Source organism: Ursus arctos, unplaced genomic scaffold, assembly GCF_023065955.2.
Source record: "Ursus arctos isolate Adak ecotype North America unplaced genomic scaffold, UrsArc2.0 scaffold_26, whole genome shotgun sequence".
Taxonomy (NCBI): domain Eukaryota; kingdom Metazoa; phylum Chordata; class Mammalia; order Carnivora; family Ursidae; genus Ursus; species Ursus arctos.
The window spans coordinates 38,890,207-38,962,295 of NW_026622941.1; the positions used below are offsets into that span (position 1 = coordinate 38,890,207).

The following is a 72,089-nucleotide window of genomic DNA, read 5'->3' on the forward strand; positions in this document are numbered from 1 at the left end:
CAAGAAGTACTTGGCATAGAGACTTGAAGAACCTCAATGATCTGGAAAAGAACAGAGTTTCACTGTTTTTGGAAGACACATGAGGTTAAGTTGATCAGAATGAGCAATTCAGGGCTCTGTACTAGCATGAAATCCCTGAGTTTCTGGGAATGTATTGGTTCAGGAAAAAGGGGCAAGAATCAAAAACAAAGGTTTTAGAGACAAGTTCACCTGGTTTAGAATTTTGTCCAGCAAGTGCCTGAATCTTGCATCCTTTACATTTTCTGTAACCCACGGTCCTGACAGGTGGACAGAATTGGAGAGTACTGTAAGAGCAGAAAAATTAATGATCTGGAAATCATAGGAATGGGGTGTTTGTTGAGATGACCTATTGAGACACAGGGAACTCAAAATATCTTCTTGATGTCCTTTTGATGTAGGAAAAGATGTAAGTGTTTGAAGCCAATGGCCAAGAAAGAATTCTTGAGATGTCTTTGGTGCAAAAAGGTGGTTTTATTAAAGCACAGGGACAGCACCCGTGGGCAAAAATAGCTGCACTGGGGTCATGAGGAGTGGACCATTATATACTTTCAAGTTGGGAGGGGGTTAGGGATAACCTAAATTGCCAAGGAATTTTGGAAGCAAGGTTTCCAGGACCTTGAGGGAGCTAGCTATTGTGGGGAAAAGTCACTTATTACTGTCTAATAAAACCTAAGTCATGAGACCCTTCAGATGTATATGGGTGGGTCATATGCTTGGGGGATGATTGCCAATATGTATCTTGGGGGGCAGAGATAAAAGAAGTTTCCAAAGGAATTTTTATGTTACAGTAGACTTACAGGATCCTGGAGGCTGGACTAAGATTGCTTTTTGCCCTTAGCAAAGTATTAACATCAAGGCAGCTGAGTCCCCAGAGAAATGTCACACTGCCTGTTGCAAGGACTTGTCAATGGTCTGTTGGCAGTAGGGAAATTTAATAATTTTTCTTCTACCTTTGTTTCCCACATCATTTAATTCTATCCTTTCCAGACTAGGGCAATGCTACAATGTTACTATCTGTTTCCTTGAAGTTTCACGCCCAAAGAAATGCAAACTCCACTCTAGAGCCTAAAGAAGGTAACAGGATATATGAAAATTAAGATAGTCTTGTAGACATATCTGGGACCGAGTCATTGAGTCCTAGGTCTGTTTCTCACTAGATGTATGATCTTTGGAAGTTTTTAAGCCTTCCTTATCTCAATTTCCTGATCCACAAAATGGCATCTAATAATACCTCTCTGGCATCGTTTTAAGAAGTTATTTAAGTAATTTATGTGCTGTGCTAAGCACACATTGGTTGTGATTAAACTTCTGTGTTATTCATTGCCTAATTTTAATCCCTTAATGTTCCCAAGGAAGAGAAAAGTCCACTCTGAGGGCAGATTAGAACATATTAGAGAAGTAAAAACCAGATCAAGGAAGGAGAGATAGAGATGGATAGGGGGAGAATGATCTCACTTTGAGAATAGAGTTTCAGGAGCGCTCAAACACAAGGAAAGTACAGAGCAAAGGTAACATAGAGAGGAAGAGATGAAGGGAAGTAATAAGTGGCCCAGGAGCTAATCAGAATCAAGGGCGCCCTAGCTCTCTCTCCTCTTCCCTGATGGTGAAACCCTGTAGGTGCTCTGGCTTGTTCACTGGATGCCTCAATAAACCTTAAAGCAAGAAGGAAAGAGCAACAACTATCTCTCTTTCTGGGAAGAGGCTTTTGTCTATCTAGATGCCAGTATTAGGAAAAGAAATATATTAGTGCATGTGCCAAGATCCTTCCAGGCTAAGATTTCAAAATCCTTTTCTAGATTCTTACAAGTGTGGGCTGCTTTGAATCCAAATAAAGAGAAATTTTGAAAAGTTTTGATTCTTGGCATATAAATATTTGACCAATTATACAGACCATTTCAAACCCAATTACACAGTTATTTTTCACTATTTTCTCTTACTGTTCTAAATATTTTTCCTGAGGGTATTATGTAAATAAAGTTTTCTCAGATCTAACCATTCAGAAGAGCAACTAGATTTAAACAGCAAATGTGTGGGCAGCTGAGCCTGCAAGCCCAGGATACAGCTGAATTGATGCTTTGAATTCCTTAGAGGTCAGTCAGAAGCAAATTTTTGACTCATTATCTTAGAAATTTCCTTATATGTATGTATGTATTGACCAAAATACTCTTCACGTACCCCTCAGCTTGACTAAACTTTAGACAGGTTTCTTCTGGAGTATAGACAGTTTCTTTCTCTGATCTCTTGTCTTAGGGTATTTACTTTACAAAACTTGAAACTGCAAATTCTTCCTCTGCCTCTTTAAAATGGATATAACTCTCCTCCCAGCCTTTTGCCTGTCTTTCTCAAGGACCTGGGAACTATCTCCATGAAATGCAAACATTGAAGGAGACAGTATTCCTATTTCTCAGTCTCTGTGGGAGGATAGGAGCCTAATTTAGATGGACAACAATTAGCAAATACAGATGGCCCGATCACAGAGAAGAACATTTGCAAACTTGGGAATAATTCAATGTATGTGACACATCCCATTGATCAATCTCCTCCATACAGTCCTCTAGTACTTTTCAACTACCTCACCCTAGTGTTTTATTTATTTATTTATTTATTTATTTATTTATTTATTTATTTATTTATTTATATTGAGGGTTAGTTGACATACAATATTATATTAGTTTCAGATGTACAACATACTGATTTGTCAATTCTATACATTACTCAATGCTCGCCACAAAAGTATATTCACCATGTGTCACCATATAATATTATTATAATATTACTGAGTATATTCCCTATGCTGTTTTTCATCTCCAGGTATTTATTTTATAACTTAAATTTGTACCTCTTAACTCTCTTAATCTATTTTCCCATCCCCTTATCCACCTCCCCCTGGCAACCACTGATATGTTGTCTGCATTTAAGAGTCTGGTTTTTTTTGTGTGTGTTTTTTATTCATTGGTTTTGTTTTTTAGATTCCACATATACGTGAAATCATATAGTATTTGTGCTTTATTTAAAACTTTCCTGCTTTTTCATTCAGTAGAGTTCAGTCTCTCTCCCCTACTGGGATTGTAAATTTAGTATAAAAGTTGAAAGAAAAAACTATAGTTATAATAATTTGCTAATGGATACACAATATAAAAAGATGTCCCAGAGATGAGTTAAAGAGGATAGGCATAGGAAATGAAAATTGGCTTGGGTAAAGACATAACAATCCTATTTCTACTATGTTTTCAATGTGTGAATTTGGGAAAGGTTTTGATCCCTTTTTTCCCCCAAATTTACCACAGGAATAATAATATTCTTTGCAAAATGTGAGGACTTAGTTAGAACGTGAGGATTTAGTTATGAATGATGATCAGCACTAATTAAACGTATCTTCTATCTTTAGTCATATATTTCTAACTTGTTCACCATTCTAAATTTTTTTAATTTTTAATTTTTATTTATTTATTTTGATGTAAAGTTCAATGATTCATTAGTTGCGTATAACACCCAGTGCACCATGCAATACATGCCCTCCTTACTACCCATCACCAACCTATCCCATTCCCCCACCCCCCTTCCCTCTGAAGCCCTCAGTTTGTTTCCCAGAGTTCATAGTCTCTCATGCTTCATTCCCCCTCCTGTTTACGCCTCCTTTCTTTATCCCTTTCTTCTCCTACCAATCTTCCTAGTTCTTATGTTCCATAGATGAGAGAAACCATATGATAATTGTCTTTCTCTGCTTGACTTATTTCACTTAGCATTATCTCCTCCAGTGCCGTCCATGTTGCAGCAAATGTTGAGAAATCGTTCTTTTTGATAGCTGAGTAATATTCCATTGTATATATGGACCACATCTTCTTAATCCAGTCATCTGTTGAAGGGCATCTCGGTTCCTTCCACGATTTAGCTATTGTGGACAATGCTGCTATGAACATTGGGGTGCATATGGCCCTTCTCTTCACTATGTCTGTATCTTTGGGGTAAATACCCAGTAGTGCAATTGCTGGATCATAGGGGAGCTCAATTTTTAACTTTTTAAGGGACCTCCACACTGTTTTCCAGAGTGGCTGTACCAACTTGCATTCCCACCAACAATGTAGGAGGGATCCCCTTTCTCCACATCCTCTCCAACAATTGTTGTTTCTTGCCTTGTCAATTTTTGCCATTCTAACTGGCGTAAGGTGGTATCTTAGTGTGGTTTTGATTTGAATTTCCCTGATGGCTAGTGATTTTGAACATTTTTTCGTGTGTCTGTTAACCATTTGTATGTCTTCATTGGAAAAGTGTCTGTTCATATCTTCTGCCCATTTTATGATTTGGGAATAGAGAAAATTTGTTGATGTGGCAAAGTAAAAGGTTAATAACAGAAGTAAAATCCTTGATAAAGGGACAATAAATGATCCAGAGCACAAGTGGTTTTGTCCATAGGTAGGAGGAAGGGCCCCTTATCTGTTGTAAATAAGAGGTAAGGTAAAGAGAGTAGGGACTGAGGCAGCTAGCTTGGTAGATTTTATGGCTGGAATCTGAGAGACTTTCTAACTGATTGCTGCAAAGTTTTTGATGAAATATGAGATGAAATTGTGAGCAGAGTCTGCCTATCTATCTATCTATCTATCTATCTATCTATCTATCTATCATCATCTGTGTGTATATATGGTGTGTGCTTTTAGTTGTGAGGGATTTTGATGACCCAAGAACACAAAATTCAGGTACATCAAGTGGAAGACTAATTTACTAAGAAAATGCAGTAAGATTAACTGGTGATTCATTTGCCCATTTGAGATTTGGGGACTAATTTGAACAAGTATGTGACTATCTCCAGTAATAGTTAGCTGCTTAAGCACATGTGTGGAGCAGAAAGATATTTGGTATTATTTTTTTAATTTAAATTCCATTAGCCAACATCATTAGTTTTTGATGTAGTGTTGAATGATTCATTAGTTGCATATAACATCCAGTGCTCATCACATCACGTGCCTTCCTTAATGCCTATTGCCCAGTTACCCCATCCCCCCACTGACCTCCCTTCCTCAACCCTTAGTTTGTTTCCCAGAATCAAGAGTCTCTCATGGTTTGTCTCCCTCTCTGATGTCTTCCCATTTAGTTTTGGTATTAAATGGGGTTTGTTTTTTCCACGAATCTGCAGTGACAAAGGAAAAAAAAGGTAAAAAATTAAAGCATTTTAGCAAAGTAAATGAATCACAGAGACAAGGCTATATAAGGAATTAAGTGGGGAATATGCAGAGGATTATGGCTAGGGCAAAGGCAGTAAAGCCATTAGTTTGGGTCTGAAGAACTGCTTCTGCTTCTGTAGAACACTAGGGTAAGCAAGTTAGAAATTTTGGAGATAGTGGTAAGCTAGAGGAAGGCTTGAAATTCAGATTTTGTAGGTATAAGTATTGAGATGACAAAGTGATGGGTATTATTTTGAGAGCAGGAAGCTAAGATGGGGTAAAAGATTCAGTCTCTGGCACAGGAGAAGACAAAGTCTAGAGTGCTGAATTAGCACAGTAAGGATTTTTTGTTTTGTTTTTTGTTTTTTAAATTTTACTCTCATTTCCTTTAATATGATTAATTTTATTTATTTATTTTGTTATGTTCAATTAGCCAACATATAATACATCATTAGTTTTTGATGTAGTGTTCAAAGATTCATTAGTTGCATATAACACCAGTGCTCATCACCACACGTGCCCTCCTTAATATTTAGAATTTAAAGAAAATTTAATGAAAAAAAATCAGCCCAAGATAATCAGTCAAGTTAAAATGCTAGTGTGCTGTTGGAGGAAACGCCTACTTGCATTTGATCAGAGAAGCCGTTCCCCCCAGAACAGGATAATATCTGGTCACATATCCTATGCCCAGCTTAAACCAGACTCCGCTCCTGTCAATGTCTCAGCCAGCTTGGAAGTCCACATGCTAACCCAACCCACATTTTCACACTATAAAACTTGCCCATGTTTGCCTGCTGTGTTCTGACACATATGACTTGTAACCTCAGACTCAGGATAACTACTGTTTAATGCTGTCCAAGTCCGTCCCCACCTGGCCTTTCCTTCTAACTCAAGACAACTAACTATATTTAATTGACCGAAGACTGGTCTCTCTTCCCTTGACTGTTAACCAAGCACTGGATGACTAAGTTCAATTACCTATCTGAATAACCGGTAAAACCACATGGTGGCAGCTATACTTTGAGATCCACTGACAAATTATTCATACCCAGGGAAAATAATTCAGCTTTTTTAGATAGTATTGCGAACCCTGTATTAGGGCAAATTTGGGAAGAATTCTTTTGAAAATTAATATTTGTAGTGAAATATATGTTGCAATAAGAAATGATGAATTATGTATATTATTTTTCCAATATATGCATATTTATTTCCAGTTATTTGAGGAATAGGTTATGAAAATAATGGCTAAAATTTTCATATTTCACTCATTAATTTAGATCTGATCACAGTGTCCATTTTGGCTCTGGTTGTCCAGATCACTGCATAATCTCCAAAGGATATGGACAAAGCAGCTGGTACAGAATTGAAGCAGGGAATCCTGTATGTCAGGCAAAAGGCCCATGATACCCAGGGTGTAGAAGAAAAGGGACTGCCATGCCTATGTGACATGATTTTAGGGCAATACAAAGAAAAACCCCTTTCCTATCTTCAACCTCCAAATACTCCTGACTTATTAACTGCAAAAGATTCTATGAATTATGGGATAAAGTTTATCCTTGAAACAAAGTGAAGATGGGATAAACTTGCATAGTGTATTTGCACACATAAAATACAATGAAGAAAGAAAAGTTGCCACCAGGGGCTTGACTTCCACAGAAGTGGGCATCAGATTTCTTTTTAGGGTATTTGTAAAGTGTCCAAAGGATTTCCTCAAAATAAGTAAATACGTAAAATAATAAAAACAAACCTTTTTACTGTGGTTGATGACCAAAATGTTACCATTAGTGATTTCTTTCTTCTGCTGTTTCTAAACATAAAACGTCAACAACTTTGGAAAACATGACATAGTGGCTTTGTTGACAGGTAGTAACATCATGAGGGGGAGAGAGTTAATTGGATCCCATCCAAAGGAAAAATAGCTAAAGACTGGTCAGTGCAGAATGAAATATGAAATGACTTTATTTCACAATATTGATCAGAAAGTATTAGCAGAGAACATTAATAAGTGTATGAATGAATAGGAAGCAGAAGGAGAAAGTGGTCCCATGTTTTATTGATTTTGAAAGACAAGGTTGGTCACAAAGGAGCCTAAAGCCCTGGGTTTATGAAGAGGCACTTCGTACGAAAAACAAACAGACAAAAAACAAAACCTAAAACCAGAGTTAAGTGGGTATTGGAGATAAGCATCACTTATTTCATCATTTTTGCCCAGATTGTGCCTCAATCCTGCCCCACATGTCTCAGGGGCAGGCCATCTGAAGATTATTGTTAACTGCAAATAAAGTATTTCTCTGAAGCTCAGAAGTCATTGATGAGAGATAGTTTAAGCCATGAAGAGTGGGAAATATGCTCCTAATGTCCTATCATATCCCTATCCATGCTGCTTTCAGATGGTGGACTCAGCTTCTCCAACATAAAATAAGGGCTTTATGCCTAAGGTTAAGTAAGTGCAGCACTTGTGTGGTATAACCCAACTACGTCACTACTAGCTGTTTAACTTTGCTGATATTGTTTGATCTTTTAAACTATAATTGTTCCACCTGTAAGCTGAGTAAATTTGGGGGAAATAACATGTCTTACATTTGATTGAATTAGCTTATACATAAAGAGCTGGAAACAGGATTTCTGACCTATTGCAATTGTTAATGAATCCCAGGAAGAGGAAGAAGAAGGGTATTTCAGAGGAGTAGACTAGAGTGTGTTAGGGAAGAGGTAATATGAGGCCATATTGTACAAAGAGCTGTCTCTAGACCTGGAGATAGTGTCTAGACTTGAGAACAGTGAGAAGATGACAGGATTCAAGGGGAAGCTAAGACTCTTAGAAAGAAAGAAGAGAAGGAGTGAAGGGGAAAAGAAAGTACCTCAAGAAATAGGTTAGGAGGAGACAAAATCATCAGAGGATTCAGAGGAACATTTTCATGCTCTTGAATTCTCTTAGTGGAGAAAGTATCCTGGAGTTTTGAGTCAATAGGTGAAAGGATCAGGGATCAAGTGATACTCATTAAAAGTAGGTGTACCACAACTTTCCAACTCTGGGAATTGACATTTTCACCTATTTTCCTTGTAACTCTAAATATGTTGCTGATAGCATTATCTGAACAAGGGACTCTGATGCCGCACCGTTCAAAAGACCAGTTGGTTTAGGCTGAACTGAGGAACCCAGGGGACTGGCTCAATAATCTATATTCTTAGGAGTTAACAGCTTGAAGCTACAGTCTAGACTAAGTTGCTAAGAAGCTTGAACTTTAAGAAGACATTAGGGATTTTCTCATGTGTGACCTTTGCAACTTGTAAACTGAAGCAATCAACTCGAACTCCTATATGTGCTTTCCTGCTATTCTGCTGGGAACTGGAGAGAGGCAGGGTTGGAAAAGAGAATTTAGAATATTTTCCCTCAGGAACATGCAGGCCATATGTACCCTCAGAGAATTCACTTAGGATCTGAAAAGAGAATCACAGCTAACCTCCAGATTATCCTTTCATGTGTGTATGAGATGATTTTACTTATTTGACTGGGTTTAACATTAATCAATATTAATATTAATCAAATGAGGTAATTTTTTAGCCTTTTAAAATAACTCTAATACTAATTTGTATCTTATACAACAAATAGATGGTCATGGTAAGGTATATAAGCAGAATGTAAGTTTCAGTAGCTTTCCTGTGATCTCTTCTATTCTTATGTTACCTCAAAGATCAGAGAGCCAGAAAGGGAGAAGTTGTTGTTAAAGATATTTGGTCTAATTATACTTGGTAACTTCTTGTATGAATTATATTTCAGGGTAATCAAAGAAACCCTAACTGATATGAGAACTTAATTTTATTCAGATTAATTCCAGCTAATAAATCCAGAAGGAATAAGAAAATAAGAGAATTACCAGTTTGAAACTTCTAATGAAATAACTACTTCAGGCAATTGTCATCAGTGGTTTGTAAATATATTTAAGTAAAAGAAGGTTGGAGAACTTTACAGTGAAGAGATAGAAGTGTCATCACCTGGACCTACTGATCAATTTTGTCATCAAAAAAGTGGGACAACCAGACATCATGCTTCTCTTAATGTAAGGTGACATGAAGATCACAACTCCATTTATGGAGATTTTCAGAAAGGACTTAAGTCAAAATATGGGATCAATGGACAAGGTAAATAACACAACTAGGAAGCAAATTGGCTCAATCCAGAGTGGAGATATTCCACAGGAATGCTGTATGGATTTCTTCAACAACTCAATGGCAGTCACAATTTTCAGATATGCTCAGGAGCTATGAAGACTCCTCCTTGGCAGTGGAGTAAGCTTGTTGAAGCCTACCTGACAACCCTGGCTCTCCTTTTGGGTAGGATGATCTTCTGAATCCATCATTTTTTCTAGCTTTTACCTCTGCTCGCAGGAGCATTCCTTGTCTATTACCCTGCATGGCCACATCTGAGATAAGCAATGGAGGATATGTCCTTCTTAGCATCTTCATAGCTTTCACTGCCTGCTTTTTATTGAGTTTCAACATGCAGAATTTTCTTTAGGGATTGATCAAACAATGGTTTTTGCAGGGCAGGCTTCTGACTAGAAGGAGGTAGGTAATCATAGCCTGAAATCTTGAATAGCCTTGATTTTTAAGTCTGAAGACCCTATTACCTTTTTTTTTTTTTTTTTTAAGATTTATTTATTTGAGAGAGAGAGAGAACATGAGCAGGAAGAACAGAGGGAAAGGAAGAGAATCTCAAGCAGACTACATGCTGAGCATGCTCTGCACTCCCCTCACCCCTATTTAATTGGGCCACTTTGAGGCTATCTGAATCAATGAATTTGAGTGAGAAAGTAACACTCAAAACCTTGCCTTGCCAGTATGTTTTTGCCCTTTGGTGTGAAAGGAATTTAGTCTTATTATCTCCTATTACAGCCTTTGCATCAAAGCCAGCGCTTATAACTGTATCAGTTTCAGATACAGAAGCAATCACCATTTCACTTCTGTAAGACTCTAAATTACAGGACTCTCAGTTAATATAGATTGTTAACTGTAGGCAAAAATTAACTCTGTAGACTGTATTTCTTTCCATTTCTGCTTGTGGGCAGGAATTCTAGCCATAATTTATCTCTTATCAGACTTTGCTAAAACAGAAAGGCGGCAGTCAACACCCACCAACATCCCGTATTTTCACTATCATTTCCTCTAATGTTATGTTGTCAATAAGCACGTGGGCTGCTTTCAAGGTACCATGTATGAAACTTTGATCAAATAATTTATTATAATTAACCAGAGTGTTTGATTTTCCAGTATTCAGGGTTTTTTTTTTTTTTTAAGTAGGCTCCACACCCAGCATGAAGCCTAAAATAGGGCTCAAACTCACAACCCTGAGATCAAGACCTGAGCTGAGATCAGGAGTTGGCACGTAACCAACTGAGCTACCTATGTGCCTCTTGTATTCAATTTCTAAATCCCTACTACCTGTTGCTTGACTGCTTGCACCAAACCTCACATATTATAGGTGTTGTTACAAGGAGCACTCCACTTCCTGGAATCAAATTCTATATTCTTTAGGATAAAATTTATTTATAAGTATCCGAGGCCAAAATGATAATAGCTTAAGAAACACAGAATTTTATTTTTGTCATGTAAAAGTCTGGAGGTATTCAGGGTTGCTATTATGGCTTTATCTCCCAAAGTCTTCAGCATGCCAGCAACTTACATTTGAGTGGCCTCCATTCCCAAAGTCAAGTGGTAGACAGCATGAGTATCCCAGCTCCTGCAATATAAATGCTGTCTAGCAAGCAATATGGAGAAAGGGATAAGAAAGAAGTGGAAAAAGGCAAGAGATAGTACTCTTTCAAGAATGACTCCTTAAAACTTTCACATTATACCTCACTGGTCTGAGTTTAATCATGTGGTCACAAATGGATGCAAGAAAGACTGGTTAAAGAATTATTCTGCATATACATGTACTTGGATAAAGAACTGTAATAATTCTGTGGTGAGGCAAAAAAGGATAATAGATATTTGGTGACAGTGAGCAATCTCTGTAGTACTATTAATATAAAATGAGAAAAGATAACCAGAAAACTATAGAATAAAATCTATCATTACTGATGCAAAAATTCTGAGTAAACTATTAGTGAATTGAACATAGCAATGTATCAAACTAAAATTCAGTATGACCAAACAAGGATTATTGCCAAAATGTAAGGATGGCTTTGTATCAGGAATGCTAAATGAAATAAGTCAAGCAGAGAAAGACAATTATCATATGGTTTCACATATGGAACATAAGGAATAGCATAGAGGACATCAGGAGAAGGCAGGAAAAAATGAAGAGGGCGAAATCAGAGGAGGAGATGAACCATGAGAGACTATGGACTACGGGAAACAAACTGAGGGCTTCAGAGGGGAGAGGGGTGGGGGGATGGGTTAGCCTGGTGATGGGTATTAAGGAGGGCACATATTGCATGGAGCACTGGGTCTTATACGCAAACAATGAATCATGGAACACTACATCAAAAGCTAATGATGTACTGTATGGTGACTAGCATAACATAATAAAATAAAATAAAAAAATAAAATAAAATAAAATTAAAAAAAAAAAGAAGTTTACTACCAAAAACATTACAGCAAGATGGCCTAATGTGTCCCTCAGGTTGACTAGTCTTGAGATGTTTTTTTTTTTTTTTTCCTGACGCTAGACCCCTGACTTCTCTTTCCTTAGACCATTTACTTTAGAAAACTTGTTATCATAAATCATTTCTCTACCTCTTTGAGATGTAATCTTTTAAAAGGCCTGTTGCCGTTTTTATAGCTCAGGAATGTCGTTCTGAAAGAACTGGGAAATATCTTTTTGAAATGTAATCATCAAGAAAGATAAGCACCTTGGATCTCCCAGATTCTACGGGAGAGTAGGAGCCAAACTTCAAGGGCACATTGGTCTAAGTTGTAAAACTACCACTTGTCATGAAGATACAAGACAGTTTACTTTTCCTATAGGTAAAGCCAATTAGCAAACCCAGATGGCCTAGGATCTCCCCACTCACCATAATTCTTAAAACCCTACTATCTTTTGTTTCAGTGGAGTTGAGTTCAGACTCAGTTCTGGCCTTTCTACTTTACTGCAATAGCCTTGAACACAGTCTTCTTTGCTTTTTTATCTAGTGCAATTCTTGCTTTGACAGTATCAAAGAATGAAAGTAAAACTGTGGCAATAGTAATAGATGCTGAAAAAAGTAATTTGTAAAATTCTGTACCCATTGCTAATAAATAGCAATTGAAAGAAACTGCTAAAATAAAATATTATAGGAAATATTATCTCAAAAGTGAAATACTAAAAAAATTCATTTAAATTTAAGAATAATCCAGGGATGCTCATTGATACCATTGTTAAATATTTTAGAAGTTTTCAAAAAAAATGTTCACAAACTTTAAAAAAGAATGAAATTACTATATGGATATTAGAAATAAACACTATAAAATATATTTTTTTCTTGGTTGTATAATTGCATGTCTAGGAAACTTAAGAGATTATTATAAAAAAGAAAAAAGAGTTAATAAGAGATTTTGGTACAGTGGCTCATTGCATCCATCTGGGTTCAACTGAAACCACAGAAAGGAATTTGCTATAGGAAAAATTAAAAAAAAATTTTTTTATTGATTTTTTTGAGAGACAGAGTGAGCATGAGAGTGGGAAGGGTCAGAGGGGGTAAAGGAGAAGCAGGCTCCCCACTGAGCAGGGAGACCAACATGGTGTTTGATCCCAGGACCCTGAGATCATGACCCAAGCTGAAGGTAGATGCTAAACCGACTGAGCCACCCAGGTGCCCCGCTTATGAAAATGCTTAAGAAGGACTGGAGGAACAGGCACTAGGATGATCTTCTAGTTAACAATCTATGCAGATCCACTCCTTTGTCCCAATTGGAAAAGCTGCTGCCACTAATACAGAAAGCCAAGGAATTAGGAAAGTTCTACTGCTGCAGTTGACTAAAGAGCCATGCTACTTTCAACCTAGGCAAAAGCTATTTCTACTATTGCAGAAGCTACTAAATCAGGGTGTCTTCACCACAGCTGCTGTCTGCAAAGCCATGCCATCTCTACCATGACCTAGGTCAGAAAAAAGGAAAACCCACATCTTGACATTGTTCTCCTAGGATTAAGGTCCAAATTATTATTTCATATGAATATGTCTGAAACTTAAGAAACCTTCTTTTTTTTATAATAATATTTTTTATTATATTATGTTAGTCACCATACAGTACATCCCTAGTTTTTGATGTAAAGTTCCATGATTCATTACTTGCATATAACACCCAGTGCACCATGCAATATGTGCCCTCCTTAATACCCATCACCAGCCTATCCCTAGATCCAATGGAGTCTACAAATATAGTTGTTACCCTTCTAGTTTCTGCATACTAGAATAGGATAGGAAGGGATTCAAGCAAATGCAATCCATAGTATCTTCGATACTGGGTACAACAGTAATTATTTTAAACTTGCCATCTTTTCTCTGTACTATTAGTAAGAACCTATAAACAAAAATGGTAAAACAACCCATTTATAATAGTGACAGAAATTTTTTATACTTAAGTACATTTAAGAAGAATGGCACAGGACCTACATAATGATAATCTGTGAAATTTTATTTAGGGATATAAACAATGTCTGAACAAATTCGACATATTCTTATTGTGACAGTATTCTTACTGGGATGACTTATTATCATTAAAAGTCTACTATTTCCGGGGTGCCTGGGGGGCACAGCGGTTGGGGGTCTGCCTTCGGCTCAGGGCGTGATCCCAGCGTTATGGGATTGAGCCCCACATCGGGCTCCTCCGCTGGGAGCCTGCTTCTTCCTCTCCCACTCCCCCTGCTTGTGTTCCCTCTCTCGCTGGCTGTCTCTACCTCTGTCAAATAAATAAATAAATAAAATCTTTAAAAAAAAAAAGTCTACTATCCCCAAACTAGTTTCTAAATTTGATGCCATTTCAGTTGTAATCCCAAAATTGTATTTCTTTGAAGTTGAAAAAGGATACTGAAGCTCCTAGAATAGAATTGAGAAGGAATGATAGTGGCGGTGGGGGAAAGACATTGATCTTATCAAATACCCACATAATATTTTAATAAAAAGAGATAAATAGAACATCATTAAAATTAAAAACCCATAAATATATTTCAGATTTAATGTGACTCAATTGCTATTTTAATTCAGTTAGAAAAGGAGTCATTTATTAATGTTGCTGTCACAAGTTGTTATCCATCATAACTTATTGAAGTTAGACATCTATTTCACACCAAGTACAAACATGAATTCCAAATGATTACAGACTTAAATGTAAAAAGTTAAGAATTAAAGGCTAATAAGAAGGACATCTAAGAAACTTCTTAAAATCAAAGTTGAGGTAGACCTTTACCTAGATGGGTAAAGAGACTTAATGTTTAAAGAAAATAAATTGTGTATGAATATATAAAAACAAAAACTTTGGCTTGGCAAAAGATACCATAAAAAAAGACAAGAGCAAATAATAGAGCTGAAAAAACACTTGCTGCATAGAATACAAATGGTTAACGTACCTGAAATGTAAAGTGCTCTAAAACATTAATAAAAACAGCAAACAAGCCAAAAGTAAAACGGGCTACGGAAAAGATCCTCACAAAGGATCAAATCCAAATGGTCAACTAATATGTGAAAAGATGTTAATATTGCCTAGTAGTCAGAAGAAACTGAAATAAAAATATCATTATATAAGAAACTGTAACACATTGCAGGCTCAGTAGGGGTTAAAGGGCATCCTTACTCTGCTGGTGGAGATGTAAAGTATACCTGGTAAACAATATGGCAACATCAATTAAAATTTGAAATACATATACAATTCACAATTCTATTTCTGGGAATCAATTCTAGATAAATAAAAACATTAAATTTCATATTATGTACTGAAAAAATGTTTATTGTAGCATTTTTTTGTAGCAGTTAAAAAATGGAAGCAGGGGCGCCTGGGTGGCACAGCGGTTAAGCGTCTGCCTTCGGCTCAGGGCGTGATCCCGGCATTGTGGGATCGAGCCCCACATCAGGCTCCTCTGCTATGAGCCTGCTTCTTCCTCTCCCACTCCCCCTGCTTGTGTTCCCGCTCTCGCTGGCTGTCTCTATCTCTGTCAAATAAATAAATAAAATCTTTAAAAAAAAATGGAAGCAAACTGAGAGTTTTAGAGGGGAGGAGGGTGTGGGAATGGGCTAGCCCCGTGAAGGGTATTAAGGAGGGCACATATTGCATGGAGCACTGGGTGTTATATGCAAACAATGAATCATGGAACACTACATCAAAAACTAATGATGTACTGTATGGTGACTAACATATCATAAAAAAAATTTAAAAAAAACTATAATCATTAGTATAGCAAAAAAAAATGGAAGCAAAGTTGTTTCCATATTTTGGCTAAGCAAAATATGTCAGACTGAGAAAGACAAATACCATATGATTTCACTTATACGTGGTCTAAAAGCAAAACAAATGAATAAACAAATAAAAAGCAGAATCAGACCTGTAAATACAAAGAATTGATGGTTGCTGGAGGGGAGATGGGTCAGGGGATGGGCAAAATGGGTGAAGGGGAGTGGGAAATACAGGCTTCCAGATATGCAAGGAATAAATCCAGGAATAAAAGGCACAGCATAAGGAATATATCCACGATATTGTAAGAGTGTTGCATTATGACAGATGGTAGCTACACTTGTGGTGAGCCTAACATAAGGTATAAAGAAGCTGAATCACTATGTTGTACACCTGAAACTAACGTAACGTATGTCCACTATACACATAAAATTTTTTTTTAAATGGAAGTAAAGTGAATCCATATGTAGGGAAATGGCTTAGAAACTATGACACATTCACAAGATGGGATTTAATGCTGACACCAAAAAAATGAAATAGAGCTATGCCATTTGACGTGTAGTAAGTTTTATAAATTATTAATGAATGAGAAAAGAAAAATGTGTATTATGTTATAGTTTTTAAACAGAGATGGAAAAGCTTCTATATATATACATATATGACAGAATGTGCATGCAGAAATTTGAACACGAGTATATAAGTCAAAGAAAGCTAAGAAAGATATATATTTTGTGGTTAACTTGGGTTACCTTGAGTGGAGAATAAGTAGGAGAAGATGTTGAAAGGGTAGCAAGCCCCTTCCCCCCACCCCCCAAAATCACCAGTAAACAGACTGTATGATATGATCCCATTCAGGTATTTACATAAAATCATGTCTGGATAAATTAATATATATATGTAAAAATTATTTTAAAAAACACTACACAGAAATTAAATCTACATTCCTTAGTTAAGAAAAAATAAAATTCATCCCTACAAATATTCCCTAGATTATTGGAGATAAAAATTCATCCATTACTATCATTTCTTCTATGTGTAATTCTTTCCTTCTCTGATTCTGATTTTAGCTTTCAGGCCATGTTAATTTGAATTCTAGGCCTTGACAGAGCATCGTGGAAGAATATAAGATAGGAGACGTTACTCGCTTTCTTCCATTAGGGAGACAGCATGCCAAGTAAAGTAGACATTGTAGCTTTTGAAGATTGGAGGTTCTTTGTTTTCCAGGTCCTCCAAATTCTTCACGATGTCGTTATTCCAATTATTCAGATGATACAATTCCCTGATAAACATATAATTCTCCCATAAGCACCCTGCTGTGATAGTAAATTCATGGAATCAATCTCTGAGTTATTTTGTATAGCCTCTGCTCTATATCTATAAAATGAAAGATATCCTTTCAGCATAGGGAAAGAAAGGCCCTGAAGTTCATTCTGTACCTTAAGGTCAAAAATCAAGAAATGAAATAATTATCTTGACAACAGAAGACCTGTGGTCTTGGCATTCCTCTTTCTCTTGGACTTGCTTAATTTTAGCACTTTCTCCCTATTCAGAGGCTTAGCACGATGTCCACAGTCTCAGGCAATCATGGGTGTTAAGGGTGGCAATTACATACCATGCGCAGAAAAAAATGAAATGACAACTCACTTCATTGTACATCTTAGCACAATAACTAATTCTACATATCCTCACTTCCCTAAGAGTTGTTGTCTACAAATCAATCTCCAGTTCCAATTTTAAAACTAATTTTCTTTTTTTGAAAGCAACAGAAACTGCCTGTGGATGACCTGATTAAAGGCAGAAGAGGAACTTTTGGGGAAAAAAGGATGATTCACAAAACAGAAGAAGGGTAGCATACTAATTACTTTCTTTTCTCAAATCTTAACCAAACAACTAATTCTAAACACTCTGCGTTTCACTAAAGTTCAGTTGACTTAATTTCACCTTTGATACCTGTATCAGTTACCATTCTTTGGTTGTATTCTGATAGTAAATAATTATAAAAAGGATCTGTGAGCCTTGTAGACTTAATGGAGAGGGCAGTTCAGTGACTGAGAGCATGGACTCTGTTCAAACTGCATAGGTTAAATTCTAGCTCCACTATTTCCTTGCTGTGAGTCACGGGACAGGCAAACATCTTCATTTCCTCACCAGTAAAGGAAAACTAACAATAAACCTATCTCATACCTGTTGAGATGATTACATAGGATAATAAAGGTAAGGTACTGTATTAGTTTTCTATTGCTGCTATAACAAATTATCACAAACTCAGTGACTTAAAATGGCAGAAGTATATTATTTCAGAGATCTTTATTTCAAAATCGGGATGGGCTCAACTGATTCTACTGTTTGGATCACACAAGGACCAAATCAAGCCAGCAGGCCTTACCTGAAGGATCTGGAAGTTTTTGGTAGAAGTCAGTTCTATGAATTCCACCAACTGAGGTTCTTGTTTCTTTGCTGGCTCTTGGCTGGAAGTTGTTCTCAGTTTCTAGAGGCCACACACAGCCTCTGGCTCATGGCCCTTATCCATGATTAAAGCCAGCAATGGTCGGTTGAATTCTTCTTGTGCTTATATTATCTCTGACCTTCCTTCTGGCTTGGTGCTCCTGACTACCACTGGAGAACTTTCCCTGCTTTTAAGGATTCATGTGATTAGACTGAGCCCATCTGGGTAAAGGATACTCTCCCTGTTTTAAGGTCTAGAATTTTATACATCTTCCAAATCTCTTATACCATATATTTATAGTTTCCAAGGATTTAGGAGGACCTCTTTGGAAGGCCAGACTGCCTATCACAGGAACTTAGCACACTTCTTGATATGAGTTAAGAAATGTAACAAATTAGCTATTGTTACTATATTCGTTAAAAATTTGACCTCAGGAAGGACAATTGCTAGGGGAGCCAGATTTCATGGTCTCTTTAGGCACAACAGTCAGATTGACTCTGTTCCAAATGCTGTCTTTTCTTGTTGTTTATTCCTGCTAAGTACTTGAATTTCCTAGAGTAAGATTCTTTGGGTCTCGGTTTTAATCCTTACCTCAGTGTACTGTTAGAAGAAAGCGATAGAAAAGTTAGCCTATCCTAGGTTATTGGATCACCCAGTATTACAGACATGAATTTGAGAGAATTAGTTTTTCTAAGGATTTGGGTGTAATTATTTGAAGAAGTGTGAAGGATTAATGAGCAACCAATAGCAATGGTGTCCAGATAAATATGAAAAATAAATCAACATTTTTATAAAATGAGCCCCTAAAAAAGAAGGCTATCTGATTCATTTCTCCTTTTCTGAATAAGAATGAACCATAATCATCTTGAGATATTAGTTTTCTGTCCTCTTAATAAGCATTTTCAAGGAAATAAATGTCACTATGTTCTCTGTAGCATCTAGCATCATGGACAACCAAGAAACTCTCCTTAAAATCCATTATTTGATCATGTATCATAATAGTTGTTTCCCTTTAGTCATGATTTTGTGTCTACTACATGAAAGAATGAAAGTATTTTCTGAACATTCTTCCCACAGCTGCCTTCACCTCTTTGTTCTGCAGGCTATAAATGAGGGGATTTAGCATGGGAGTGACCACACTGTACTGTAAGGAGAACATCATCTCCAGAGGGGAGCCCGAAGTTGGCAAGAGATAGCTGAGGAAACCTGAGCCATAGAACAAGGTCACAGTAGTGAGGTGGGAGGAGCAGGTGGAGAAGGCCTTGCCTCTGCCTGAGGTGGAGCTGATGCTCAGGATGGTGGAGACAATTCGGGCATAGGAGAAAACAATCATAAGGAAGGTTCCAAAGAAATGTAGGACAGAGGAGCAGAGCAGGAGTGTGAAGTTGGTGGAGGTATCAGAGCAAGACAGAGGGAAGAGAGAAGACAGCTCACAGCTGAAGTGGGGAACAGTCTGGTCCTCACAATAATCTAAATTGAGAGCCAAGAGGATATTGATGAGAGCATCAGCAAAGGCCAGGCCCCAGGAACCCCACACCATCCCAACACAGAGCTGGTTGCTCATCACCTGGCCATAGAGCAGAGGGGACGTGATGGCTACATAACGGTCATAGGCCATCACAGCCAGCAGACAGGCCTCAGTACCCCCTGTGGCAAACACAAAGAAGGCCTGAGCCAGGCAGCTCTCTACAAAGATGGTTTTGCTTTCAGAAAGTAGATTCTCCAGCATCTTGGGGACTGTGACAGATGAATGGCAGAGGTCCAGGAAGGAGAGTTGTCTCAAAAAGAAGTACATGGGCATGTGGAGGTGGGAATCAGCCCTAGTCACCAGCAGCATCAAGAAATTTCCCATCAGAGTGAAGAGATAAATCAGAAGGAATAGCACAAAGAGTGTGTCCTGAATATTGGGGTCAATAGATAGTCCAAGAAGAATGAACTCACGGATAGCACTGTAGTTTTTCATTGCCATATAGAGAAGTGTTCTCTCTGGAAAACAAGAAGATCCACCACAAGTCTTTCAGTGCCTGTCAGTACCCCACCACCTAGATCTTATTTTACATGACTATCTTTTCATTGCTGTCCTACAATTAATTGGGGACACAATAACTTGTCCCACAAGTTAATTTCTTGGTCATCATCTTGCCATTGATATTTTAAATAAGCCAAGATCCTATTTTTGATTATAATCTTTTTTGGAGCTATAATGTTTTTATGTAGTTTAGAGTGATACATTTGAAAAGAAGTTTCCTGATATGAGGAGAAGGTGGAGAAGAAAATTTCAGGAGTGAATTACTTGAGAAATTGAGGTAGGATTAAGTCTAGATTAAAAGGATTTAGATAGAAGCAGGGATAGTTTCTCTGTTCTACGTCTAGGAGAGATGGTCAAGAGTGCAAGAAGTGAGTTTCCATTTGACTGTTTCCATTTGTTTTCAATAAAGTGTAAATGAAATTATTGGTTGTGCATGTGTATGTGTGTGAGCATGACCACATGTACACAATAAATTATAAAGGTATTGATAATGATACAAGTACATGCACAATCATGGTCATAGGGGCCAAGGTGAAGTGTAAGAAACTATTACAGGAGGACAATAAGACATCAAGGAATTAGAAACTGGATGTGGAATTAGATTGTTCTGGATTTTTCTAATTTCATTTTATTTAAAGGCATCATATTATAAGGGAAGAAGAAAGGGGGGGGTAATCAGAAGGGGGAATGAACCATGAGAGACTATGGACTCTGGGAAACAAACTGAGGGCTTCAGAGGGGAGGGGAGTGGGGGAATGGGATAGGCTGTGATGGGTATTAAGTAGGGCACGTATTGCATGGTACACTGGGTGTTATATGCAAGTAATGAATCATGGAACTTTACATCAAAAACTAGGGATGTACTGTATGGTGACTAACATAATGTAATAAAAATTATTATAAAAGAAGAAAAAAATAAAATACATTCACAAAATAATAATACATTTTTAAAAACTGGTAGCCTAGATCATGATGCCCAGTGATATTTTAGGTGGGCTTTTCTGGGCAATGCTATGACTATAATCGGTCATGAGAAGCTGGTCCCAGTTAATAGGACAATGCTTTGATTAGATCACCATGCTAACCTAAAAATCACATATCCAGGAATATATGTAGTCACCACTCCTGTCTAGGCCATCATTGCAGGTTTTAAGACCCCCACATGGTTATCTAAACTCTCTCCTCATACTTTGAAACTTGTGCATATATCCCCATATTGGCCTGATATTTTAGACTTCACCTGAGTCTCATATAACCATTCAATAGTCTTGCCTCAAACTGGAAGTGCTTCCTGGCCCTTGTTATTCTAATAAACACTATTTCATTTACTCCATCAGTGAAGACTGAGGGAACTGTCCTGTTGTTGATTCACTGACTGAACAGCTAAGCATCCCAACCCATGTAAGGAACAAAACCTAATTATCTGAATTCTCGGTTGGTAGTACAATGTTTTGTGGCAACAATACTTTCAGATCCAGTAAGTAATAAAACTCTTCAGCTTGTGAAGTCAACATTAAGAATACTGTTTTAAGGGAGAAGTAGGAAATCATATATTTGGAAGTTAACATTTATGATGGATTCAACACTAGCAATGTAAAATAATAAACTGTGCGCAATATGTAGATTTTTATTTATAATTACTTGGGGTCAGAATATGGAGATAATCTCTTAAATTCTTCCTCTTTCACTCTTTAGATAGAGCAGTATTGTGCATGGGGGCTCTCAATGCTCATTCTGAGATCACCCAATCACCTCCAGAGAAAAGCAAGTGAACCCAACTAAGGGTTCACAGTAGCCAGGAAAGAGGCTTGTGTTGTATGATTTCAGAGCCAGTACATATAAAATAAAATTCCCTTACTCTTGGGTACAACAAACATAGTCCAACTAACTAGATCCAGAGATTCCATGAACTATAGAGAGAATCTGAACCTTGGATCAAGGCAATACCTTGCAAAGAAACAATCATTGTGATTAAAGTCAATGCTAAGGCTTTGATGTCACAGTAAATTTCTTCTTTAACATTATTTAGAGGTTCTCAGAACAATCTTTTAAAAATAAAATTATGGAGTGATGTAAGATGGTAGAATAAGAGGTCCCAGCCCTTATCCCCCTAAGGAAACACAAATTTAACAACCATCCATGGATGAAAATACCTTTATGAAAGATCAGGAATCCAGGTGACAGATTACAGCACCCTGATGGAACACAGAAATGAGAAAAGAAACATTTGAAAGGGTAAGAAATACCTTTACACGTGTCAACGTTCTCATAACTCAGCACAGAGAACCGCAAAAAAAAAAAAAAAAAAAAAGATATCCTTGACCCACAAGTTCTCCCACAGGGAAGAGAGAAAGCAAGCATACCCACAGATGCCAGTCCCAGATTTACCTGCCCACAGACCCCAGCACCACCTACCTGCAACCCCAGCAAAGGGCACAAGGCCAACCCACATATCCCATCAGCCAGCCTGCTCATGGTCCCCATCAACCAGCCTACCAAGAATCTCTGGCCTCCATATGCACCCCAATGTTCATAGCAGCAATGTCCACAATAGCTAAATTGTGGAAGGAGCCGAGATGCCCTTCAACAGATGACTGGATTAAGAAGTTGTGGTCCATATATACAATGGAATATTACTCAGCTATCAGAAAGAACGAGTTCTCAACATTTGCTACAACATGGACAGCACTGGAGGAGATAATGCTAAGTGAAATAAGTCAAGCAGAGAAAGACAACTATCATATGATTTCTCTCATCTATGGAACATAAGAACTAGGATGATCGGTAGGGGAAGAAAGGGATAAAGAAAGGGGGGGTAATCAGAAGGGGGAATGAAACATGAGAGACTATGGACTATGAGAAACAAACTGAGGACTTCAGAGGGGAGGGGGGTGGGGGAATGGGATAGACCGGTGATGGGTAGTAAGGAGGGCACGTATTGCATGGTGCACTGGGTGTTATACACAACTAATGAATCATCGAGCCTTACATCGGAAACCGGGGATGTACTGTATGGTGACTAACATAATATAATAAAAAATCATTTAAAAAAAAAAAAAAAAGAATCTCTGGCCTGGCTGACAGTGAAGGACTTTCCTTGCTAAAGTTTCCTGTTGAAGAAAAACGTGCACTCCAATATTCATTGCCACATTATTCACAGTAGCCAAGACATGGTATCAACCTAAGAGTCCATCACAGATTAATGGATAAAGAAAATGTCACATATACATGTAATAGAATATTAGGAAATCCTGCCATTTGCAACAACATGGATGAACTTGGAGGACTATATCCTAAGTGAAATAAGCCAGATGCAGAAGGAAAAATACTACATTATAACACTTTTAATTTAAAATAGTCAAACTCATAGAAGCAGAGAGTAGAATATGGGTACCAGGGACTGAGAAGAAAATAGGAAGGTATTAGTCAAAGGATTCAAAATTAGTTATACAAGATAAATAAGTCCTAACGATCTACCATACACCATGGTGACATTAATTAGTAATACTGTATTATATACTTATAAGGTGGCTAACAGGGTAGATCTTAAATGATCGTATCACACACAAAAAGTCACAATAAATAAAGAGGGTGGGAGGAAACTTTTGGAGGTGATGGATATGTTTATGGCATAGATTGTAATGGTGGTCTCACAGATGTATACTTATCTTCAAACTCAGCAAGTTTATACATTAAATATGTTCAGCTTTGCATCAATGTCATCTCAACAAGGTGCTTTAAAATTTATATTAAAACTGCCATTTTTTATTGTGGCTCATTTCTGAAACATGACCATTATTGATTTATTTCTTTAATCTCTATTTCAAAATTTAAAGTAAACAGCTCTGAGAACATAATAGAATAGGTTTGTTTCTAGATATTAACACCATTATGTGGAGGAAATTAGTTGGCTCTTGCCCAAACTAAAAGTTTCCTGAGAAGTGTTAATTTCAGAGTCAGACAAAGGGTATAATAAATAGCCCATAAGGGTTACTTAGAATGTGACAGTGAAAACCACGAACAAATGAATGAATGAATGAGCGAGAGACTTCTGAAAGGAAGGAAGGAAGGAAGGAAGGAAGAAAGAAAGAGAAAGAAAGAAAGAAAGAAAGAAAGAAAGAGAGAGAGAGAGAGAGAGAGAGAGAGAGAGAGAAAGAAAGAAAGAAAGAAAGAAAGAAAGAAAGAAAGAAAGAAAGAAAGAAAGAAAGAAAAGACAGTCTATGTAACCAAGATACAAGCTTCTAAATGGTCTATATTAGTTGAAGTCCCTTACTTTATTAGGGGCACTTGGCATTGTGGGGAAATATAAAATAAGTGCCAAAGACAACCATCACCTTTTTTCTATATGTGTCCTGGTTTTGCTTTATGTCCCGCTCCTTGACTGATGAGATACCTCACACGCTCTGGGGTGGGTTAAGGGAGGTCTTTGGTCTGGTTTGGTTTCACAAAGCTTTACTAAACAAACCTGGAAATCAATAGTATTATTACATAATTAGACTGCAGTAAAATTTCCCACGGATTTTATATACAAATCACAATGATTCGTATTAAGCAACCGATTGACAAGATTTTAAACAGCACTTCTCCACATGAGTGGACTAGCTGTATAAATCACACAGTAACTAAGATCACCTTCTGGAGTTTCCAGTTCCAGCTTTCCAAGAAGAGCACCAAATGACAAAGCTTACTACCTCACATCTGTGGTACCCTATAGCAGTCACATTTGTCCTAGAAGCATGGACAACATGGTGAGGTACCAAAAGAATGACACTGTAACAATTCTTTCGGGCTGAAATACTATCTTAGAGGGCAAGGAAGCACTACCTACATTTCAAAAGGCTTCAAATCCCATCTCTTAAAACACAAACTCAGTATTATATATTTATTAAATTGCTGTTATTTATCTCAGGTCTGTCAATGGGATTGTGATTATGTAAGAGAATATCCTTATTCATAGGAGATGAATGCTTAAGTACTCACGAGTGAGGTGTTACAGTGCCATAACTTACTTTCAAATGATTCAGCAGATCAAATTAGATAATTAGACAGATATATACACAATACAATACATACATACAGATAAATTAAGAAAGTATATGTAGCAAAATACTAACAATTTGTGGATATAGCTGAAAGTTACACTATCATATTACTCTTCCAACTTTCCTATGTGTTTACAATTTTTCAAAATGAAAAATGTTTTAAAATTCTTGAATAACCACCCCCCCACACACAAATTTAATAATGAAGTTTTACTTAGACTTTTCCACTGTGGAAGGTCAAATTAAAGCTAAATGATATTTCTTAAAATACAAAAATTTATAAAAAACAGTTACAGTGTATTTCCCTTAGTTATAAGGCCATTGTGTTTCAATATAAGTCTGATAGTAAAATGTTATTCTTGGTTAAAACACTCTCTATACCCACTAAACACACTCCAAATAAACAAATTATGTATTCAAATATATAATTAAGACAACTATTTACGTGCTTTTGCTTTTGTTAAGTGAAAACTGAATTCTTACCTCCATAAGAAACAAGAATATATAGAACTTGACCAATATATGTAATATATATGCTAGGTAAAGTGACCAAAATCAAAAAGCAACTGAGGAATCATACTTCAAATCCCTATAATTGAAGCAACAGAGAATCTAACATTCTGTTAATGCAATGCAAAATCAGCTGGTTAGGGGAGAAATCCAACCAGTTATTTGCCCTGCACATATCAACCAAGTAGCTGGCCCAATTTCTTTAATGTTCAGGCGTGATGAGCGTCCAGGCTATGGTGCTCGTTATGTTAGCTCTCTCTGCCAACATGGTTGTGCCTTGAGATCCTTAGTCAACAGCATTAGAGCCATATTTTCATAGTCAAAATGATGCAAAAAAAGCAACTAAAGTCAAACACAGAAATGGAAAACACGTCTTGAATTACTGAATTGTTCGGCTTCCCTGATGACTTTTAAATATTTTAAATGACTTAATTGTTAGGTATAGATTTGCAGAATAAAAGAAAATGTTGAACTAGAAACTTACAAAAAAATGATTGTGTAGTTGCTCCACAAATATAGATCTGAGTTTTACAGTGTTGTGATTTTTTTGCAAGTATCCAATTGATTTTCTTTTGTTTATTGCTTTATGTTGACATCCGAAATCACGCACAGTGCCAGCAACGGATGAGTTTATGCTGACAATAATTCTAATTTCTGTTGTGAGGGAATTAGAAGTCTATTTATGCAAATGTACTATATGCTATATAAATATTCAGTTTTTACTTTTTTTTACTTCTTGGTTTTCATACACACATATGAAGACAGTGGTAAGATCTCTGCTTAAGAAAGCAAGACCCACGAAATATACTTATTGTTGCAATGTATGCATTTCTTTAAAATATTTTATAATACTGGTATTTAAGGAAATGCTGACAACTCATAAAATTACATAAAATACCTGATACAAACTCTGTGTTTTACTTTTTAATTGCAAAAGCACAACTCCCTGGAGTATGCCTCAGGGCATAAAGAAGATTTTAATCTACTAAGATTAGAAATAATGTGCTTGATGTTCTTACCTGCTCAAGTAATCTCAGTGGTCCAACCTTTCCAGATCCTGATAAAATGCAGGCTCTATGCCAAGAGGTAAGGAGAAGCAGCAGAGGCAGACCTCCTTGGAGGCAGACATATGTGGGGCCCTACCCCAGATCTACTATTTTCTAGATATGCAAGCTTAAAAAGAAATTTCACCTTTTTAATTTCACATTTCCCATCTGCACAGTGGGGATAACAGCACCCACTTTGCAGTGTTATAATAATTTAATTAATTTACATAAAATAAAAGCTTTAACAAACTCAGTTTCAATTTATTTAAAATGCTTAATATTTCAAAGGATGAGGAAAAGAAGTACATCTGAGAAGCTGACTAGAACATCTTAGGGGAACTGATAAAAACTAGTCATTCTGGAGGAAATAGCATTGCAGAAGAGCTCTAAGACAGTAAAAAAGAGTTTAGATGAAAGGAATAAAAAATACGTGTCTAAGAAAGCCATAAAGACAGGGAAGGCAAGAGAGAAGGGAGAAGAAAGTAGCTCACGGAGCTGGTCAGAGGGAACAAAAACATCAGACAATTTAGGAAGGACATTATTATGCTCTTGGCTTGTATCCTGGAGCTCAGAGTTAATAAGTGAAGCCATACTCGCTCAGGTGATCCCCATAAAGAGAGGATGTACTGCAACTACTCTGTGAATAGGTATAATTTTCAGTCTAAAAAGCTGGATGAGAAAAAAGAAGTATGTTTACCCAGGCTCCAAAAGACCCTGTAGATAAGTCTTCAGAAACTTTTTCTAATTTCTGCTTGAGAATCATCTCATTTGAGAAATTTCTTTCATCTTTCTTAATCCTGATCATACAATCATTTGTTCACTTAACTTCCTTTATGATAAATATCTTGCTGTTTGCACTGTCCAAACAATGGATCCTCCCATGTAACCAATCAGAGGTAGGCAGCTGGGTTTTGTCAGCTGATGATGGGTTGTAGAATTGAATGGGGACACTAAGAGGCAGCTGGTTAATGTTAGGCAGTCCCTAGGGTCACACTAGAAGTTTGACATTGGACTCATTAACTAAAAAAAAAGAACTTTTGGGAGGGCAACAGGGGACTTTATTATGCAACATCGCTGGAAATTCTGAGTTGAAGCAATCACTTTGAACTACTGAATGACAAATCCTACCATTCTTTTTTTTTAAACTCAATTAGCCAACATACAGTACATCGTTAGTTTTTGATATAATGTTCAATGATTCATTAGTCGCATATAACACCCAGTGCTCATCATATCACCTGCCCCTTAATACCCATCACCCAGTTACCCCATCACCCAGTTACCCCATCTCCCCACCCACCTCCCTAACGCAATCCTCAGTTTGTTTCCTGGAGTCAAGAGTCTCTCATGGTTTGTCTCCCTCTCTGATTTCTTCCCATTCAGTTTTCCCTTCCTTCCCAAATCCTACCATTCTGATGAGAGTTCCATAGGAACAGGGAGGGAAAACAAAATTTGGTCCCCGTGTAGGAAGCCAGGATTTTCCCACTGGCCAAATACAAGGTGGATGAACCCTCCTGAGATTTACTATGGAAACTGAGAAGTCACTGAGTTTATCTCCTGATCATCTTCCCATGTGTATATGAAATAGGTTTGTAAATACAAGTGAGCTGAATATCAGGATAGTTAAATGAGTAAAAACAAGACAAACTTGCTTTTCATTAGTCTTTTGTTATGTAAGAAATTATGAAACAATCTTCGGCCATATCATTAGATACTATACCACCTTTCTAGATATAATGATTTAGCAGACATGCTCAAATGCATTTTTCTATACATATATGAGATCCATATGTATGCTCCAGCTTGTTTTCATCATTAATTATATACCTTGGAGTTCTTTTCATGCCTACATGCAATACCCATCTTTTTCCTCTTTATGCCTATGTGATATTCGTAATACAGATCTGCCAAAATTTATTTAGCCATTCTCCCATTGATAATTATTCAAGCTGATTCCAAGTCAAATCTATTATAATTAGTGCTATACTGAGCAAAAAAGTTATTGCACCAATGTCTTGGGAATGTATGCTAGTAACTTTGTAGTCTAGAACACTCTATTGCAATTGCTGCATCAATAGCAAAGAAATATAAATTTGAAATCTGGTTTGATAGTTTACATATCTCTGTTTTCATCTTATTTTATTGTTCCTTCCCTTCCTCCGTGTTCATCTGTTTCTTAAATTCCACATATGAGTGAAATCATATGGTATCTGTATTTCTCTGGTTGACTTATTTCACTTAGCGTAATACCCTCTAGTTCCATCCACATGGTTGCAAGTGGCAAGAGTTCACTTTTTGATGGCTGAGTAATATTCCAGTGTGTGTTTGTGTTTGTGTGTGTGTGTGTGTGTGTGTGTGTATCACATCTTCTTTATCAGTTCATCTGTTGATGGACATCTGGGCTCTTTCCATAGTTTGGCTATTGTGGACATTGCTGCTATAAACATTGAGGTGCATGTGCCTCTTCAAATCATTATGTTTGTATCCTTCTTCTAAATACTTAGTAGTGCAATTCCTGAGTCATAGGTTATTTTTGGCTTTTTGAGAAGCCTCCATACTGTTTTCCAGAGTAGCTGCACCAGTGCGCATTCCCACGAACAGTGTAAGAGGTTTCCCCTTTCTCAGCATCCTTGACAACATCTGTTGTTCCCTGAGTTGTTCATTTTAGCCAGTCTGACCAGTGTGATATGGTATCTCATTGTGGTTTTGATTTGTATTTCTCTGATGCCAAGTGATGTAGAGCATTTTTTCATGTGTTATGGGCCATTTGTATGTCTTCTTTGGAAAAAGTCTATTCATGTCTTCTGCTAATTTCTTGACTGTTTTTTTTTATTTTGGGGGGTGTTGACTTCAATAAGTTATTTATATATTTTGGACACTAGCCCTTTATCTGATATGTCATTTGAGAATATCTTCTCCCATTCCAAAGGCTGCCTTTTAATTTTGTTGTTTCCTTTGCTTTTTATCCAAAAGCTTTTTATCCTGATGAAATCATGATGGTTCATTTCTGCTTTTGTTTCCCTTACCTTTGGAGATGTGTCTAGTAAGAAGTTGCTGCAGCCAAGGTCCAAGAGGTTGCCGTCTGTGTTCTCTTCTAGGATTTTGATGAATCCTATCTCACTTTAAATCTTTCATCCATTTTGAATTTCTTTTTGCATATGGTATAAGAAAGTGGTCCTGTTTCATTCTTCTGCATGTGACTGTCCAATTTTCCCAACACCATTTATTGAAAAGACTTTTTTCCATTGGATAGTTTCTCCTGCTTTGTCGAAAATTAGTTGACCATAGAGTTGTGGGTCCATTTCTGGGTCTTCTTTTCTATTCCACTGATGTATGTATCTGTTTTTGTACCAGTACCATACTGTCTTGATGATTACAGCTTTGTAATACAGCTTGACATCTAGCATTGTGATACCACCAGCTTTGGTTTTCTTTTTCAATAACCCTTTGGCTATTCAAGGTCTTTTGTGGTTCCATACAAATTTTTGGATTATTTGTTCCAGGTCTTTGAAAAATGTTGATGGTATTTTGATAGGGATTACATTGAATGTGTAGATTGCTTTGGGTAACACATACATTTTAAAAATATTTGTTCTCCGAATCCATGAGCATGGGATGTTTTTCCATTTCTTTGTGTCTTCCTCAATTTCTTTCATAAGTGTTCTATAGTTTTCAGAGTACAGATCCTTTACCTCTTTGGTTAAATTTATTCCTAGATATCTTATGGCTTTTGGTGCAATTGTAAATGGGATCAATTCCTTGATTTCTCTTTCTGCTGCCTCATTGTTAGTATAAAGAAATGCAACTGACTTCTGTGCTTTGATTTTATATACTGAGACTTTGCTGAATTTTCTGTATCAGTTCTAGCAATTTGGGGGTGGAGTCTTTTGGGTTTTCTACATATAGTATCAGGTCAGATCGACAGTAAAGAGTGAAAGGTTGACTTCTTCTTTGCTGATTTGGATAAATTTTATTTCTTTTTATTGTGTGATTACTGAGGCTAGGACATCCATTACTATGTTGAACAACAGTGGAGAGAGTGGGCATCCCTGTTGTGTTCCTGACCTTAGTGGAAAAGCTCTCAGTTTTTCCCCATTGAGGATGATATTCTCTGCGGGTTTTTTGTACATGGCTTTTATGATAGTGAGGTATGTTTCCTCTATCCCTACAGAGCAGAGTTTTTTTTTTTAAGATTTTTATTTATTTATTTGACACAGAGAGAGCCAGTGAGAGAGACAGCCAGTGAGAGAGAGACAAGCAGGGGGAGTGGGAGAGGAAGAAGCAGGCCTCCAGCGGAGGAGCCTGATGTGGGGCTCGATCCCAGAACGCCGGGACCACGCCCTGAGCCAAAGGCAGATGCTTAATGACTGAGCCACCCAGGAGCCCCTGAGAGTTTCAATCAAGAAATGATACTGTATTTTGTCAAATGCCTTTCCTGCATCTCTTGAGAGGATCATATAGTACTTGTCCCTTCTTTTTTAATGTGGTGTATCACAGTGATTGATTTTTTGGATGTTAAACCACCCTTGTACCCCAGGAATAAATCCCACTTTGTCGTGGTGAATAATGCTTTTAAAGTACTGTTGGATCCTATTAGTTAGTATCTTGGTGAGAATTTTTGCATCCATATTCATCAGGGATATTGGTCTGTAATTCTCCTTTTTAGTGGGGTCTTTGGTTTTGGGATCATGTTATGCTGGCCTCATAGAATAAGTTCGGAAGTTTTAATTCCATTTCTATTTTTTGAAATGGTTTCAGAATAGGTATTAATTCTTCTTTAAATGTTTGGTAGAATTCCCTAGGAGGCCATCTGGCCCCAGATTCTTGTTTTTTGGGAGATTTTTGATTATTGATTCAATTTGTTTGCTGGTTATGGGTCTGTTCAGATTTTCTATTTCTTCCTGTTTCAGTTTTGGTAGTTTATATGTTCCTAGGAATGCATCCATTTCTTCCAGATTGCCTAATTTGTTGGCATATAATTGCTCATAATATTCTCTTATAATTGTTTGTATTTCTGCAGTGTTGGTTGTGAACTCTCCTTTTTCATTCATTTATTTATTTGGGTCCTTTCTCTTTTCTTTTTGGTAAGTCTGGTTAGTGGTTTATCAATCTTAATTCTTTCAAAGAACAAGCTCCTAGTTTTGCTGATTGTTCTACTGGGTTTTTGAATTTCTATATCATTGTTTTCTGATCTAATCTTTATTATTTCCCTTTTTCTGTTGGCCTTAGGCTTCATTTGTTGTTCTTTTTCTGGCTTCTTTAGGTATAAGGTTAGGTTGCGTATTTGAGATTTTTCTTGCTTCTTAAGGTAGTCCTGTATCGCTATTAACTTCTCTCTTAGGACTGCTTTTTGCTGCATCCCAAAGGTTTTGGACCATCATGTTTTCATTTGCATTTGTTTCCATGCATTTTTAAATTTCTTCTTTGATTTCCTGGTTGACCCATTCATTATTTAGTAGCATGTTATTTAAGCTCCATGTAATTGTGGTCCTTCCAAATTTTTTCTTATTGTTGACTTCAAGTTTCATAGTGTTGTGGTCAGAAAAGATGCATGGTGTGAGCTTTCTTTTTGTACTTGTTGAATCCTGATTTGTGACTGAATATGTGACCTATTTTGGAGAATGTTCCATGTGCACTTGAAAATAATGTGTGTTCTCCTGTTTTAGGATGAACTGCTCTCAATATATCTGTGAAGTCCATCTGGTTCATTGTGTCATTCAAAGTCCTTGTTTCCTTGTTGACCTTCTGCTTAGATGACCTGTCCATTGCTGTGAGTGGGGTGTTAAAGTCCCCTACTATTACTGTATTACTACCAATGAGTCTGTTCCAGAAAGGAACAGAGACAATCTATAGGAACAGTGATTTTATAGGTAATACAATGGCACTAAATTCATATCTTTCAATAATTACTCTGAATGTAAATGGACTAAATACTTCAATCAAAAGATGTAGGTATCAGAATGGATTTAAATAAAAAGATCCATTGATATGCTGCTTACAGGAGATTCATTTTAGACCCAAAGACAACTCCAGATTGAAAGTGAGGGGGTAGAGAACCATTTATCATGCTAATGGACATCAAAAGAAAGCTGGAATAGCCACCCTTATATCAGACAGACTAGATTTTAAGCCCATTTTTAATTGGACTATTTCCTTTTTTTGCTATAGAGTTGTATAAGTTCCTTATATATTTTGGATAACCCCTAATCAAATATGTGATTTGCAAATATTTTTTCCCATTCTGTAGTTGCATTCTCATTTTATAGATTGTTTCTTTTGCTATGCAGAAGCTCTTTCATCTGATGTACTCCCACCTGCTTAAATATTTTAGCTTTTGCTGCCTGTGGTTCTGATGTCTTATTCAAGAATTCATTTTCTTTTTTTTTTTCATCAGGGAAATACAAATCAAAACTACAATGAGATATCACCTCATGCTTGTCAAAATGGCTAAAATCAACAACATGAGAAACAACAGGTGTTGGCCAGGATGTAAAGAAAGAGGAACGCTCTTATACTGTTGGTGGGAATGCAAACTTGTGCAGCCACTCTGGAAAACAGTATGGAGGGCAGCTGGGGGCTCAGTCAGTTAGGCGTCTGCCTTCGGCTCAGGTTATGATCCCAGAGTCCCGGGGTCGAGTCCCACAGCAGGCTCCCTGCTCAGCAGGAAGTCTGCTTCTCCCTCTGCCTTTCACCTTGCTTGTGCTCTCTCTCACGTGCTCTATCTCGCTCTCTCAAATAAATAAATAAAATCTTTTTTAAAAAACAGTGGAGATTCCTTAAAAATGAAAAATAGAACTACTCTATGATCCAGCAATTGCACTACTGGGAATTTACCCAAAGGATACAAAAATACTAATTTAAAGGGACACATGCACCCTGTCGTTAATAGCAACATTATCTATAATAGCCAAACTTTGGAAATGGCCCAAGTGTCCACTGGCCGATGAATGGTTAAGGAAGAGGTAGTGTGTGTATATTATATATATATAATGGAATGTTACTCAGCCTTTAAAAAGAATAAAATCTTGACATTTGCAATTATGTGGAAGGAGGTAGAGAGTATTATGCTAAGTGAAATAAGTAAAAAACAAATACTATATAATTTCACTCATATGGGGAATTTAAGAAATAAAACAAAGGAGCATAGGGCAAAAAGAGAGAGAGAAAGAGAGGCAGACTAAGGAACAGACTCTTAACTATAGAGAAAAAACTGATAGTACCAGAGGGGAGGTTGGTGGGAGGATAGGTTAAATAGGTGATGGTGATTCAGAAGTGCACTTGTGATGTGCATCAGGTATTGTATATATGTTGAATCACTAAATTGTACACCTGAAACTAATATTACACTGTATGTTAACTAACAAATTTAAATAAAACCTTTTTTATGTTCCATAGATGAGTGAAACCATATGATAATTGTCTTTCTCTGCTTGACTTATTTAGCATTATCTCCTCCAGTGCCGTCCATGTTGCAGCAAATGTTGAGAAATCGTTCTTTTTGATAGCTGAGTAAAATTCCATTGTATATATGGACCACATCTTCTTAATCCAGTCATCTGTTGAAGGGCATCTCGGCTCCTTCCATGATTTAGCTATTGTGGACAATGCTGCTATGAACATTGGGGTGCATATGGCCCTTCTCTTCACTACATCTGTATCTTTGGGGTAAATACCCAGTAGTGCAATTGCTGGATCATAGGGTAGATCAATTTTTAACTTTTTAAGGGACGGAACATAAGAAGTAGGAAGATCAGTAGGAGAAGAAAGGGATAAAGAAAGGGGGGGTAATCAGAAGGGGGAATGAAGCATGAGAGACTATGGACTCTGAGAAACAAACTGAAGGCTTCAGAGGGGAGGGGGTGGGGGAATGGGATAGGCTGGTGATGGGTAGTAAGGAGGGCACGTATTGCATGGTGCACTGGGTGTTATACGCAAGTAATGAATCATGGAACTTTACATCAAAAACCAGGGATGTACTGTATGGTGACTAACATAATATAATAAAAAATATTATTATAATAATAAATAAATAAGGGGCGCCTGGGTAGCACAGTCGTTAAGCGTCTGCCTTTGGCTCAGGGCATGATCCCGGCGTTCCGGGATCGAGCCCCACATCGGGCTCCTCCGCTATGAGCCTGCTTCTTCCTCTCCCATTCCCCCTGCTTGTGTTCCCTCTCTGGTGGCTGTCCCTGTCAAATAAATAAATAAAATCTTTATAAAAAAATATAAATAAATAAATAAATAAATAAATAAATAAATAAATAAAAACTTTTTTAAAAGCAGTTAATTTTCAATACTGATATCAAGGATCTTTTATCCTATGTTTTCTTTGATGAGTTTTATGGTTTCACATCTTATATTTAAGTCTTTGATCCATTTCAAATTAATTTTTGTTAGTGGTATAAGATGGTGGTCCAGTTTCATTCTTCTGCATGTGGATATCTAATCTTCCTGGATATCTAATCTTCCTATTTATTGAAGAAATAATCCTTTCTGCTGTTTTGTGTTCTTGCCACCTTTGCCAAATATTAGTTCACCATATACATGTGGAATTATTCTGGGTTTTCCATTCTGTTCCACTGATTTTTGTCCCTGTTTCAATGCCAGTGCCATACTGCTTTGATTACTATAGCTTTGTAGTACAATTTGAAATCAGGAAATGTGAAGCCTCCAGTTTTGTTCTTCTTTCTCAAGATTGCTTTGACTATTTGGGGTCCTTTCTTGTTCCACAGGCATTTTAGGGTAGTTCTTTCTCTTTCTCTGAAAAATGCCATTAGAATTTTAATAAGGATTGCATTGCATCCGATCGCTTTATGTAGTTTGGATATTTTAACAATATTAATTCTTCCAATCCAAGAACACAACACAGCATATCTTTCCATTTACTTATGTCTTCTTCAATTTATTCACCAAAGTTTTATAGTTTTTTCCTCCAATCTAATTTTATTTATTTATTTATTTATTTATTTATTTATTTTATTATGTTTAGTTAACCAGCATATAGTACATCATAAGTTTTTGTTGTAGTGTTCAACTATAAGATTTTATATTATAGTTTTCAATGTACTCATCTTTCACCTCCTTGGTTAAGTGGATTCTGTTATGTTGGGGAACATTCCTTCAATACCAAATTTATTTAGAGTTTTTTTTTATAATGAAAGAATGTTGTATTTTGTCAAATGCTTTTTCTACATCTACTGAAATGATTGTGTGATCACAATGAAGATTTATTCTTCATTGTGTTGTTATGATGTGTCACATTGATTTGCAGATGCTGAACCATTTTTTCATATGAGGGATGAATTCCACTTGATCATGGCATATGATCTTTTTAGTGTGCTCTTGAATTCAGTTTGCTAGTTTTTTTTGAGGATTTTTGCATCTATGTTCATGAGGGATAGGCACCTATAATTTTCCTTCTTGAAGTGTCCCTGTCTAGCTTTGGTATCAGGGTAATGCTGCCCTCATAAAATGCATTTGGAAGTGTTCCTTCCTCTTCAATTTCTTTGTAGAGTTTGAGAAGAATTGCTATTAATTCTTTAATCATTTGATAGAATTCACCTGTAAAGCTATCTGGTCCTGGGATTTTATTTGTTGGGAGATTATTGATTACTGATTCAATCCTTTCTCATTATTGGTCTTTTCAGATTTTCTATTACTTCACAATTCAGTCTTGGTAACTTGTGTGTTTCTAGGAATATATCCATTTCATCTAAATTATTTAATATGCTGGCATATAATTATTCACATAGTCTCTCATGATTCTTATATTTCTGTGATATCAGTTGTAATGTCTCCTTTTTCATTTATGAGTCAGCTCTTTCTTTTAAGCCTAGCAAAAGTTGGTCAGTTTTGTCTTTTCAAAAAACCAACACTCAGTTTTGTTTATCTTTTCTATTGTCTTCCTAGTCTTTATTTCATTTATTTCTGATCTCATTTTGTCCTTTCTTTTCTATTTCTTTGACAGGTAAGTTTAAGTTGTTTGAGACCTTTCTTTTTTTTCTTAATATAGGTGCTTATAAATTTCCCTCACAGAAGTGCTTTTGCTGCATCCCATAAGGTATGGTATGTTGTGTTTCCCTTTTTGTTTGTCTCAGAATTTTTATTTCCCTTTAACATTCTTTGTGAGGCATGCCTAGTGGTGACAAAATTCCCTCAGCCTTTTTTTCCTCTAGGAAAGTTTTTATCCCTCCTTAATTTCTGAAGAACATATATAATATATATACCACCTCTTCTTTATCCATATATATATATATATATATATATATATATATATATATATGTGTGTGTGTGTGTGTGTGTGTGTATAAAATATATAATGGAATATTACTCACCCATAAAAAAGAATGAAATCTCACCGACAGCATCAACATGGATGGAGCTAGACAGTATCATGCTAAGTAAAATAAGTCAGTTAGAGAAAAACAATACTGTATGATTTCACTCATATGTGAAATTTAAGAAACAAAACAGATACACATAGTGGTGGGGGAGAAGAGAGAGGCAAACCACAAAACACACTCTTAAGTATAGAGAACAAATTGAGGGTTGCTGGAGGGGAGGTAGGCAGGGGGATGAGTTAAATGGATGATGGGTATTAAGGAGGCACTTATTGAGATGAGCACTTGGTATTATATGTAAGTGATGAATCTCAAAATTCTACTTCTGAAACTCAACTAATTATTACACTGTATTTTAACTAACTGGATGTTAAATAAAAACCTTAAACAAAACAAAATTGAAGAAAAATAAAATAACACAGTTCCAAGTTGGCTGTACTCTGGGATTAGTGGCAGAGACAAATGCAAATTTAGTAGAGGAATACAACTTCAATTCAAGTTTCAATGTATTTCCCCAGATAAAGTTCTAAGGACAATGAGCCACAGATATTAAAAAATCAAATGCAGAGATTTCACTACAAGTAAGGATCAAAAAGCAGAAATACCAAGATATTTGATACTGGGATTATTAGTCACAGAATACAAAATAGATGGATTAAACACATTTATAGAAATAAGAAAACTTGATAATGTAATAAAGAAGTAAGATTTATAGAGCACAATAAAATCAATATGAAAAAGAAAAAAAAAACCCAGAAATTGCAGAAATGTCACACACACACACACACACATACACACCTCAAAGTTTCATCAACGGATTAAACAACTGTTTAGATACAGTTTTAGAGAAAATTGATAAATTGTATTATTAAATCAAATAAATTGTCCAGATTGCCATTCTAAGAAAAAACAGAATAAAAATATTAGGAAGAGGGTAAGAGACATGAATGATATGAGAAGATAAAATATGCCTTGATCAGAGTCACGGGAGTTCACAAGAGGTTGAAGAAGGAATACCTTAAAATCTTGTTCAGGAAGTTACACCAACAGATTAACTAAAATAAAATATAAATCTAGTCATATCATACCCATTCACCTGTCGATGGACATCTGGGTTCTTTCCATATTTTGGCTATTATGGACATTGCTACTATAAACATTGGGATGCAGGTGCCCCTTCAAATCACTATGTTTGATCCTTTGGATAAATGAATGGATAAAGATGTGACATATATATACAATGGAGTATTACTCAGCTATCAAGAAATGAAATCTTACCATTTGCAACAATGTGGTTGGAACTAGAGGGTATTATGCTAAGCGAAATAAGTCAGTCAGGGAAAGACAATTATCATATGATTTCACTCGTATGTGGAATTTAAGAAACAAAACAGATGATCATAGGAGAAGGGAGGGAAAATAAGATGAAATTAGAAAGGGAGACAAACTATAGGAAACAAGCTGAAGGTTGTTGGAGGGGAGGTAGGTTGGGGGATGGAATAAATGGGTGTTGGGCATTAAGGAGGGCACTTGATGTAATGAGCAATGGGTGTTGTATGCAACTAATGAATCACTAAATTCTACCCTTGAAATTAATAATACCCTATATGTTAATTAATTGAATTTAAGTAATTTTTTTAAAAAAGAGAGAGAAAATAAATCTAGCCATACAATAATAAAACTTCCAAACACCAAATGCACAGAGTATAACAAAGCAACTAGAAAATAAATGACCATTACTCCAAAGATACAGACGTAGTGAAGAGAAGGGCCATATGCACCCCAATGTTCATAGACCATTGTCCACAACAGCTAAATCGTGGAAGGAGCTGAGATGTCCTTCAACAGATGACTGGATTAAGAAGATATGGACCATATATACAATGGAATATTACTCAGCCATTAAAAAGAATGATTTCTCAACATTTGCTGCAACATGGACGGTACTGGAGGAGATAATGCTAAGCAAAATAAGTCAAGCAGAGAAAGACAATTATCATATGGTTTCATTCATTTATGGAACATAAGAAGTAGGAAGATCGGTAGGAGAAGAAGGGGAAGAAGAAAGGGGGGATAAACAGAAGGGGGAATGAACCATGAGAGACTATGGATTCTGGGAAACAAACTGAGGGCTTCAGAGGGGAGGGGGGTGGGGGAATGGGATAGGGTGGTGATGGGTAGTAAGGAGGGCACATATTGCATGGTGCATTGGGTGTTATATGCAAGTAATGAATCATGGAACTTTACATCAAAAACTAGGGATGTACTGTATGGTGACTAGCATAATATAATAAAAAAAAGAAAATAAATGACCCATTATCTACATAAGAACAGTAATTAAATTAGAGCTTGCATTATCCTATAAGAAGAGTGAAAGCCATGGTGAGCTGAAAGAAATTGTATATCTAGATTTCCATACTCAATGCAACCGTCTTTCAAATGAGAGTTAAATAAAGGCGATTTCTGACAAATAAAAAGAGAACCTAAAATCTAGTTTCTCACTAAAGGTCCTATCTAAAAAGTATGCATGGAGCAATAGGGAACTAACTCCAGGTGAAAGATTTGAGATGCAGGAAGGAATGGTGCATTGATTATCAATGATCGTCATGAAGTAGGGTTGTTGCTACATAATAAATAATGGAGAAAATGTGTGGCACTCAGGTGATCCTTGACACTGTGGTTATAGGAGCTACATCTTGATAAGGATATAGAAACAGAGGTCTCATATGCCTCAGGGATGAAGTTCTGGTTCACTTTACAGAAATGTAAGCCAATGAAGGGAACATTTAATGGGTGTTAGAGAAGGGAGAGGAATATGTTATGGTCTAGGGACTAACTACAGCAGCAAGAGCTGTAATTCCCACTAGACTTATCCCTGTAGACTGTGGCAGACACAGAGATAAATTGCCCAGATTCCATTTCAACAAGACCTACTGTACAGATGTAGGGAGTATAGTTAGCACACACCTTCCAGCGCAGGGAACCACCTTGCCCAAGGTCATGTCCTTCCAGGGACAGACTACACCACTGACTGAGGTGGTGGCATAAGCCTGGCTGTCTTGGCCCGGTGTGGTACAAATCTGATGGTCAAAATCTGATACTCCCAGGCCTCTTGTGGATTGTCTAAACCTTCATCAGGCTTACATCACAGTTTAACTCCTTCTTCTGCCCAATCATGTTTACCCTCTCATTGTCACAGGTATTAATCTCCAATAAACCACCTTGCTCCCTAAATTCTAACTCAGCATCCACTTCCGGAGAATTCAAATTGTGATAGTTTTCCCCCAAGAAATTGTGACCCAAATAATTCTTAAAGGGTTTTGGCACAATGGAATTAAGTTAGTGTAAGAAGTATATAAATCTGAGGGGTATAATGCTTACGTTGTAGTGGGCATTGTCACATACCTCTTAAGAACCCTTTGGATTCCTGCTACCTGTTCTTTGCACCTTTTTCTCAGCTTCTACATGCTTTCTTTATAATGGCTTGCATCTCTAATCTTTGAAGGATTCCCCTTGGGTCACATAAGCCATTTCACTCAGATACATAGACAGCTGGAATTACTGGATTTTATATTCCAGTTTTTCTTACTTCTTAAACAATTTCTCTCAGGCTCACTTCTTTAATAAATCACATTTACGTGAATCCTTATCTCAAGGTCTGCTTCTGGAGAAGGAACTTAAATTATGCAAGCCATAATTTGGACTTGATGGACCCACCCTGCTTCCAACACAGTATCTGGTGGGTAAAATGGCATAGTCTAACAAAAACATAATGAGAATATCCTTGAAATATAAATGGAACAGAAATGCAAAATGTTGCATAGCCCTGAAACAATACGTCTTCCAATCTCTAGATATAGTTCCGATTAACTGCATACAGGCTACTGGGAATTAAATGTGCTCTGTACAAGATGGAGGACAAGAAATTTATTAAAGCTTGAAGTGAGCTTTCTTGGAGAAAGCTAAGAACAAATGAAACTTGCCAACTTTCTAGCCAATAACTTTACAGGAGTTTCCGGAACAAGCATGTCAGGAAATCATAAACAAAACCTTATTAGGAGGCACTGAGACCATCTGCTCACTGACTCACTGACAGGAAGGAGTTTCAATTAATCATCACCTAATAGCACGACCAAGCAAGAGCCACAAAAGGAGATGAAGGCTGGTTGTGAACTGGAGATTGGGGTAGTGGTAGAGAGATAGAAACTGACAAGGAATTTGCACAGATGACCAAAACAAACAACAACAACAAAAAACCCAAAAACAACCAAATCCTGCCTATTAAATGAGCCTGCCTACCAAAATTCCAAAACACATGAAAAAAGCTATTACTAAAAATCTAGCCAACAAAATCATCAATTCACTACTACTTTGGAACCTTATAACAAAGACTTTAGCATATATGTTTTTAGGATATTAAGAGGAATAAATGAATAACAGTTTAAATATTAGAAAGAATTTTCTGTAAAATTAAGGCAAAATGAAGCAAAATCAAATAGCAACTAAAATAAGTTATTAGATATCTCTAAAATTATTCTCATTAAAATTAAAACTGTAATGGATGGAATAATCTCTATACTACATTGGTTATACATTAATGGGTGATTTTGAAGATAGTACTACAAAATTCCCTCCGAACACAATATAGAAAAATAAAAAATAAAAAAAGAAAGAGCATTTAAGAGACACAGAAAATAGGTTAAGATATTGCACATATTATAGAGCCCTAATGAGACTGTCCAAAAATTCCAAAAGGCAAATGAACGATAAGAGAATAAATATTTGAATAACCAGAGAATTTTCCATAAAGACATATTTTATTCATTTTGGAAAGTGTATTATTAACACCAAACAGGATAAATAAATATAAATTTATAGTAAATCATATTCTGGTGACTCTGAACATCAAAGATCTTTTTTTTAACATTGCAGTCATTTTAAAAGTATGGTTCAGTGACATTAAGTACATTCATGTAGTTGTGCAACCATCACCACATCACTCATCTCCAGAACTTCTTCATCTTATCAAACTGAAACTGTATACCCATTAAAAAATAATTCCCCATTCTCCTTTCTCCCTGTCCCTGGCAACTGACGTTATACCTTCTGTCCCTATGAATTTGACTTTTCTAGGTACCTTTTAAGAGTGGAATCATACAATATTTGTCCTTCTGTTACTGGCTTATTTCACTGAGCATAATGTCCTCAAGGTCCATCCATGTTGTTGCATGTGTCAGAATTTCCTTCCTTTTTAAGGCTGAATAATTTTCCATTGTATGTATATCGACATTTTATTTATTCATTTGTGGACAAATAATTGGGTTGCTTTGAACTTTTGGCCATTGTGAATAATGTTACTATGCACATGGGTGTAAAAATATCTGTTCAAGTACCTACTTTCAATTCTTTTGGGTATATAACCAGAAGTAGGATTGCTGGATCATAGGATAACTCTATGTTTAATTCTTTTGAGCAACTGCCATCCATATTATTTGCCATAGTGACTGCACTATTTTACATTCCCACCAACAGCGCATAAGGGTTCCCTTTTCTCCACATCCTTGCCAACACTTATTATTTCTTGTTTTTTTTTTTAATTTTATTTTTAAGTGGGACTTGAATTCACAATCCAAAGATCAACAGTCACATGCTCTACCAACTAAGCCAGCCAGGTGCCCCTCTTGTCTTTTTTGATACTAGTCATTCCAACAGGTATGAGATGATATCTCACTGTGGCTGTGATTATGCATTTCTGGTCTAATGTGTCATCAAAGGCCAATGTCATTTGTGTGTCATTTGTGACAACATGGATGTACCTTGAGGGCATTATGCTAGGTGAAATAAGTCAGAGAGAAAAAGACAAATACTTCATATGGTGATTTTCTTTATAGGATGGTTGTAAAAGGCAAGACTAATTTATAGTGGAAAAAAGCAGCTCAGTGGTTAATAAGTGTGGAAAAAGAATTGATTGGAAATGATATGAAGTAGTCTGCTTGGGTGTTGGTAATGCTTTATATCTGAGTAGGGCTTTGAGTTACACAGCAGCTTGCATTTATCAAAATTCACAAAATAATACTCTTAACATTTCAGCATGTAGATTTAACCTCAAAAGAAAAAGGGAAGTTGTAGTCAAATTTTGAACTCATAAGAACTAGGAAGATCGGTAGGAGAAGAAAGGGATAAAGAAAGGGGGGGGTAATCAGAAGGGGGAATGAAGCATGAGAAACTATGGACTCTGAGAAACAAACTGAGGGCTTCAGAGGGGAGGGAGGTGGGGGAATGGGATAGGCTGGTGATGGGTAGTAAGGAGGGCACGTATTGCATGGTGCACTGGGTGTTATACGCAACTAATGAATCATCGAACTTTACATCAAAAAAATAAATAAAAATTAAAAATTAAAAAAAATTTGAACTCTAGTTAATGATATACATACTGAAATATTTAGGATGAAATATACTGATTAGGGTGAAGTGTACAAATGTAACTAACATTTTTTGAAATGTGTTTTAAAAAGGTGGATTGATGAAAGGATAGATGGATAGGTAGATGATAAGGCATGTATACTAAAATATTAATAGTAAAATTTAGATGTGGTTATGTAAATGTTCACGTAGAATTCTTTCAACTTTGTAGTATGTTTGAAATTTTTTATTTTAAAATTAAATGAATGCTGAAAAAGCTTGAAAAAATATTAGAATAAGTTAAAAAATACCAAATTTTTAAAATTAAATGAAAGTAGACAAAAATTGAAAATCACTAAAATTGATTCATGAACAAATATGAAACCCAAATACACCACTAATTATTAAAAGAATTAAATTGGTAATCAAAATTTTCCTTCTTTAATAACAACAAAAAGACAAGAAGTCCTCAAAATTTTAAAGGAAAATTTTATAAAACCTTCAAGGAAATGGTAGTTCTTTTTTATGCAAATATATTAAGAAAATCCAAAGATGTTATTCACAACTAATAAATCATTGAACGTTATATCAAAAACTAATGATGTACTATATGTTGGCTAACTGAATTTAAATAAAAAAGAAAAATACAAAGGTGAAAGAAAGCATACTAGTGATGCTAAGATCAGATGTCTAAAATAGACACATATAGGCAAAAAGTAGATTAGTGACTGCCTATGGCAGGGGTTAGGGGGAAAGAATAGAGAGTAACTGTGCATGGGTATCGAATTTATTTGAAGTGATGAAAATGTTTTGAGATTTGGTTGTAGTGAGGGCTGCACAACTCTGTAAATGTGCTAGAGCCCACTGAATTTTATGCTCAGTTTTGTTTTCTCCTTTCAGAGATTCTCATTTATTACGAAATGGCTTTACAAAATTCTAAAACTATACAAGCTTCTCAGTTTCCACCATATGCATAAGACCATTTAAAACACAACCCTGTTGCCACTAACTGTTCTGTGTCCAGCACTGGCTGAACCTCAGAACTATGGGCACATACACATAGGCTTAAGACCAGAATTGCCTTTCGGAAACTCTTAAGTGAAAAGTTGGCAATCAAGTACCCTAGCTCAAAGGAAATGAGTGGCAGGAATTTGCCTATTTAAAAAAAAATTGAGTCTAATCCATTTGGGCTAAAGCCCAAATCTATTTTTTTAATGTTAAATTAGCCACCATACAGTACATCATTAGTTTTTGATGTAGTGTTCAATGATTCATTAGTTGCATGTAACACCCAGTGCTCATTACCACACAAATAGCCCAAATCTTTTGATTACAACTGTTTAAAGATCAGGACCTGGATTTGCAGTGGGAGGTCAAGACTGTCCTTCACCGAGGCAAATGTAGGCAACTATACTTTGCAGCATGCTTGGAGTCTCCCCCCAAGGTGGGCTCTGCCCAAGGGCCTAAAAGGGTTTTTTCCTAATGTCAACCATCCCTGGGCTGGCTGTGTGCACGTACCACTGGGGTTCAGGCAAGGGCCCAAAGTTCCAGGGCAGACCCACCTCACCTGTGGGTAGCACTGTCCCACTAGGGGCTCAGTGGCCTCCTACTGCTGCAGCTCCTCAGCAGAGCCTTGCTCCTCACCACACAGCGTTGAGCTTTTCCAGGTCAGCAGTAGTGCCCGAGCTTCTCTGGCAGCAGCCCTTCCCTGGGGGTGCCCCCTGTGCCTGGGACGAGGTGTTGGACTTGGTCCATACCCCACTACTGTGACCTGAATTGTATGCTTTGAATAGGCGACCTTCTGAAGTGTCAAACATAATCTCAATAAAGCTTCTGAAAAGACAAGACCAGGTGAATGTAAGAAAAATATACTATCTCATTTATGAACATAAATGGGAAATTCCTAAGTTAAATATTGGCGAAAGTTAATTCAGTCTTTACTACTCCACCTAAATAGGGTGATTTCAGTAATGCAAAAATTCTTCAACACCAGAACACCTACAATTTAGTAGTTTAAAAAAACCATAAAATTTAGGATTGTTTGTTCTAGCTCTGTGAAAAATGCTGGTGGTATTTTGATAGGGATTGCATTAAATGTGTGGATTACTTTGGGTAGTATAGACATTTTAACAATATTTGTTCTTCCAATCCATGAGCATGGAACGTTCTTCCATTTCTTTGTGTCATCTTCAATTTCTTTCAATGGTGTTTTATAGTTTTCAGAGTACAGATCTTTAACCTCTTTGGTGAGGCTTATTCCTAAGTATCTTATGGGGTTTGGTGCAATGGTTAATGAGATTGATTCCTTGATTTCTCTTTCTGCTGCTTCATTATTGGTATATAGAAATGCAACAGATTTCTGTATGTTGATTTTGTATCCTGCAACTTTCACTGAATTTGTGTATCAGTTCTAGCAATTTTTTGCTGGAGTCTTTTGGGTTTTCTATATGGACTATTTACAATACCCGAAGTATGGAAGCAACCCAAGTGTCCATTGACAGATGAATGGATAAAGAAGATGTGGTATACACATAGACTGGAATATTATTCAGCCATAAAAAATGAAATCTTGCCATTTGCAACAACATGAATGGAGCGAGAGTGTATAATATTAAGCAAAATAAGTCAGCCAGAGAAAGACAAATACCATATGATTTCACTCATATGTGGAATTTAAGAAACAAAACAAATGAGCAAAGGGAAAAGAGAAAAGAGAGAGATGGCAACCAAGAAACAGACTCTTAACTATAGAGAACAAATTGATGGTTACCAGAGGAGTGGAGGTGGGGAGATGGATGAAATAGTTGATGGAGATTAAGGAATGAACTTGTTGTGAGGTGCACTGAGTGTTGTTTGTAAGTGTAGAATCACTAAATTTTACACCTGAAACTAATACTACACTGTATGTTAACTGGAATTTAAATTAAAAAAATAAAACCATATGACTATTTCAATGAATTTATTTTTTATCCAGTATGTATTTATTGCATGCCTTATGTGACAATCACTATATATTAGTAAATGAAAGAAAAGAGTCCTGGTCCTCAATGGAAACAGAAAAAGCATTTGATAAAATTTTACACCAATTCTTAGCAAAATATAATTAGAATTTTTAAGTTGGTATTGATCAAAAACAGAACAAACACCATTCTTAATGTTGAAACATAAGCTTTCTCGCTGATCCAAATAAAAAGATGTTTGTACAAGAGGTTCTGGGCACTGAATTAACTTTAAAAATGAAATACATATACAACTCAGCACCAAAATAACAAACTGATTTAAAAAATGGGCAGAGGACATTTTTCTAAAGAAGACATACAGATGGCAACAGACATATGAAAAGATGCCAAAATCACTAATAATCAGGGAAATGCAAATCAAAACCATGACAAGATAACCACCTTACATTTGTCAGAATGACTAAAATAAAAAGAAATAACAAGTGTTGGCAAGGATGTGGAGAAAAAAGAATCCTTGTGCACTGTAGGTAGGCATATAAACTGGTACAGCCACTATTGAAATGAGGAAAAAAATTAAAAAAAGAAATACCATATTTTCCAATAATTCCACTACTGGATTGTCTACCCAAAGAAAATGAAAACACTAGTTCAAAAAGATATATAAATCTACCATTTACATTGACATGGATGGAACTGGAGGGTATTATGCTAAGTGAAATAAGTCAATCAGAGAAAGACAACTATCATATGGTGTCACTCATATGTGGAATATAAGGAATAGTGCAGAGGGCAATAGGGGAAGGGAGCGAAAACTGAATGGGAAGAAATCAGAGAGGGAGACAAACCATATGAGACTCTTGACTCCAGAAAACAAACTGAGGGTTGCGGAAAGGGAGGTCAATGGGGGGATGGGGTAACTGGGTGATGGGCATTAAGGAGGGTACGTGATGTAATGAGCACTGGGTGTTATACACAACTAACGAATCATTGAACATTATATCAAAAACTAATGATGTACTATATGCTGGCTAATTGAATTTAAATAAAAAATATATATGTAATTTAAAAAAAATAAAGACATATGTACCCCCATGTTTATAGCAGCATTATTTACAATAGTCAAGATATGGAAGCAACCTAAGTGTTCATCAACAGATGAATAGAGTGTGTTTGTGTGCGTGCATGTGCGTATTCACCATAAAAAGGATGAGATCATGCCATTCGGGACAACATGGATGGAACCAGAGGGTATTATGTTAAGTGAAACTGATCAGACTGAGAAAGACAAATACCAGATTTATTCATGTATGGAATCTAAAAAAAAGAAACAAACAACAAATAAAAAGCAGAATCAGACCTATATATACAGAGAAGAAACTGGTGGCTGCCAGAGGGGAGACAGGGTTAGGGGATGGGCAAAATGGGCGAAAGGGAGAGGGGATATGGGATATGGGATTCCAGTTATGGAAGGAATAAGTCATGGGAATAAAAGGCACAGCATAGGGAATATGTCAATGGTATTATGATAGTGTTTTATGGTGATAGATGGCAGCTAAACTTGCGGTGAGCGTAGCACAACCTACAGAGAAGTTGAATCACTGTGTTGTATACCTGAAATAAATATAGCATTGTGTGTCAACTATACTCAAATTTTAAAAAATTAATTTAAAAATAATAAAAAATAGAAATGAGAAATATAAAAATTAGAAATAGAAAATAGTAAAAGAAACAAAATTATTTGCTTTTATTTAAGATGAAATAATTAAAATGTAATTTTAAAATCCAATCTAAAAACAAGCCATTATAACTAGGAAGACAGTTCAACAAAGTCAACAGATACAAGCTCTGTATATAAAATATCACAACATCTTATGTACTAGAAATAACCAAGTATCTCTGGGAAACAAACTGAGGGCTTCCAAGGGGAGGGGGTGGGGGATTGGAATAGGCTGGTGATGGGTATTAAGGAGGGCACATATTGCATGATCCACTGGGTGTTGTACGCAAATAATGAATCATGGAACATTGCATCAAAAACTAAGGATACACTGTATGGTGACTAACATAACATACTAAAAAATTATTATTAAAAAAATAAAGAAATAAAAAACTGGTTTTCACCTAAAAAAAAAAAAGAAAAGAAATAACCAAGTAGAAAATGTAATTGCTGCAACATGGATGGCACTGGAGGAGATAATGCTAAGTGAAATAAGTCAAGCAGAGAAAGATAATTATCATATGGTTTCTCTCATCTATGGAACATAAGAACTAGGAAGATCAGTAGGAGAAGAAAGAGATAAAGAAAGGGGGGGTAATCAGAAGGGGGAATGAACCATGAGAGACTATGGACTCTGAGAAACAAACTGAGGGCCTCAGAGGGGAGGGGGGTGGGGGAATGGGATAGACCGGCGATGGGTAGTAAGGAGGGCACGTATTGCGTGGTGCACTGGGTGTTATACGCAAGTAATGAATCATGGAACTTTACATCAAAAACCAGGGATGTACTGTATGGTGACTAACATAATAAAAAATATTATTATAATAAAAAAAAGAAAATGTAATTGAATTTTTAATTCATAATAGAAACAAAAAATAGAAGGTATCTGATAATATATCTGACAAAATTTATGTGTGACCTTTATCAAAATGAGTTTCACCAATGGCAACAGAATACCCTTTGTGAATGAAAATGTTGTTGAACCTTTGCATAACCACCATGTCCAGCCATGGCCACACTGTTAGAGAATTCATGGACCAGAGCTAGGCTCACCAGGAAGGAAAAGATTGGTATTCACATGGTAGACTATTCTACTCATAATCATTTCAAACTGCTTTGGCGGTGGAATCCCTCTGGTAAAAATTCATTCTATATATTTTCCCGGTTTCTCTGCTCATAATTCACCCAATCAAAATACATTTATTGTACAACGTGCATGTTTGAAGCTATTTTATATTCCTGAAAAGGTAGCGAAGATTGCCAGAAAAAGTCCCTTGATCTCTTTGAGTCTACATTTTCTGCTACTGAGGAGTGCAAAATGAAGGGTAAGTAAGTAAAAACTAAAAGGTAATTTCAGAAAGAAATAATATTTAATTTTTGACCATGATAATTTTAATCTCCCAAATCTCCTTCTCAGTAATTCTCCAATTGTGTTTCGTGATCTAAGGGGTCTTTGCTGAAATTCTGTTGATTTCTTTCTAGAGTTTGTTATAGACACTGGGCAGCACTTACTGTCTCACATTCCACCATTTCTGTAGCATTATTAGGGCTGAGTGGCAGAGCTACTTATCTAACAGTATCTCCCTCTCACAGCTGGAAATGGTTGACCATTAGGTAAATGGTTTGAAGCTACATAAACAACTGTTATCTGTAGTCTCTATTGGACATGCCTAGGTCCAATAAACAATTACAAATATCCCAGTTGTCCTTGGATGTCTATACCTGCAATTTAATTGCAGTATCAATATGTATCTCTTAGGTCTTTTCCTTGCAAATGACAGAATCTAATTCTGACTTACTTAAGGGAAATAAAACAAAGCAACAATAGTAAAGCATTAAAAGGGAAATTCATGAACTGGGTCTGGGGTAGCTCGCAGCACCAAAGGGACAGTCAGTGTGTCAGGTGGTAAAGAAAACAGGCTTTGGGATAAGTCTGTTTGGTTCCAAATTCCACCCCCACCACTTACCTCTCTGAGTCCACTTCCACTTCTCTGAAACAAGGATAACTAAAGTATTTACCTAAAGCATTTTTTGTGACATTTAAATGGGGTAATGTATGTTAAATCTTGGCACAGTGCCTGACGATGCAAATATCTAATCATGTGCTCTTAATATAATTCATGTTTATCGGGGGGCACCTGGGTGGCTCAGTCCGTTAAGTGTCCACCTTCAGCTCAGGTCATGATCTCAGGTCCTGGGATCGAGCCCCGCATCAGGCTCCCTGCTCAGTGAGGAGTCTGCTTCTCCCTCTTCCTCTACCTCCTCCCCCGCTTGTGTGTGCTCTCTCTCTGGCTTGTGCTCTCTCACTCACTCTCTCTCTCCCTAATAAATAAATAAAATCTTTTAAAAAAAGATATAGGTTTAATTGATGTTTATCAATCTGCCTTGAAAGTATAGAATCTAGGATAACAGTAGTGATCTTATCAGCAGGGGCACTGGGATAGGCTATCAGAGTGCTGCAAACAGACTTACCTCTGCCTCTCAATCTATTCTGAGGATTATAATTCCTAACAGAATGGATGGTCTGGAGCTGACCATATGCTCATTCCTATACCAGTCACTGTGCCTGAAAGAATGAGTAAATAATGAGTGGGGGAGGAAAGAGGATTTGGGGACATCATGATTAATAGTCTCTCTGGAACTATATTGAACACATGGAAATTTAGTTACTGGAAGAATGGTAAAGATAACATAAGCAAGCAATAACAAAGTCTACCATATTGTCTGTAATAAACTAAATATTTTTGTAAGAAATATTGTAAGACAAGAGGTTCATCCATCCATTTTCTTCTGACTAGGAAAGAACTACTATCATACCAGGAAAATAACTTCACCTTTTCTTAACCATTTTAAAGAAAAGATGTAAGGTATGTTGCCAATCCTGATATCAGAAAATTCTCTTTAATATTCAGGCACTACTTATTGCAATTCCATTCAGTTTCTCCCCTCATCATTCTGATTTTGTAGTCTATTAATTGTAACATTAGACACATTTTCTCAAAATTCTTCTTACAGCTGCCTTCACTTCTTTGTTCTTCAGGCTGTAGATGAGGGGATTCAGCATAGGAGTGACCACACTGTACTGCAAGGAGAAGATTAACTCTTGAGTAGATCCTGAATTTGGCATGAGATAACGGAGTAACCCTGAGCCATAAAAGAAGATCACTGCAGTGAGGTGGGAGGAGCATGTGGAGAAGGCCTTGCTTCTGCCTGTGGTAGAGCTAATGTTCAGGATGGTGGATAAAATGCGAACATAGGAGAAAAATATCAGGAGGAAATTTCCAAAGAAATGCAGGAGGCTGGAGCAGAGCAGGGCAGTAAAACTTGCAGACACATCAGAGCAAGACAAAGGGTAGAGAGACGGCAGCTCACAGCTGAAGTGGTGTATATTTTGAGCCTCACAGAAGTCTAAATTGAGAGCTACAAGGATATTGATAAGAGCATCCAGAAAAGCCAAGCTCCATGAGCCCCACACCAGCCCCATACATAGCTGTCTGTTCATCATCTGGCCATACAGCAGAGGGGAGCTGATGGCAACATAGCGGTCATAGGCCATGACAGTAAGCAGGCAGGATTCAGTGCCCCCAGTGGCAAACACAAAGAAGACCTGAGCCAGGCAGCCCTCTACTGAGATGGTTTTCTTCTCAGACAGAAGGTTCTCCAACAACTTGGGCACAGTGACAGAGGAGTGACAGAGATCCAGGAAGGACAACTGTCCCAGGAAGAAGTACATGGGTGTGTGGAGGTGAGAGTCAGCCCTGATCACCAGCAGCAGCAGCAGGTTCCCCATCAGGGTCAGGAGGTAAATAACAAGGAACAGCACAAAGAGCAGAGCCTGAATCTGGGGGTCAGCGGACAGCCCGAGGAGGATGAACTCAGACACAACACTGTGGTTTCTCATTGTCTTCACTATTTTCTTTGGAATGTAAGAAATAAATCAGATAAAGCCTCTTCTCATGTCTAACAAATATTCAAGGGTTTCAACATTCTCTATTCACAAAGTTTCATGCCTGCTCAAAAATTTATGTTCTGAAATGATAAACTTCCTTAAGTCTCTAGATTTCCTAAAATCAGCAATTATCTTTTCTATAGGATTCTAACCCTTGATCAACTCCCTGTCCACTTTTATTGTTCTTTCTTTAATGTCTTAGAATGTATTTTGTTATTGTTGTTTTATTATTAAAGCAACTGGAGGATGTTTTGTAAATTCTTGATAATAATCCAGTAGAGAGGGAGAAATTGCAGGAGGAATAAGAGAAAATTGCAGAAGTAGTATCTCCGATAGCAGCTGGGTTGCAGAGCAGAAGCGGAGCATGCCCTTAGGTGGGAGCAAGTTTAATTCATCCATCAAACATGCATAGATGTGATGTTGGGAAGGAAGCGGTTCCCACGTAATGGCTTTTTTTTTTTCAATAAATATTTAAATGGGGTCGTTAATGCAAACTGAAGAGGAGCGGTGGCTGAACATTTGCAGAGTGAGGACAAAGGGAATGAGTTAGAAAGAAGGCAGCATATTCAGAGGGGAGGGGGGTGGGGGAATGGGATAGACCGGTGATGGGTAGTAAGGAGGGCACGTATTGCATGGTGCACTGGGTGTTATACGCAACTAATGAATCATCAAGCCTTACATCGGAAACCGGGGATGTACTGTATGGTGACTAACATAATATAATAAAAAATCACTAAAAAAAAAAAGAAAGAAAGAAGGCAGCATAGAGATATCCCAGATGCTATATAACTCATCAAGAGAAACTGCTGACCAATATGGGAACATATGCTGACCATAATCTCTATCGCCAGTTTGTGTCATCTATTCAGATTCAGCTCTTGTCTGTGCCCTAACGCCATTTGCAAATATAGACTACCCACTAACTTTCCAGAGCTTAGCCTTTTTTTTTTTTTTTCCTATTTTGGGCTGACAACCCATATTATAACCGTAGACTCAGAATAACTCAACACCAGTGACTATACCATCTTGTCCCTTGATCTCCTCCTCTATCTCTTGCAATCATACTGCATTCAATTTCTCAAAGGACTTATGATTTCTCTCCCATTATTTATCCAAACAACACTGAGGATTAAAGCTATTCTTAGGAAGCAAGTCTACATTACCTGTCTTTCTCACCTAGCTGAGCAATAACTAGCACAGAATTAAAGAAAAACTTCTTCAAATCCAGTGATCCAGAAGAAACCAATTTGGTTTTCCCAAATTGGAACGTCAGTGTGAGAATTTGGTGTTAAGGTAGAGTTTGAAAATTTCTTTTGGATATAGACCTCTCCCTTGATTTCTGAAAGAGGAAATAGAAGGCTCAATTGTGTGTATTATTTCTAAAAACCTAAATACTTCCAGTCATGTAGGGGTTGCATTTTCCATGCTAATACTTTTTTCCTTTTGCTCACCACTATAGCTCTAGCTATAGCAACCTGGATTCATCCTGAGAATATTACATCATTGGCAGAAGATGCTGGAAAAGCAAGGAATCAAACCATGAAATGCAGAAAGAGAACCACCCATTATAATTTTGGAGGGCAGCAAACAGAACGGTCCCTCATCTCTAAATGGGGCCCCACTTACTAGCACTAGAAATTCCTTAAACTTTGGGGAAATTTTCTCTCTTAGAAATAAAGGCCAAAGGACATTTTCATGAAAGACAAATCTGGAAACTGTACTCTATCAGGGGCCGCACTTCCTCAAAGGTATAGATTTACTGTATTAGAGTTATTTGAGGAGACACATAAGTAAATAAAATCACTTATATTTTTACCTGGTGCTGCAATTTCATTATTCCCAATGCTTTGGTTATTCAGGCTGTTAGTCCAAATTTAGAATGGAAACAGCTCTGAAAACATTACCACTCTTTTTCAGTTATTATCACAATTAGATGGAGTTAGCTGACTAGGTAATTTCCAAAGAAAAGCTGCCTAAGAGGAGCTTTTTTTTTTTAAAGATGAGACACAAGTAATGAATCATGGAACTTTACATCAAAAATTAGGGATGTACTGTATGGTGACTAACATAATAAAAAATACTATAAAAAAATAAATAAAGATGAGACACACAAGAGCACCTAGCATTGTAACTGGCCCAAAGGAATTGCTCAAAAAGTATTATTTACAAATAAAAATGAATACATGAATGAGTGAATGAGTAAGTAAATGAATGAAACTCAGGAGAAGAATAGTCTAGGGCTTTTACTACTCAGAGGGAACAGATCTGATTAGGAACCAGTAAGGGATTTGGACACTTGGGGCTTGCATGAAAGCAGATGTATAAAGGGTATTGAAAAATTTTGCCAACTGGAAAGGTTTGCCTCAATGCAGTGTTTCATGCCCTGTTCTGAACTTACACATATCTCAGGGTACATAATTGTAGAGAATACCTATAATTAAAGATGTAATTAGTTTCTGGACCCTGTGCATTTGGAGTACTTGAAGAGGGTTATTTGTGAGTCACAGGGTACCCAAAGTCTATCATTGATGTCCTACCCCCTCTCACATTTTACAGACAGCTCTTAAGTATTAGCCTCCCTGAACTTCCAGGTTTCTGGTAAAATGTGGTGTTTCAGCACCAGAAACAATGAATATAACAAGATGTAGAAAAGATCTTGTCTCAGTTGTCCCATATGTAAAATGAATGCTAAAAATAATTACCTTGAAAAGTTGTAATGACTTAAGAATCCTGAAAGCTAAAGAATCATTAGATTCTCTTTTCTTTATGCCCAATCCAAGTGTTTAATTTTCCCAAAAGGAGGAAGAGAGGTGATTCTGAGGAGCAGACCAAAACATTTCAGGTCACAGAAATGAGACCATGTCAGAGAGAAACAGGGAGGCCATGACGTCCAGCCCAGGGGAACAGAGATGAGATGAGAGAACTGAAAGAGAAAGGAAGTGTCTGATTAGGGAAGAACAAGTGGCAGGAAATGAGGCAGAAAGGATTCTACAGAGGGAGTACAGGAACAGAGAAACCCATCAGAGAACACAAGAAAAATATTACCATATTTCTGGGTTTTCCTGGTGCAGAATACATCCTGTTTTTCTGAGTCGGTACATACGCCACGGAGTTCAGGAGAAATGTACAAGAAAGAAAATGTGCCACAACTGTCCAATCATGTGAACTGGCATTGCTTTTTCTATTTAAAAGACTCTTTTGTGTACAGAGAAATATGTAAGCTCCGTCCTCAAAAGCCTCTGCAAATAAAGACTTCAGAAAACTCTTCTAAACTTTGACAGCATTTTTACACTTATCCCTTAATGACTCCGGAAAATGACAAAGGAAAACTTGAAAGCTTCAAATTCCTAACAAGTAATAAAGCAACTTCTTTCATATTTCCCCTAGCATAATTACACCATCATTTCTGCACCTATCCCTCTGTATGACTGTTAATATATTGCTAAGAGCACCATCCTGACAAAGGAGGCTCAGGTCTAGCCATTTAGAAGGGATTGTGGGTTAAGGTGGCCAATGAGATGCAAATTATGATGACCTGAGAGCCCAGGGGACATTGTGGGTCTGTCCTGATTGCTGGAAAGCTCAGCCTGAAGCTTACTTTGGACTCATTACCTAAAAATGGTTACTGAATGATCCCTCTGGGAATTTACAGCTTACCTTTAGATCATCTTCCTTAATGCTGTCATGTTTTTAATTATTACATGTACTCGATACATAATTATTATATATGACATCATTACTACCGCTACTACTACTTATACGGTCAATACTAATTTAAATTTACCTACATATTTGATATTTGACCTTTTCTTGCTCAATTTTTTCTACATCTAGAATTGAAAAGTTCAAAAGCTAAGATTTCAATGTATGAGTTTAACACAAGTTAGACAAAGCTGAAGAGATATTAGTGAATCAGAAGATAGGACAGAAGAAAATAAGAACTTCCACCTGTGAGCATTTTCTTTCTCCTAGAAGACTCCCTTTAATTTTTCATTTAGTACCAGTAAGCATTTTTTTCACCTTCATTCTTTTTTAAAAAAAGATTTTATTTATTTATTTGTCAGAGAGAGAGAGTGCACAAGCAGGGGGAGGAGCAGGCAGAGGGAGAAGCAGGCTCCCCACTGAGCAGGACCCTGGGATCATGACCGGAGCCAAAGGCAGACGCTTAACTGACTGAGCCACCCAGGTGTCCCTCACCTTCATTCTTAAATGATGTTTTACTGGACACAGAATCCTAATGGGGAAGTTATTTTTTTATTCAGTACTTTGATGATATTACCTCAGTGTCTTCTATCTTCTTGTTAGTCTAATGCTTCTCTTGAGAAGTCAGTTGTTAATCTAGTTGTACTTCTCTGGAGTTAATTTGTGTTTTTTTCCTCTCTCTCTCTCACTGCTTTTAATATTTTTTCTTTTGGTTTTTAGTAACTTTATTATGATGTGACAAAGGTGTCTTTCTTTTTATTTATCATACTTGGGATTTATTTATAGGACTTCTAGCATTGTAGTTGATATACTTTTTCAGTTGGGAACATTTTCATCCATTATTGTACACATTGTCCTATTTTCTTTTCTTTTTTTTTTTTTTTAAAGATTTTATTTATTTATTTGACAGAGACAGCCAGCGAGAGAGGGAACACAGTAGGGGGAGTGGGAGAGGAAGAAGCAGGCTCCCAGCGGAGGAGCCCGATGTGGGACTCGATCCCGGCACACCAGGATCACGCCCTGAGCCGAAGGCAGACGCTTTAACGACTGCGCTACCCAGGCGCCCCTGTCCTATTTTCTTATATATTACCTCATTCTCTCTCCCTTCTCTGTAACTCCATGTACATGTACTTGTACCTTATCCTTATCATTCTGTGCATTATGTATTACATATTCTTTTGTTTTTTTCTTTATTCTGTCTGTGCCTTACTGAATATATTTTATTCTTACTTACAAGTCATTAGTATACTCCTCAATACTGTCTAATCTCCTTCAAACATATCTATTAAGATCTTAGTTTCAGCCACTGAGTTTGCTAGAACTTTCACTTAGATTTTTTTATAGTTTCCAGAAATATTATGCCAAAGTTCTCAATCTTATCTTTAATCTCCACAAATACTTTAAGTTTATTTATTTTAAAGTTATGTGTCTAGATCTGTTTCTACTATCTCTAGTTTTTGTCTCTCCATGTTGTTTAATTTTTTTCTATTGAGAACAGGATGTTATTATGAAAATTATAGAAATAATTTAAGGCTCTGGCTTGTATTCTCTTCCTCTAGAGAAAATTTCCACTAACTTCTGTCAGACAGCCATGGGCATTTGCAGTCCTGGATCATTCTCATGTAATTCCAGGGGCTGAGATGAACCTGGGCTTCAGTCCTTATGAAGTTGGTCTGTTCCAATCCACTTTTATTTCAGGGTACTGCCCTTTAAGGCTCCAAACTACCCTTTGGTAGCCCCTGAATTCCATTTTTCCCACTTACCTCAAGAAACTGTCAAAATAACTTTTCACATTCTCAACCATCTCTTCAAGATGCCCTTATGGGAATAACAGACCCCCAAATGCTGAGCTTGCTTTTCTAAATTTTCTTTTCTTTGGGATGATGGTTCCAAAATCCTTCACTGCTTTCTTAGCTTTAAAATATCTTCAAAGCATATATTAATAATATGCCCTTCAAATAAATATCCCAGAAATACACCCATACTTATATGGTCAATTAATCTATGACAAAGGAGGCAAAAATGGGGAAAAGACAGTCTCTTCAATAAATGGTGCTGGGAAAACTGGACAGCTCATGCAAAAGAATGAAACTGCACGATTCTTACATCATACACAAAAATAAATTCAAAATGGATTAGAAATGGGGGAAAAGACAGTCTCTTCAATAAACGGTGCTGGGAAAACTGGACAGCTACATGCAAAAGAATGAAACTGGAGTACTTTCTTATACCATAACCAAAAATAAGTTCAAAATGGATTAAAGATCCAAAATTCAAGATCTGAAGCCATAAAAATCCTAGAAGAGAGCACAGGCAGTAATTTCTTTGACACTGGGTATAACAACATTTTTCTAAATATGTCTCCCAATACAAGGGAAACAAAAGCAAAAATAAACTATTGGGACTCCATCAAAATTAAAAGCTTTTTGCATCCCTAGTTTTTTATGTAAAGTTCCATGATTCATTACTTGCGTATAACACCCAGTGCACCATGCAATATGTGCCCTCCTTAATACCCATCACCAGCCTATCCCATTCCCCCCCCAAAACCCTCAGTTTGTTTCTAACATAATATAATTTTAAAAATTATTATAAAAAAAAGATCAAGCTAAAAATAATTTTAATTAATTAATTTAAAAAAAAAGCTTTTTGCACAGCAAAGGAAACTCTCGACAAAACAAAAGACGATCTGCTGAATTAGAGAAAATATTTGAAAATTACATATATATATATCATATATATATATACATATACATATATATAGTTAATATTCAGAATATACAAAGAACTTATACAACTCAAAACAAAAAAACAACAATTCAATTAAAAATTGGCAGGGGACCCGAATAGACATTTTTCCAAAGAAGACATACAGATGGCCAATAGATTCATGAAAAGATTCTCAATATCACTCACTAATCATCAGGGAAATGCAAATCAAAACCACAATGAGATACCACCTTACACCTGTCAGAATGGCTAAAATTAAAAACACAAGATATAACAAGTGTTAGCCAGGATGTGGAGAAAAAGGAACCCTCTTGCACTGTCAGTGGGAATGTAAATTGGTACAACTACTGTGGAAAATAGCATGGAGGTTCCTCAAAAAATTAAAAATAGAAATACCATAGGATCCAATAATTCTACTACTGGGTATCTACCCAAAGAAAACAAAAACAAAAACACTAATTCAAAAAGATATATGTACCCCTATTTATTTTTATAATAGGCAAGATATGGAAGCAACCTAAGTGTCCATCAATAGACAAACGGATAAGGTAAATGTGGTATGTATATGTGTGTGTGTGTGCACGTGTGTGTATGTAGATAGATAGACAATGAAATATTACACAGCCATAAAAAGGATGAGATCATGCCATTTGAGATGATATGGATGGACTTATAGATTACTATGCTAAGTGAAATAAGTCAGATTGAGAAAGACAAATACCAGGTTGAATGAATGAATAAACAAACAAAAAGCAGAATCAGACCTATAAACACAGAGAACAAACTAATGGTTCCCAGAGGGGAGAGGCATGGGGGGTCAGGAAAAATGGTTGAAGGAGAGAGGGAGATACAGGCTCCCAGTTATGGAATGAATAAGTGATGGGAATAAAAGGCACAACATAAGGAACACAGTCGATGATACTGTAATAGCAATGTAACAGGATAAATGGTAGCTGTACTTGTAGCAAACATAGCATAATGTATAAACTTTTCAAATCACTAAGTTGTATGCCTGAAACTAAGGTAAGGTATCAACTATACCCAAATACAAAGAAAAACAATAAAAGATTTAAAAATATGTTCTTCAGCTTTTTTGTTTTGGCAATGTGTTAGTCCAAGTTATCTGGTCAGTAGTTACCAGAAGTGGAAGGCCCTGACAATTTTATTTTAGTCCATGCCTATTCTATTATTATTATTTGGTATTGCTAATTTACATATTTTATAATGTTGAGTTTTCAGTCCTTCTTTGGTTTACTTTACTCTTCTGTCTGCCTTTTTCTCTAACCTCAATTTTTATCATTTGCTCTTTGCTCCCTATCTTTTATTAAAGAAATGAGTGTTCTTATTACATATTACTATCAACAGAACCATATGCAAAGAATTTGAGATATTTTTTAGCTTTTTTCTCTCCCTCATTACTGCCTCTATCTTTGCATTGTATATCAGTTAGGATGCATTTGGATGAAAATAGAAGATAACCTAAATAGCCATACTTTAAACCATAAGAATGTTTAATGTTACTCAAGAACTCTGAGTGGGGGGGTATGAGATTTTGGATTTCGTTCAGCATTTCCATGATAAGTCAAATTACTGGTTAAATGTGACTGTAATTTTTTTCCCTTTCCCTCATAGTCTCATTATAGCTTCTGTAGCTTCTAGCATCACATTCTTAGACATCATGTCCAAATTGAGAGAAGAGCAAGGACTATTCCACCAAAAGTTTCCCTTTAGACTCACTGGCTAATTCTGTATCGCACAGCTACTCTTAGTTGCAAAGAAGACTGGGAAACTGAGCATCTAGCCAAGGTGAGCAGAATTTCATGAATGATTTAGACAATAATAAATCATCCCCTGGTGTTGGGTATCTAACTAAAATTAGAGTTGTTAGTAAGTAAAAAGGTAAAATAACCATGAAATAGGTAAGCAACTGTGTCCACCCATGTGGCCCGTTCCTTTCCTTCCTAATTTTGAATTTCTTTGCTGTAATATGCCAGAATTCTCAATGATATCCTTACCTTGCTCTTTGCTAGAGATTAAGAACTTACATATTTCATTGTGTGCATCTTTTTTTGGTAACCGATATATAAGAACATTTTCACCTATTTTCCCACCTGTGACTAAATACCTCTTTATACAACTATTTTTACTCCCTCCTTCAGTTCAATAGATGCTATGAACTGTTAAGAAAGTTTCCTACTATCCCCAGTTTGCAAAGACCTTTATAAATGAGTAAATGCCGAATTTTATTGAGTATCTTTTTGCATTTGTGGAGATAGCATGGTATTTTTTCACTTAACATTTAAATTAGTGGATTTAACTATTTTTTAAAGCTTGAATCAGAAAATTTTTGCATTTATGGTATAAATCCAACCACTTTAAAACTAGAGGAATGGGGAAGAAACAATTCCTTCTAAATAAATTCATATTCCAAGGTTCAAATAAATCAAGCAATTTGCCCAAATCTTGCAACTAGAGATTCAAAGGTAGTGAAGAACAAGGATTAAAGTTTATTTAAATCTAAGATACTCTTCACGTTGCCTGTTTCAAACCCACACACCATTATATATGAAACATGTAAGTGAAATATCATATACCTCTCTATCCATCTCCCTCTTCATCTCTCTGGCATCTACACACACACACACACACACACACACACACACACACACACACAATCATTTGTAGCTCATTTGCTCTGTCCTTGGGGGAAAAAAGGGAAGGTGATACTTCATTCCTCCATTGAACTGAAAAGAGAAATGCCTTATTTTGATTTAGATAAATCGGAATTAGAGGCTGCTGTAACCCTGAAGAGTAATGGTACTTTGAGGTCAGGCAACTCCTGTTATTGTTGAGAAATAAAGCAAGGGTTTTTAATTGCAGGAAGCAAAATTAAGACAATTCCTTTAATTAAATTAATCAGATCCTACAGGTGGTGTAGCCGTTTTTACCAGATAGAAACAAGACAGAGACAATCACAAACTGGAGGCACATTAGGAAGGTGTAGGGGTGTGGAGTTTGGCTGAGCAAGTCTGATGGCTGATAACAAAGCCTGTGGGCTACTTTTTCTCTTCCTATCCCTTTTCCTCTTTATTCTTCTTTCAACGCAATCTAAAATTGAAGTTATTTAGAATAAGCTAAGAGTTAAGAGAAAAAAATACAAAATTACACCTTGACTTCCTTTTTAATATCTAAATTTTTCCTTCTTAGCATTGATTCCAAATATACTTTTAAAATGGTTTTTGAGTAACTATTGCAACAGATTTACATATTTTTGTAAATGAAATACGCAAAGCTCAAGGTTATAAATCTGTGGAGGCATGAGTAAATAAGCCAGTTGATTCAGACCTAATGATTAACTATTGCAACAGATTTACATATTTTTGTAAATGAAATACGCAAAGCTCAAGGTTATAAGTCTGTGGAGGCATGAGTAAATAAGCCAGTTGATTCAGACCTAATGATTAAGACACCACTGCCTCCTTGTGGCACACTTCCAGAATGACAAGTTATGATTATTGGAAGTTTTTGCTCGTTTGTTTTCAAATCAGAGTTTTCACAGCCAATGTCACAGAAGCCATGGCTTGGAGTAGAAACAGAGTTGTTAAGGATCCCAGAGAGAGATGAGAAGAATAGCAATTCTGAACAGATACATAACCAGAGAAATTATCCAGGTTTTTCTTTCAGGTCTCCCAGGAATGGGGGCAGAGAGGTTGAAAAAAACTTGAGTAGTAAGAAAACCTGGAGTTCAGCAGTTCCAGAATAGCATGCTCCAGAGCATGACTGTACAGAAAAACTAAGAGACACTGAAATCGAGTCTACATTACAGGCATTGCTCTTTTATGTATTATGTAAAATTATTAAATATATATTTATATATAATTTATATATATACAAATAATGTATTTATAATAAATATTTATAAATAAATAATTTATATATATACAAATAACATATTTATATATATATAAAACCTGGGTCTTTATAAATATATGAAGACCCAGGTTCAAAATATGTCATTTATTCTATATTTGTCTGTGAATAAGTTACTTAACCCTCTATTATTTAGTTTACTTATCTATAGTGACAATCATAGTAATTATTTCAGTGAGTTCTTGCAACTCAGTTTATTGAGTTTTGCAGTTAAAAATGGTAATAATAAAAATAATAACATAATTGAGTCTTTACCATGTGCCACAGGCTATTTTAAATGTTTTACTTTCTCTTATTTCTTCTCAAGACATGTATAAAGCATGTAAACCTCTTAGCTAATACTACATCAGCAATTTGTACTCAATAAATGATATTTTAAGTCTGTAAAGCTTTTTCTATATTGCAGTTGAGTAGGAGGAACACAGGTGTTTAAGCAATTCAGCCAATAAGGTTTGTTGTTCAGGCACTGTACTGGGCTCTGGGGTTATAAAGATGAGTAAAACAGAGTCCCTTCCTTTAGGACACTTACACTGTATGGAAGAAAGTTGTATTAACAGCTATAATGCAACACAGTAATTTATATTCTAACACTGTGACAAGATTGCTATGGGAGTTCTAAGGAGGAAAACGAACATTCTTTATCAAATGGTCAGGGAAATCTTCACAGGAGAGATACTATTTGACTCTGACTTATCTAGATTAACCAGTTTTAGGAAGAGAAGAGAAAAAATCTTCCAGGCAGAAGAAACAGTTTAGTAAAGGGAGAGAGATGTGAACATGTAATATTTGAGTTTAAAAGGATGGAATTAAACACAGCTGAACTCAAATCCCAGATCTGCTCTTCTCCTGCCTTGTGACTCTGGGCAGTCTACTTCTTCTTCTGTTTCCTTGCCTAGAAAATGGATTTGGCAATTGTGTGCTATCATAATAGCTTGGTTGTGAGAATTAAATGAGATGTGCACATAACATTTAGCACATTGTCTAGACCATTAGCGCTAGTTTATTAATATTTGCCTCTAAGTTGTCATTTGCAGAAAAAGGTAAACCACCTATTAATTGCTAATATTCTTGTCAGGCAGAATAAACCATGTTAAAGATACAGATCAACTATGATGCATTTGAATTTCTGAAACACTAAAAATATGAAAAATGTGCATCTTTGAATCAAGGAAGATACATTATCATAATTATGACAACCAGTCTGCAAAGAATCTTTAATGCTATCCTGAATATTCAGATTTGAGCCTACTATTAAAACCCTTCCCTTCTTGGTGGTTTCTAGGTATTTTGTTTGTAGTTCTTAAATCACACATTAAGGTTAATGTTAATTTTCTGTCTCGTGTGGTCTCTAACATGTCCTCAGAAAATAGCAGACATTCCAAAGAGTATGGAATTAAATGGAATCTGACCAACCTGTGAGAGGTGATCATCGGTCTCATTGTAGAACACAAAGGAATAAGCCATAAGATCAGTACAAAATAAATACAAAAAATGCAGGTTTTGCCTGAACCTAATAGCGGATAGATAGCTCACCTCCTCCCATTGTGTGCTTGGTAATCCTACAAAAAAAGAAAAAAATCAAATCAAAACAAACAAAAACAAAAACCCACCTACATCAGTGGTTACCAAACTTCGTTTTTGTTTTTCATTTTGGGGGGGGGTTTCTTTTGTTTTATTTTGTTTTCTTTATGTTATGTTAGTCATCATACAGTACATCATTAGTTTTTGATGTAGTGGTCCATGATTCATTGTTTGCGTATAACACCCAGGTTACCGAACTTTGAAGTGCATCTGAATCGTGCTAAAACACTGATTGCTGCCCCAGCCCCAAGAGCTTCTGATTCAGTAGGTCGAGGGGTGGAGCCCAAGAACTTGACTTGCTACACTTTGCAGGCCAGTACTGATGCATCTGGTCTGAGGACTACACTTTGAGAACAACTAAAGGAAATTGAGCCTCCAGAGCCTCAGGCAGGGACAATTATTCTGAACGGCCCTTGGCTCATCTGACTTTCTCTCTAGTGGGTTGGGTAAGTCGGCCTCAACGCCTAGAAGCCTGTCAGCCTTTCCAGTCAGCTGCCTTCTCTGGCTTTTGCTCTTCTTTTTGTTTGGCATTCTCTACATCCACAATGACATGAAAATATTATCCTGGGGAGAAGCAACTGTGATCCCACTGAGCATTATTAGCCACAGGGCGAGAAGAATGGGAAGTAAGATTCTGCCAGGTATCTCGGGGTCTTGTTACTACAAACTACACTGGTCTCCTCAGGCTCCAGCAGCTTCTGCCTCCTCTGACAGATCATAGGAAGCTTAGCTGAGGAAAATTTGTGAAAGCAGGTCCCCAGTGTCCAACCTCAACAACAACTACTTGGGCAACAATTTTAGCCTCCCTCATCTAAAGACTTCGGAAGAAATTGGCCAGATGCCCACTTTTTGCCTTCAGCTTCTTCTCAGCAAAAGTATCAGAAATGCAAAAAAGAGAAGGGATACTCTTGAGACTTTCCTAGCGAGCTCCAGCCAGATCTGCTATAGCCAATTGCAAGCATAAATTGCCTTCAGCCTCACTCACTGGAATTGTTCAGAAGCTAGCTCGATTTAGAAAATATTAGTTGACTGCTACAGGAGAGGGATTACAGCAATTAAAATCCTGAACTATAAACATTTAAAACACATAACTCAAGTAATTAAACATTCATGGCATTTTATTACTGGGATGTTTGGACAGAATAGACTCCTCCTTTCCCTAATTGTTCACAATCCTTTCTACGGCTTTGTTATTGTTAACAGTGACCACTCTGTTGACCTCCTCCCTGATTAACTTTGTCAATTACTGCATAGCTCAGCCAAACATTACTGCTTAACTACAGAAGCGCCACTCAAGAACTAGGACCATCTCCTCGAGCTATTTCACTCTGTTTCCATCCTAGTTCTCAAGACACAACATGTGCTTAATAAACATTCACAAAATAAGTTAAATAATGTGAACATCAACTTCCTTATCTCTCGTCATTATTGTTTCATCCCTGATATACCCTTTCCATGAGGATACCTCATTGCGTTTTTGTTTTTTTTGTTTTTTACAAAACCCCTATCCTGGTGATATCTCTTCTCATTTTAGAAAGAAGATTGAAATTTTTCAGCACGAATGAACAGACTCATATACTTCAATCTTCACCAAAACATGTAAATCTTTTACTTAGGTTTTCAAACACAGATTTTAAGCAGTTTAGTAGAACTTATCAAATCCTTTCTCTTATTTCTGCTGCTGTGCTCTTCAACAGCATGTCCAGGTATACTGACATTACTTCCTATCCATCAGTTCTTTACTTAAACCCCACTTTCCCTATAAGCTAGCTTCCATCTATCCTCCTCTTTGGGAACTGCACATTGTTTGTGCACCAAAATTTTATTCTTGACAAATCTGAACTGCCTCTTTCTTCTTTGATTTCTATAGTCCCTTGAATGTTATGAAACTGCACTTTCCCAGTTTCCTTATACTTCTTGTAATTTTTTTTTCTCTACATAATAGATCCTGTTCTAAATGGTAACTTCTCAAGCCAGGACTTTCAGAGCTTGTAGATGCTGAGGTAATTAGCAATGCTATTCACCAATACTCCAGTTCTCTGTCTGACCCCAACATGGGAGAGAACTTCTGAGCCACCTCAAAGTAAGAGTGCCTATATGTCTCATTTGGGCCAACGAAATATGAGTGGAAGTTATGTGTCAGTTTAAGGAAAATGTTTTTAAAACAGGCATGATTCATCATGTTTTTGTTTTCTTATGTCAGAAATTGCTGAAGCATGAAGAAGAAACTCCCTCAGCTTGATTACCTGAGTAAGAATGATACAGAGCAGAGCCCTTCCCCTAAGTGCCCCCCCACCAAGAAAGGACATGTAATGTGAACAAAAAACTAACCTTTCCACTTTTAAGCTGCTGAGATTTGGGACATTATGTTGGGAGTCCCAAGAGCACCCTCAGGCTTGATGACTCACCAGAAAGACTCACAGGGCTCGGAAGCTGTCCTAATTATGGTTACAGTTTATTACAGGGTTAGGATACAAATCAAAATCAGCAAAGGGGAAAGGCACATGTGGCAAAATCCAGGAGAAACCAAGCACAAGCTTCCAGCTGTTGCCTCCCAGTGGAGTTGCGTGAGGGCCACTCCCAATAATGATGGGTGACAATACATGTGAAGTTTGCCAACCAGGAAAGCTCACCTGAGCCATGAGGTCCAGGATTTTTACTGGGGGGTCAGTCATGTGCAGTGCCCATATGACACGTCAGCGACTCAGACTCAAGTCCCCTACAGACTAAAAATAGGCAATTTACCATAATTATAAACTTATCTGGTCAAGCTTGTACTACATGGCTCAAAGCCTCAGGCTACAAAAATGCTTTTGTCAGGCAGAACATTCCAAGGGTTCAGAGATTATCTCCCAGGAGCCAGACAAGGATGAGTCCTAAAGACAGGCCTTTCTCTGGAATATGTAGGGTATGAGAAATCCAGGACTGCTGAATTAACTCTTTCTTGTCCAGGGAGTTAATCTGGGGAGTCATACAGCCTCTCCTGGTTATGTTATAGATATCCAAATATTTTCAATTTTGAAACATTTGTTATACAAAAAATGAACAAATGTCCAAACAGAGCTATATAGGAAGGTAGAATAATCTAAATATTTATAGTTAATAAAATAAAACCTTGGAAATAATACTTTTTGAGACATACAAAAGTTAAAATAATTCATTACCAGGAGATTTGCAGTGCAAGAAATTTAAAGAAAAGTCCTTCAGGGAGGAGGAAATGATACCATATGGAAATCTGTATCTACATAAAGAAATTAAGACACCAGAAAGTATATTTACATGGGTAATTATAAAAGATTGTTTATTCTTTTTAAATCTCCTTTAAAAATAATTGACTATGTAAAGCAAAAAATAATGTATTTTGGGGTTTAAAACATAAGACATAAGACAACAATATACAAAAGCATCAGGGGATAAATGAACATATATTGTTATATGATTCTTATACATAAAGTGATATACTATCACTTGAGAGTATACCCTAATTTGTTAAATAAATAAATCATATAGCAGCCTCTAAACTAAAACAAAAAGATCTATAGCTAATAATCCAACAAAGGAGATCAAAGAAAATCATTAAAATACTCAATTCACAAAGACACAGAAAAAGAGGAACAAAGGAACAAAAAATAGCTAGAACAAATAGAAACAAAGAGCAAGATGGTAAACTTATACCCAGATGTATCAAAAATCACATCAAATGGAAAACTGGACAGCAAGATGCAGAAGAATGAAACTGGACCATTTTCTCACACCATGTACAAAACATAAACTCAAAATGGATTAAAGAACTAAATGTGAGACATAAAACCATAAAAATCCTAGAGGAGAACACAGGCAGAAACCTCTTTGACCTCAGCTGTAGCAACTTCTCACTGGACACACCGCTGGAGGCAAAAGAAACAAAAGCAAAAATGAACTATTGGGACTTCGCCAAGCTAAAAAGCTTCTGCACAGCAAAGGAAACAATCAACAAAACCAAAAGGCAATGTATGGAATCGGAGAAGATAACTGCAAATGGAATATCTGATAAAAGGTTAGTATTCAAAATATAAAAGGAACTTGTAAAATTCAACACCTAAAAATGAATAATCCAATTTAAAAATGGACAGAAGACATGAACAGACATTTCTGCAAAGAAGACATGTAGATGGCTAACAGACACATGAAAGGATGTTCAATATCACTCATTAGGGAAATGCAAGTCAAAACTACAATGAGCTATCACCTCATACCTGTCAGAAAGTCTAAAATCAATAACCCAAGAAACAACAGGTGTTGGCAAGGATGTCAAGAAAGGGGAATCCTCTGACTCTGTTGGTAGGAATGCAAACTGTGCAGCTACTCTGGAAAACAGTATGGAGGTTTGTTAAAAATAGAAGTACCCTGGGACGCCTGGGTGGCTTAGTCGGTTAAGTGTCTGCCTTTGGCTCATGTCATGATCCCAGGGTCCTGGGATAGAGTCCCACATTTGTGCTCTCTCTCTGACAAATAAATAAAATCTTAAAAAAAAAAAACAAAAACACAGAAGTACCCTATGAGCCAACAATTACACTGCTAGGTATTTACATAAAGAAAACAAACATACTAATTCAAAGGGATACATGCACCCTGATGTTTATAGCCAAATTATGGAAACAATAGCCAAATTACAGAAACAGCCCCAAGTGTCCATCAATTGATGAATGGATAAAGAAGATGTGGTATACATAATGGAATATTACTCAGCAATAAAAAGAATTAAATCTTGTCATTTGCAATAACATGGATGGAGCCAGAGAGTAGTATGCTAAGCAAAAAATAAGTCAGTCAGAGAAAGGTAAATACCATATTACTTCACTCATATATGGAATTTGCAAAACAAAACAAATGAGCAAAAATGAAAAAAAAAAAAAAAGGAGAGAGGCAAACCAAGAAACAGACTCTTAACTACAAAGAACAAACTGAGGGTTACCAGAGGGGAGGTGGGTGAGGCAATGGACTAAAGAGGTGATGGGGATTAAAGAGTGCATTTGTTGTGATAAGCACCAGGTGTTATATGGGAGTACTGAATCACTATATTGCACACCTGAAAACTAATATTACACTATATGTTAACTAACTGGAATTTAAATAAAAATTAAAAAACAAAACAAACAAAAGAATCACATCAAATGTAAAGTTAATTTCTCAATTAAACAGCAGAGATAACCAAAGTTAGTTAAAGAAAAAGCAAGACCTGACTACATGCTGCCTCCGGGAATCCCACTTTAAATATTGGGCATTAAAGAGGGCACATGGTATGATGATCACTGGCTGTTATACTGAACTAATGAGTCATTGAACATTATACCAAAAACTAATGATGTACTATACTTTGGCTAATTGAATTTAAATTAAAAAAAATTAACAAATAAATAAATAAACACAAGTATATCAAAAGAAAAGTGACAGAAAATGTGCTATGTTAACATGAGTCAAAATCAATTTGGAGTGGCCATTTGACATCAAACAAAGCAGATTTTGGAAAAAAGAATATTACTACGGCTAAAGAAAGTAATTTCATAATGATAAAAGGGTTAATTCATAAATAGAATATCTGAGCATGTTACAAAATACACGGCAAAAACTCAGAGCACTGAAGAGAAATAGACAAATACACAATTATAGTTGGTGATTTAAATCCCCCCTCTCAATAATGGTAGAGCAAGCAAACTAAAAATTAGTACGTTTGTAGAAAATTTGAAAAATTCTATGAATCAATGTGACCTAACTGAAATTTATATACACTCCACCCAATAAGAGCGTAACATACACATTCTTTTCATGTGCACATGGAGCCTCTTCTAATAGAGTCCACATTTATAGAGTCTCACTACATTTTTTTTAATTCAAGTCCTGCATGGGTCTTGGTAATGATTTTTTGGATATGACACCTAAAGTACAAGCAACAAAATCAGAAAGAAACAAATGGAGCTACATCAAACTAAAAAGCCTCTCCATAGCAAAAGAAATAATCAACGAAATGATAACACAACCTATAAAATGTGAAAAAATATTTGCAAACAATGTATCTGAAAAGGAGTTAAGATCCAAAATAATAAATAACTCATACAACTCAATAGCAACAAAACAAAACAAAACACATCTAGAGGAGAACACAGGCAGCAACCTCTTTCACCTCGACCATAGCACACATCTTACTAGACACATCTCTGGAGGCAAGGGAAACAAAAGCAAAAATGAACTATTGGGACTTCATCAAGATAAAAAGCTTCTGCACAGCAAAGGAAACAATCAACAAAATTAAAGGCAACATTCAGAATGGGAGATGATATTTGCAAATGACATATCTGGTAAAGGATTAGTATCCAAAATCTATAAAGAACTTATCAAACTCAACACCCCAAAAATAAATAATCCAGCTAAGAATGGGCAGAAAACATGAACAGACATTTCTTCAAAGAAGACATATGGTTGGCTAACAGACACATGAAAAGATGCTCCACATCACTCATCATCAGGGAAATACAATCAAACTACAATGAGATACTACCTCATGCCTGTTCGAATGGCTAAAATTAACACTTGAAACAACAGGTGTTGGCCAGGATGTGGAGAAAGGGGAACACTCTTACACTGTTGGTGGGAATGCAAACTGGTGCAGCCACTCTAGAAAGTTAAAGTATGGAAGTTCCTCAAAAAGTTAAAAATAAAAAAATTAAAAATTAAAAAAAAAAGTTAAAAACAGAACTACCCTATGATCCAGCTATTGCATGACTAGGTATTTACCCAAAGGACACAGAAATACTGATTTGAAGTGCCAAATGCACCCTGATGTTTACAGCAGTGTTATCAACAATAGCCAAATTATGGAAAGAGCCCAAATGTCCATCAAGTGATAACAATGGAATAATATAATAATAATAATATATATATGGCTATATAATATATATAATGGAATATTACTCAGCCATCAAAAAGAATGAAATCTTGCCATTTGCAACGATGTGGATGGAGCTAGAATGTACTATGCTAGGTGAGATAAGTCAGAGAAAGACAAATATCATATGATTTCACTCATATGTGGAATTTAAGAAACAAAACAGATGAACACAAGGGAGGAGGTAAGAAAGAGAGGGAAACAAACCATAAGAGACTCTTAACTATAGAGAACAAACTGAGGGTTGCTGGAGGGGAGATAGGAAGGGGATGTGCTAAATGGGTGATGGAGATTAAGGAGGGCACCTGTTGTGATGAACACTGGGTGTTATATGTAAGTGACAAATCACTGAATTCTATACTTGAAACCAAATTACCCTATATGTTAACTAACTAGAATTTAAATAAAAACTTGAAAGAAAAATGTAAAATAAAATTCATTATAGTCGACTAAAAAATAGCAAAAACAAAAACAAAAAAACCCAAATAATCCAATTAAAATACCTTGAATTCAAATAAATTGAATTCAAATAAATAAAAAATAAAAAAAAATAAAAATGGGCAAAAGATCCAAATAGATATAGATTCTCAAAGAGGATACATAAAAGACCAGCAGGTACACGAAAAGATGCTCAGAATCACTAATCATCAAGGTAATGCAAATCAAAACCCAATGAGATATCATTGCATGCCTACTGGAATGGCCGCCATCAAAAAGACAAGAGATAACAAATGCTGGCGAGCATGGGGAGAAAAGGAACCCTTGTGCACTGTTGGTGGGTCTATAAACTGATTCAGCCACTATGGAAAACAGTATGGAGGGTCCTCAAAAAATTAAAATACAACTATCATATGATCCAGAAATTCCACTTCTAGGAATATATTCAAAGAAAACAAAAACACTAACTCAAAAAGATATCTGCACCCCCATGGTATATTTGCAGTATTATTTACCTACATTACTTACATTATTTACAATAGCCAAGACATTGAAACAATATGTGTGCCTATCAGTGGATGAATGGATAAAGAATGTGGTATAAATACCCAATGGAAAACTATTTAGTCAGAAATATGAGGAAATCCTGCCATTTACAACAACATGGATGGACCTTGAGGGCACCATGCTAAGTGAAATAAGTCAAAGACAAATAATGTATGATCTCACTTATATGTGCAATCTAAAACAAACAAACTAATATAAAAGATTTGTGGTTACCAGAGATGGAGGGTGGGAGA

General features: G+C 36.4%; 2 protein-coding genes across 2 annotated transcripts; both read right to left on the bottom strand.

Annotated features, from left to right (window-relative positions):
• Nucleotides 1-19,024: 19,024 nt before the first annotated feature.
• LOC113257478 (olfactory receptor 8S1-like) lies at nt 19,025-19,960 on the bottom strand. Its single transcript, XM_026501628.2, has one exon. The coding sequence runs from the start codon at nt 19,958-19,960 to the stop codon at nt 19,025-19,027; it is 936 nt and encodes a 311-aa protein (XP_026357413.1).
• Nucleotides 19,961-51,020: 31,060 nt separating this feature from the next.
• On the bottom strand, nt 51,021-51,938 carry LOC113257377 (olfactory receptor 8S1-like). The gene has a single exon (XM_026501572.2). It carries the CDS (start codon nt 51,936-51,938, stop codon nt 51,021-51,023), a length of 918 nt encoding a protein of 305 aa, XP_026357357.1.
• Between the last annotated feature and the right edge of the window lie 20,151 nt (nt 51,939-72,089).

What these genes read in the sequence shown, in the direction of transcription:
- LOC113257478 (XM_026501628.2), bottom strand. Translation starts at nt 19,960, where the DNA reads ATGGCAATGAAAAACTACAGTGCTATCCGTGAGTTCATTCTTCTTGGA.
- LOC113257377 (XM_026501572.2), bottom strand. Translation starts at nt 51,938, where the DNA reads ATGAGAAACCACAGTGTTGTGTCTGAGTTCATCCTCCTCGGGCTGTCC.